The sequence below is a fragment of the Myodes glareolus genome, chromosome 6 (genome assembly GCF_982192425.1).
Source record: "Myodes glareolus chromosome 6, mMyoGla1.1, whole genome shotgun sequence".
In the NCBI taxonomy this organism is placed as follows: Eukaryota; Metazoa; Chordata; class Mammalia; order Rodentia; family Cricetidae; genus Myodes; species Myodes glareolus.
This window is the reverse complement of record NC_142031.1, coordinates 106,222,038-106,294,126: the sequence shown is the minus strand read 5'-3', so window position 1 is coordinate 106,294,126 and position 72,089 is coordinate 106,222,038. Positions and strand designations below refer to the sequence as shown.

General features: G+C 46.0%; 1 long non-coding RNA gene across 1 annotated transcript; it reads left to right on the top strand.

Annotated features, from left to right (window-relative positions):
* The first annotated feature begins 36,449 nt into the window (after positions 1 to 36,449).
* Positions 36,450 to 69,994, top strand: LOC148121939 (uncharacterized). Its single transcript, XR_007233286.3, has 2 exons — positions 36,450 to 37,397; positions 68,108 to 69,994. It is a non-coding gene; the product is annotated as an uncharacterized LOC148121939 (long non-coding RNA).
* The last annotated feature ends 2,095 nt before the right edge of the window (positions 69,995 to 72,089 follow it).

Here is a 72,089-nt window from a genome sequence, read left to right as displayed (position 1 = left end):
CCCCTGTACCCTGCCATGGAAATGTGTAAGAAGGAAAGAATGAAGTCATGTATCAATTACACTGTGTCTCTGTTGTCGGGTGGAGTTTTAGCGCCAGAGTGGGGGGGGGCAAACAATCTAGTGTGGGGAGGGGACGTGGAGCCCCTGGCTGGGACCAGGTGTTCTGGGTGGGGGCAGAGGAAGGCTCTAGATGTCCTTTGCAGCTCTCACTTCCAGGAAGTTGTAAGCAGAGCTCACCATAGCTCCCCACACCACAGCTGTGAAGTTTTGCTTTCTTTCTCCTACACTGCAGCCTCCTCTGCTCACCCCCATCCCTCGCCACTTCCTGCTGTCCTTCACCCCCAGTTTAAACCTGTTCTGTGTGGAGGGGTGGGTCACTTGATGGCAGAGCTAAACCTGTTATCTTAATTCTCCCTTCTTCAACGACACCATTGCTGCCCTCTCAAATGGCTCCTGCAATTGATTATAAGCCAGGCCAAAGTGGGGAAATGAGAGATTCAGTTCTGGAAACCAAGCTGGTGACCTTTTCTCGGTGAGCAGGGCAGCCTATCTGCATGTGCCCATAGACTCGCGGTTTTTAAAATCTGTTATCTAGAAGCAAACCAAAACACCTCCTAGCTAGCTGCCGATGAACATATCTAAGCCATTTGCAAAAGTGGGCCCCTCAGAACTCTAGGCAACCCTTTGTTTAGAGCAGCAAAGAATATTTCTTAAGGTATATTTGAAAACTTGCCCTAGCCTTATGCTCTGAGACTCTGGAAGAGAAAAAAAAAATTAAAAAAAAAAATGGTCACATGCTCTTGAAAACCTTGATTTTGAAGCTGATGTGGGCAAAAGCAGACTGGAGAGTTGCTCAGAGGATAAAAGTCTTAGATGCCAAGCCTGAGGAACTGAGTTTGATCACTGGGACCCACACTTCCACACGCAGGCCATCACAATACACACAAAGACACAGAGAGACACACATGTACACTCACACACACACACACCTAACATAACAAAAGAATTTAATTTAAAAAGGAGGAGAATTTGAGACATCCTGGAGATGTCTCACTGGTTTAGATCACTTATTGCTCCTGCAGAGAACCTAGGTTCAGTTCCCAGCACCCACTTGGTGGCTCACAACCATCCAGAACTCTAGTTCCAGGGGAGTAAACACCCTCTCCTGGCCTCTGCAGGCACCATGCAGGCATAAACACACAAGTGGGCGAAACACCCAGACATATAGAGTGAAATAAAGAAATAGTGAAAGAAAGAATTTTGACAAAAGCTGCTGGATGCTCAGTCAGGAACACAGCGGCTTCCTGGAGGGTGGTTCCCTGTCACTGCTGGGGAAGACTGGCTAGCGTGGGGTGGACAGAGTGGCTCCTAGGACATACTGTGTCCCTGACCTAGGGTCCGCTGTCACCGCTGTCCACTCCTGTGAATCTTCTGTAATAGAGCTTCTTCCTGGGCAGCTCACTTGGCCATAATTTAGAGCAGTGACATCAGAAGGAGGAAGGGACTAGGGAATCGTTCTCTGGGGCCAGTGCCTCATTGGGTCTTCCAGTATCTGCAGACTGACTGATGCCACCCCTTTCCCCACCCTGGGAGGGAGAGGAGCAAGAGCCAGGCACAGAATCCTATCTCTCTGATTCTTGGCTTGGAGAGTCCTGGTTCAAATACTTCCAGAATATTCTGGGGGTGGTCCTCAGGTGACAATCCATACATGTTTCCCAGGCTCTTATTCTGAAGCCCCTGGTCCCCTCCATCTCTACTAGCGCTGCAGGACCCCTGATGGTATCTGGGTCACCAGTGTCCACAGAAGGGCACAGGTGTTGACAGTGTTGCTCGAGGCAGTCACTGTGAAGGAGTGAACCTTGATGTGTGGTCCAGGCTGCTGTTGGCAGTGACCAGAGGATCAGTATCAGAGAAAGTTACATCACATCCTAGGGACAGTTCTTTCTGCTGATCTTTCTTCCAGCCTCTCACAAACAGGCATGAGCTAGCTAGACATTGCTATGGGATATGCAGAATCACCTTCAACAGCTGTGCCACTGGGACCGTGAGCCCAGTATGGAAGCCTAGTACACCTGCCCAGCCCCTTCTGTAAACAGGCTCCTGGCCAGTCTGCCTCCTGACCTATCAATATGGTTGGGGAAATAGTTTGGTGGAAGAGCACCTTCCTGGAAAGCACAAAGGCCATGGGTTTTATCTAAAGCACCACAAAAGTAAAAATAAAACCTATCATGTTCTATGCACAAAAACAGGATAGATGGAAGCTTCTGTCTTTCTGAGATAGCGTTAACTCTGCCTTTGGACCCTGACTTAGTTAGCTTCTCTATTGATGTGATGATACACCACGGCCAAAAGCAGCTCAGTGAGGAAAGGATTCATTTTATCTTGTCTATCATCCAAATAAGTGAAGGCAGGAACTTAAGGCTGGATCCTGGAGGCAGGAGATGATGCAGAGGTCAAGGGAGGAGTGCCGCTTACTGGATTGCTCAGTCTGCTTCTTTCCTTCCTTCCTTCCTTCCTTCCTTCCTTCCTTCCTATCTCTTTCTTTCTCTCTCTCTCTGTAAGATTTGTTTTTTTATTATGTATACAGTGTTCTGCCTACATGTATGCCTGCAGGCCTAAAGAGGGCACCAGATCTCATTATAGATGCTGTGAGCCACCATGTGGTTGCTGGGAATTGAACACAGAACCTTTGGAACAGCAGCCAATGCTCTTACCTCTGAGCCATCTCTCCCACCCTCAGCCTGCTTTCTTTTACCATCCAGGACCACCTGCCCAGGGATGGCACCATCCACCGTGAGCCAGAGCCAGGCCCTATCATTAATCAAAGCAGTACTCCTCAGATTTGCCCACAGGTCAGTCCTACAGAGGCCTTTTCTCAATTAAGAGTCCCTCTTCCCAGATATGTCTAGATTTGTGTCAAGTTGACAAAAAAGCACAAACCTCAAGATGCTGAATGGAAGCCTTAGCCAGAGCAGAGGCAGGCTAGGGTCCCAACTGATGCCCTGTACCTCTCCATACAGGGAAATTTTCAGGCAAATGCTGAGGGTCAGGTGATTCTTCCAACACAGCGGGACATTACATGATTTAACTCCAGGTAACAAAAGCTTGGGTCGCTAATCAACACTATGGACCACAGGCAAGTCACAAGCATTGAGGTTCTTTAGATCCACTGGAAAAACCGTTTAGGTTTTGGGAAATCACTCATGGTCCTGCACATTTCCACATAAGTGCCCACCATGCCTGTGGTGCAAAGACCAGACTTTGAGAAACCAGGCCAGTCTCCGGGTTCACCATGCCATTCATTACATCAGCAAGAAGCCAAGATTCACCAAAGAGGCCACTGGGTGCAGGTGTGGGCAAGATGCCCTTCCAACTCCAGCATCCCTTTCCCAAAGAGAAACTCCTGTTAAGGGTACCACAGCTGTTTTCACTGACACCTCCAGCCCCGAGGTAAAAGAGCCACCCCTCTAAGCTTACACAGTGCTAGAACTGAGGAGAGCCAGGTTTGCCTGACCCCAAAGCCTGGCCTCTGGTGACAGGATGCTGTTTTTGTGGCATAAGGGGAACAGTGAGACCAGGTTCTTTGGCAGCAGGAGACAAAAGTTTCACAAAGGACTGAGAGCCTATGATTAGGTCAGAGGACGCCCTGAGCTTCATCCCACTGGAAGATGATTTCACAACCAACTTGAGCAGCATCTGGAAGCAGACTGCATCATCCAGAGACATCCAGGTTTTCATCAGTGTTGGGTATCCGTCCCATTGGAGCATGAGCTTCATGAAGCTTGTATTATATTCTTTTCTGTTATCCCCGGTGCTTAGCACAGTACTGGCTTTTAAGAAACCTTTGTGGGGCTGGAGAGATGGCTCAGTGGTTAAGAGCACTGACTCCTCTTCCAGAGGACCAGGGTTCAATTCCCAGCACCCACATGGCAGCTCACAACTGTCTGAAGATCCAGTTCCAGGGGATCTGACACCTTCATACCAATGCACATAAAATAAAAAAAAAAGTTAAATAAACTATAAGAAATGTTAAAAAAAAAAGAAACCTTTGTGAAATAAAGGAAAGAAAGAGAGAGGGAGGGAGGGAGGGAGGGAGAGAGGGAGGGAGAAGGAAGGAAGGAATAAAGAAGGAAGGAAGAAAGGAAGGAAGGAAGGAAGGAAGGAAGGAAGGAAGGAAGGAAGGAAGGAAGGAAAGATATGTTTCGATGCTTTCTCTCTCTCCCTGGGGAGTGTGTGGAACCTGTCTTGCTCATATTCACCCACAAATGACAAGCCCTGGAAGTCTGAACACCCCAGCCTCCAGCTGCTCTGCCTTTCAATCAGTGTCTCCAGGAGCTGTCCGTGCTCCACCCCACGACTCCATCAGGGACCAGCATCATCAGGACAGGTCAACAGCAGACAGGAGCATTCGGAAGCTGAGTAGCCTCCCACATGTCCTGGCTGGCAGGCAAGAGCACCTGCTGTGGGCTTCCTCCTGCTTCCCCCTCAGAGAAACCGAGGTGGCACAAGAACACCTGCTGGCTTGAGCGGCTTGTCACAGCTGCCAACTCACCCACACTCAGAGAAGCCTCAGAAAGTCCCAGTGTGGCTGGGGGACCAGAAAATGCTCCTTGTACCTTCCAGGCAGTAGTAAGGGGGCAGGGAGATGACATCATTTAAATGACACAGCCTATAATTTTATGACCATATCCAGCCTTCTGGTCACCTGTCCCCAGATTCACAGGAACCACAAGACCCCAGCCCTCCTTCCAAACACGCTTTCTTCCCCAGTGTCCTTGAGGGAGTCTCATCATCTGCCATCAGGCCCCACAACATACGATTGTCAAGGGGTGTTTTGGATTCCTCAAGAGCTCACAGGGTCGCCACACAGTGCTGTTGGCACCGCTGGCCTTGGAGGCCCCTCTGCAGGGCCACGTATGGCTCAATGCTGTTACCTGCTCTTTATGCTTTATTCTAATAGGTACGCCTTTCCAACATCTCGGTTCCTGCCTCCCTTCCCAGCACTGCTCAGACACCTTCCCCTTGCTACCTAACAGGCCTGCTCCTTCCCAGTGACTGGCTGTCAGCAGGCCTAGCCTCCCAGGCACGGTCACCTCCAACCATGCATTTGATCACTCAGACACGACGGAGGATTGAACGGCCTTCCCAAGCTATTCCCAAGATGGGAATGGGAATTTGGATTTGAGAAAACTGCCACAGAACGTTGCTCACCTTCCCCACTGGATGCAGAAATAGGTCCTGATCAGGACCTAGTTCTGTTTCTAGACATCATCATAGTTGACTTCAGGGAGCTTTGATTCGATGCAGTCCACTGCAAAGACACCCCTGAAATCAGTATCAGAGTGATAAAGAGAATCGAATTCATTTTCTTGTCCGTCCACAAAATCTTTGCCCTGCCTGTGAGTGCAGCTGTGGGTCCTGGCCTGGGATGGCTACAAACCCCTGGACTTGTACAGCTGCCACGCGCCAGTTCCAGCTCCCTCCCAGGACTGTCTTGGAGCATCCCCTCAAAGCCGGTCTTGCGCAGAATGTGTAGTCAGGTGGTGGGGCTATTCAGAGGGTGAACCTGCCGGCATCCTCAGGCACATGCAGCTCTCTGTAGAGGAGAGCTCGCTTGGTTGAGCTCCTAGCAGATGCCATAGGGGAAGGCTGCAGTCTCTGGCAGAGGAGGGCACTGTCTGTCACAAACAATGGAGGTAGCCTTGGCATAGTGTAAAACGAGTTGACAGCAGCAGATGCCTGCATGTCCCGTCTCGATTTGTGCGCTGCCAAATCAAGGGAGCAGTCTGGAGTTTTGTGTTTGAATGAGGGAAAATGAACAGCAAAGGGCTGTGGTTGTCTCTTTGGGAAACGGTCACAAACTGGGGCATACTTAGCTCTGGCTGGCATTAGCTTTAGGACCAATGAAATTACTAAAGGCAATAGAACAGGGACTAGGGCTCAGCACTTGGCTGCAGTCATGGCCAGATCAGTCATGTGACCTGACGGGCCGGCCCTTCTATCCCTGCGTGTCTAACCAACCCTAGAGTGCTAGGCGCTGGCCTGCAGCACCTGAATTGCTTCATGAAGCTGCATCATACAGTTGGCTAGTTCAGGAAAGTCAATGTGGAGGCATAGGTTCCTGTCCTTTAGTTAACCCTAACCATACCCAAGAAGGCAGAACAGCCCACTTAGGTGGGTGTGCCCTCTGAAGATGCACAGAGCCAAGCGTTGTAGATGTAGGTGTCAAGCCAGTCAGTATCCCAGGGCCTCCGATTGTTCACTAGTAAATTGCACTAACTGCTGTGTGACAGAACTTTTCCTGGAGTGGCTCTGAAGGGACATTAGCCCACTCGAGCTTGTGGCTCTGGCAGGCCTTGACCTCCTCGCCATTCCCTCTGCCTTGCTAAAAACCATTAGATTACATTCCTAAAGCTAGCCACCAAGGTCTATTTCCTTATTTGGCCACTTCCTGAGGCTGACTACCAAAAGTCCAGCAATCAAAAGTCCCATCTGTCACACCTAATTAACATACCCAGTTACAATGAAACACCTCATCCTAACACTGGGTTTCCTATCTTACTTTATAAACTGCCATTTACCAGTGGGCCGCATCTGTCTCCTCTTTACCCAGAGGCAATCCTTTGTCCTCCAGGACAAATTTTCCTGTCCCTTTCCTTTGCTTCTTCCCCTTCTCCCTCATCCCCTATCTCCTTTACTACTACATCCTTGCCCGTTCTAGCACAGACCTCCCCTTTTCTCTTCTTAAGAATGCCACCTGAAGATCATTTGCTGCTATTTTCTGCCTGAGTCAGAAAGCAGCGACTTTAACTTTTCTCCCTTGCTTAGTGACGGATCTCTCTGGGAAAATAGGTGTTTGGGTGTGGTTGGTGCCTAATCTGGGATCTGAAAAGGAACTCCCCCTCCCCCTGCCCCGTTGTCCAATGCAGGAGTCCCCTTCAGACACAACAACCACATCTACTCACTCCAGATAGGGAACCCACAACCGACCAAAATATAGATACCACCAAAGTCCAACTTGGTGAACCAATAAGTTTTATTGGGGTTAATTTCAGGAATGTTCATTTCAGATGAGGGGTTAGTTACAGGAGCAGAAATGACTCAGAGACAGCTGGCTCACCGAGGCTCACCTGACGTGGGTAACATCACACAAAGCTGGGAACCTGGAGCACACGGCATAGCCTACAGGGAGCTCGACAGGTTGGAGAGTGATCAGGTGCCTCTATTGTTCTAAACCTCTTCAGGTAGCTCAGCTTCTTCCAGGCAGCTGATCTGGTCCCAGAGTCTTCTTTGCAGCTCAGTTTCCTTCCATCTGAGGTGGACTCTAAGCTTTTATTGCTTACTCTAGCAGGGAGAGACTGGGTGAATCTGGTCGGCTTCAGGGACTTCCTGAAGTTATTCTGAATTGTTTACCTTCTTGCTCAAGAGTCTTCCCTGAAGAATGGAATGTTTCAATCTGTGAGAAAACTGTTAAAAAAAAATACTAACCCAACAGAAAAGTAGGGTAAAAGGATCCAGAGAGGCAACCATTGAATAGAAAACACAAATGTCCAATAAATACGTGGATTTCAGGTTTTGAAACACATAAATACATGTGTTCAGGTTCTCTGGCCACTTGGAAACAGTGAGACCTAATCCTTGCAAAAGCGATTGAGGCTGTCAAGTGGAAGTACAAAGGGGCTGCAACATATAACTGGTAGGAATGGCCCAACGACTCTGGAAGGCTGTCTGTGAGTCTCTGTCAGATCCTAGGGGCAAGCCCTTTGACCTTACCATCCCTTTTCTCAGAAGCCATACTAATGAAATAGCTGCAAATTATAGATATGAATGGTTATTGCTGTCTTGCTTATGGGGCTTTAAAAAAGATTTAGTATGTATACAGTGTTTTGCCTGCATTTATGCCTACATAGTAAAAGAGAGCACTATTATAATATATAATATTATATATAATATATAATAATATAATGAGAGAGATCTCATTACAGATGGTTGTGAGCCACCAAGTGGTTGCTGAGCATTGAACTCAGGACCTTTGGAGGAGCAGCCAGTGCTCTTAATTACTGAGCCATCTTTTCTGCCCTAGTTGTAATGCTTTAAAAGAAAGTAAGGGGGGTATTTAGTGTCAGGTGGAAGCCTAGTGCAGGGGAATCTCTTAGGAGTCTATGGGGAGAACCCCAGCTTAGACTCCTACCAATAGTGGGTAAGTAGCATGAACTGCCCATCTCCTGTGACCAGATTGGTACCTGGCCCAGTTTTCATCAGAGAGGCATCATCCAGCAACTGATGGAGGCAGATGCTGAGATCCACGGCCAAATGTTAGGAGTTTGGGAATCCTGTAGAGGAGGAGGAGAAAGGAGTATAGAAGCCACAGGAGTCAAGGACAATGTAGGAAGAAAAAAGCTCACACAATTAATTAACCTGGGTTCCTAGGGGCCAACAAAGTCTGAACCAACAACCAGGGAGCCTGCATGAGACTAACCTAGGCAGTTTGTATATATATTACAGTTACGTAACTTAGTCCTCCTATGGGACTCCTAATAGCAGAAAAAGGGGCTATCTCCAACTCTTTTACTGGCTTTTGGGACCCTACTTCTCAGACTGGGTCACCTTAATATATGGGGAGGTGCTTAGTCTTACTGCAACTTGATATGCCATGTTTTATTGATACTCATTTGAGACCTGCCCTTTCCTGGGTGGAGATGGAAGAGAGAGCAATTGAGGGATGGGAAAAGGAAGTTGGGGAGAGAGACTGAGAGGGAAGGGTTGGGGGAGGTTGCATCTGGGATGTAAAATAAACATATTAATTTTTTTATTAAAAAAAGAAGAAAAGAAAGGGGGAAAAGGAATGTAAATGCAAAGGGAAAGTGAGGGAGAAAAAAAGCAGAGGGGCAAAAAAACGGGAAGGAGGAAGGGTGTGAGGAGGAATATGGCCAACATGACATGCATGCATGTAAAAAAGCTTCACTAGACAAAACAACAAAGGATGTAAAAGGGATGGACAGGTTAAGAGGAGAAGCTGTCTGCTTATGAATAGTAAGATGGCTAGCAAGTAGTAGACCTGTGGGTGCAGGGAGAACTCCAGGCTCTAATGCAGCCACAATGCAGCTATCCAGGGCCAGCTGGCAGGAATAAGCAGGGCACAATCCTTGCAGAGTGGTATTAGAACAACATCTATTTTCATCTTTCGAAGACAGGGTAGGCTAGAAATCCAGGAGGCTGCATATTCAGCTACGCCCAGCAGTTACATCTAAAGAGCAGAGCAGTAAGAGTCGGGGCATCCGTGCTTCTCTCTCTGCTCCATGTACGTGAGTCTGTGGGTTTGTGTTTCTTTATTGTCATCTGTCTTCCCGGTTTCTAAGATGCTGTCATCATGAGGCTGACCTAGGGGAGGCTGCAGCTGAAGGAGAGTCTGGAGGAAGACCAGAGGTGGCATGTGACATTTCCAGTGCCCATCCAATATCTCACATAAAGATAGAGCCTACAGATGCTGAGCAGAGTCTGAGGCCTGAGCACAAGGACTGGATTGGAGATTCCCAGTAGAGGACAAGTCCCTTAGCACTTTGGGACAGTGAGGTACAGAGGCGTCCCGTAAGATAGGATGAGACTCAGAGCCAAGTGTAGTGCACACCCAAGACCTGGGTTCCAGTGTCCTTCCTATGGCTGAGTGTCTGTATGAATCCAAACAAGTTCAGGGTTCAGGTGGATTTCCCTATCCTAACATCTTGTTAAAATTCCTTATCTTACTCTTAGTCTTACTCTCTGCTTTTTCTTCAAATCTGCCACTGTCTGGGGCTAAACTTTTTTATTGTTAACTTTTAAAAAGACTTTCTGTGTTTTGCCTGCATATACGTGCACCCACTGTGTGCAGTGCCCACAGAGGTCACACCAGGGAGCTAGAATCCTTATTCTATACTCTTAGTCTCTGTTTTACTCATTTGCACCCTGATCTTGATCATGCAGTCTAGGGCTTGGAGACTGACTTATTCTTGTTTCCCTGAGAGCTTAGTGGGAATCACTGACGTCTATCTGGAGCGCTCTGGTTTTTAAAGCAGCAGCAGAATCAAACTTCCTCTTTCCCAAAGGTTCTGATAACCAGTGCTGGCAGGCTAGAGAATATTACTTTAAGGTGTGTTACTTTTGTTTTTGCTCTGAAACATTTGTTTAATGATGCAAAGATGTGTTTGATTAAATAATATTTACCTGAGTCAGGAGGGTAAGTCAGCACTAGTTGACAGGAAGTGGCGGGGTGGAGCCAGGTGGAGAATGGTTTTTAAGTGGGGGTGGCAAAAGCTCGAAGGCTTCTGGAGAGATGCCAGAGGAGAGGAGGGAGCTACTTGCTGTTCAGCCTCCCTGAGGAGCAGAATTCTATCTCAACCTTTGATATTTGAGCTCTGTAGAGGGACAGAGATTTAGATAAGTTCCCTTTGTAGCTTCGAAGAAGTTGGTGCCTGAGGAAACAGAATTCTTGGGCTGCGGCTCTTGTGTTATAACCGCTGCTGGTAGAAGCAGTCTCAGTGACTGATAAGACAACCATGGCTTCAAAGGCAGCAATAATTTCAAGAAAAGGACAATAATTGGTGCCCCATATTGGGCGTCAAAATGTTGTTGCTTGCTTTTATTCTTTTAGCGGGCCCACCACCTACCTCCTGAATGAATCACACATGGAGGTTTATTCTTAATTACAAATACCTGGTCTTAGCTTTCCTGGTCTTGCCAGCTTTTTAAAAAATTATTCTGACTACCATTTGCCTCTGGCTTCTTCCTTTTCTTCTGAACATCTTACTTTCACTCTTCTTCCATGGACGGCTGGGTGACTGGACGGCTGGGTGACTGGACGGCTGCCCCTAATGTTCTTACTGCTCTTTCTCGTCCTCATTTCTCCTTCTATTTATATGCTTCCAGCCCCACCTATGCCTCTCTCCTGCCTCACTATTGGCCATTCAGCTCCTTATTAGACTATCATTTGTTTTAGACAGACAAAGAATCACAGCTTCACGGAGTTAAATGAATGCACCATAAACAAAATAATATACCTTAAAATAATATTCCCCAACACTAACATTTTCATTGATTCCAAGGATTTTAAAATTTCCTTCTTAGTTTATTCAAAGATACAGTGACCACTCAAAAATGCATTTGGGGGTGGGGGCAACATGCCTCAGAGGATAAAGGTGCTTGCTCTGCAAGCCAGATAACCTGAGTTCAATCCTAGGAATCTGTGTAAAGGTGAAAGGAAAAGAATCAACTCCACAAAGTTGTTCTTTGACATCTGCATGGCATGTATGCCTGCAAACACACACATACACACAATAACAATAAATAAAATAATATTAAAAGAAATTTTTAATTTCTGTATATTTATACTGTTTCACTGGGTACTGCTATTCAGTTCTAGCTTGATTCCACTATGATCTGGTAAAACAAAATGTACATCAGTCTCTTGTAATTTTTAAGATTTGTGGAATACTCTAATCTGGTTCCTCTTAGAAGAGGTTCCACAGGCATCTGAGAAGAGTGAGCAGTGTGCATTGTTTAGATGAATGCCTTTTCTGATTTTATTTGGAAGTCTTAGTGAGTAGCTCTCAATTGAGGGCTCGATCCTCACTCCACTTGGAAAGGAGGAGAGAAACTGATGTAACAACAACAAACCAAACCAGATATAGAAATAGATTTTAAATAAATTAAAGAAAATTAGTATACCATGAATAACAATAGAAAAGAACGTGATAAAATATGTAAAGTAAGTTAGAAGGTTGAAAAATTATTAATGGAGCTGGGAAGATGGCTCAGAGATTAAAAGCATCTGCTGCTCTAGCAAAGGACCCAAGTTCACTTCCCATCACCCACATAGTGGTTCATAACCATGTGTAACTCCAGTTCCGGGGGATCTGATATCCTCTTCTGACCTCCGCAGGCATCAAACATGGATGGAGTGCACATATATTTATGAAGAAAAAACACACAAAATAAAATGAATAAATCTAATTAAAATGTATTAGTATAAAAGTATAAATTATTGTTGAATAAATTAAAGACAGAATAGAAATGGGAAGAAGAAAGAAGAATCTGAGTTGAAAAAAAATGAACAAAAGAATTTAGGAAGAGAAAAGGTCAAAAAGTTTGTTGTTGTTATTTAATACTGCATGATAAAGATAAATACAAAATCAGGGGCTGAGGAGCTAGCTCAGGTGGTAGGTGCTTGCTAGGATGTAGAGCTGAGTCTGATCCCCAGAATCCACGTACAAAACAGTCAGGCACTTGTAATTCCAGTTCCAGGGAGCTGGAACAGGCATATTCCTAATACTAACTGGCCAGCCAGCCCAGTCTAGGTGGTGAGGACCAAGACAATGAGAGACTGTCTCAAATAAAAAGGTAGATGGCACCTGAGGAAGGATACCCAGGGTTGTCCTTTGTTCTCTATGTGCATATGTACTCTTGTATCCGCACATTCATGTGTGTATGGTATATACATACATACAGACAGACAGATACACACACAACACATAAGAAATATTATATAAACATAAGAAAAGGGATTAAAAACCTATTAAGGTGTTGTTGAAAATAAGAATAGTAAGAAGGGCCAGAGAGATGGCTCAAGCAGTCAGGAATAAGTATTGTTCTTGCAGGGGACCTGAGATCAATTTCCAACACTCAGGCCAGGCAGCTCATACTGCCTGTGATATCAGCTCCAGGGGAGCCAACTCTCTCTTCTGATCTCAGAGGGCAGCACAGTCATGCACACACCCCACACTTAGACATGTTCTTATAGACGTAGCTAAAAATAAAATCTAAAAATCAGAAATAGGAAGAGTCTAATAAATGAGGAAAGAAGAAAACCACAATGGCAACCGAAAACGAAATGGCAACAAAGGCAGTGTACTGGAGCAGCAGTTCCAAATGCTGCCTCCCAAATTCTGTCGTCTTGGAGTCTGCCAGGTAGAAGGTGTGCTCAGTTAAAGCTGGGTTGAAGTTGAACTTCTGTTCTGTTATATTTAAACTAGTGCTGAGCTCAGAGTGGCCAAGGGTTGGTTGCCCAACAGTGGCACAATCACTTTGGAGACTTCTCTTCTTTATGTACCAGAAGCTACTCTGACTGATCTTTTCAGTCTGAGGACAAGGCAGGTTCTCTCTCCCTTTCTCCCAAGTTTGTACACCTTAGGTAGGCTAATGTCCTGTTTAGAGTGTGTCCCCCCAACTGTGTTGGGTGTCAATGAGGTAGGTGGAGCACTGTGAGGTGTCACCGGAGATTCTGTCTCAGTGTTTTCTGATCCTGCTGGGCCATAGATGCCGTATGGAAGGGGAGAGGGCACAGTGAGTGCCCTCTGCTCTCACTTTAGAGTTCTCTTTTCTTCCAGTGGAAAAGTGCTGGGCAGAGGTAGTTCCAGCTGCCTGCTGACCCCCAGGTTAGGGTTTTCAGACTCCACCCTTACCCCACTTCTTGCTGAAGTGTGCAGGGGACCAGTGGCCATGCGTGGCACAGCTGAAATCTTCTACTACTTGAACTTCATGATGTGTCCCTGCCAAGGCCATCCCCGCTCCAGGACCGCCACCTTCCGCTCAAAGACTGTGGAAGGCAGGTAATCTGGGATTGATTGCTAACAGGTCCCAGAGTGGCGCAGTCTTGAAGAACAGCCAGACTAAGACAGGGTGGTTCTCTTTTCCAGGAATAACCCATACAGGATGAGTCACTGTCTGACCACACCAATGCAAAAGCTCGGGGCTTGTCCAGTGATAGCACTATTGATCTGTTCTCACCAATACCACCAATACCAGAATTACCTTTAGGACGTAATTTCCGTGTCTGCCGGCTGATGAGTCACGCAGAGGGAGCCTTGGCTCCTTGCTTATTTCTGCTGAGTCATTAACCCGTTTCCCCACACTATTCAGCTGTCCTGTCACCCTCTCTGTGACTTCCAATGTCTTCTACTCTTTCTGTCACATGGAGACGGCTTCTATTCACCATCAGACCCCAGAAGTCTGCACTCTTTGTCTTTGGAGCTCCCAACTTCCCTTCCTTTAGGGTCCTGATTCCAGATCCCCAGCAGTTCAAGTCTCTGCAGAGAAGCCCTGCTGTCCTGAGTAACCCCCAATCCTCTCCTCTGCTCTTTACAGTCCTGCACAGGTAGAGCCCAGACCTCTTACTCTGTAAAGAGATTTCAACGTCTATTGCATTGTATTCATGTCTTCTCATTTAACTGCCAAAAGGCAGCTGTGTTGTTGTGGGTGTTATTGCTCTTATTATTGTCCCTGCTTTGCCGAGAGATAATAAAGGGCTCCTTGTATTCCATGTAGTGTGACAAATCACCATCAATTCAACAACCTACAGCACACACTCAACAACCCTGGGAGTTCTTATCTAGATCCTCAGCATCGGGTCTTTCCAAAGCCTCGGTCAGGGCATCAGCCAGGCCAGGGTTTCATGCGAGGTTCAACTGGCCAAGGACCAGGTTCCAAATTATTCAGTGGCTGTTGGTGGATCTTCGCCTCTGAGGACCTTTGGGTTGGACTTCCATTATATTCTGAGTTATGTGTTTCCTTCTAGCTTCACCGGTACCTGTGCACAGAGCCGGAAGCTGAGAACCCAGGAGAGGAAGAGAGACTGCAAACTTCTATACCAAATCCAAGAGTGACTCCATCACCTTTACTGCATTGGTGGGATGGAAGCAAGATGCCACACAGACTGCATTCGAGCAAAAGCTCTGCACAGGGCTTGAACAGCAGGAAGAGTGGCCTCAGGCTATTGAAGTTAGCAGGTCACAGGAAGCCACACTTAGTGCCTGGACCCTTACTAGTTGTGTTCTGCTCTGGCCTACCCTAAATGATAGCAATGATATTGTTTACCTCATATAACTCCATTTAGTAAAAATGTTTTTATTCAGGGGTGCTAGAAAAAAAAATCAGCATGCTTTCCAAAACAGAGCTATCTAAGACCCAGTAGCAGACGTGATGACAGAAGATCCTGGGATGCTCGGCGTATGAAGGCAACCAGTGGTAGCTTTCAACCCAGCCCTCTCACTCAGACACAAACTGCCACTCTGGGGACGGATGTGGATCTGAGAAGCAGGAGACAACCAGCATACGCCACATCAACACTCTCTGTGTATCACACCTTCCAAGCCCCTTGGAAGGACACAAGCAAGCCAAGACTAAAGGTTTCCCGTCAGTGACAACTAGGAAAATGATCTTCTGTCAGTCTTGGTCACTAGTCCTCTACTCTCTCTACTCTTGACTGCTTCTGACAGGGATGGTTACTGCCCAGGGGGCTTCCAACCAGCTCACAGGGAGTCTCCCCGGCTCTAAAGCCTGAGTCCCAGCTTGTCCACCGCCTCAGTCCTCAGAAGGTCACTCCTCTTTCTCCAAACCTAGCCATCTCTTGATCTAGTACATTCTGTACTTAGCTTGCCTAAAGAGTTAATAAGTTATTCATGGAGCACTCATTAGTGAGCAGATACCCCTCCAAGCACTGACAGGAATCCACGGAGATAGACATTCACATAGACGCCAAGACTATAAGGGCTGAGAGCACAGGCCTGAAGTCAGAGAGATCCATTTTGGCAGTGACCTGTACTTTGGCACAATGCTTCAACTTTCTGAACCCTTTGCTCTTCTATAACATGGAAATGATTTCTCTACTTTGCAAGTCAGTTGCAAGGGTTAAGTGATTTAATTCCAGGTGAGCACTTAGCCCCATGCCCATAGTAAATATCTAACACTTCACCATCCCCAGTGTATGGAAAGAGCTCTGTGAAGGTTGGCTATGTCTGTCCTGTTCACCTCCACATCCTCAATACCCCAGGCAAAGTCTGGCAGGTGGTAAATACTTAACAAACATTTGTCAAATGGGTTACTTAATGAATAGGTAATCCTATGGTTAATGACTAAAATGGTTATCAACTCTCCCAGGAGCTCAAAGCTCTCTCAGTGCTGCCTGATTCAGTTTCAAAGTCCACCTTGTCTGAAAAGTAACAAGTCTGGCCTTTTATCTGGACATTAGGCTGCATTATGAAGGGTTAACTTTGGTTTGCCTGAAACCACAGAATAAACCTGGTTGCAGGGTTGGCATGGTTACAGAAGTGATGCCGAAATTCTTGGATTCTCAGCTCTATCCTCCTACACATTCAGCATATTCAGACCACCTCATCTTGATCAACCTAGCAAGCAAGAAAAAATCCCCATGAACTCCAGATTTGGGGCAGATTCATGACCATGAATCATTTTGGTGCTAGCGGTGGAAAACAAGATTATGATCAGATATCCTCGCAGAGTTTGTCAAGCATTCCAGGGGTGACCTCCTCTGTGTATTGGCCACTTAGCATGACTAGCAGCCATTCCTACGGCTTGAGAACAAATCTCAACCCCACAGCTCTGTGACCTTGAACAAGACATTCGACTTGTTTCCATTTTCATCAAAAGGAAGAAAACCAATACCTTGTGAGAACTTAATGGTCACACATGTATGACATAAGGCACCCTGCCCAGCACAGTTTCCAAAGAATGTGGAGGGCTTCAAAGTCTCTCAATCTCTGCACAGTATCCAGTTGTGGAGTTCTATGTTAATCACTATCTCCTGCAAGAAGAAGCTTCTCCACTGAGGGCTGAGTGATGCACTAATCTGTGGGCACATCACTATGTCATTAGACGTCATTGTATTCCTATGTTCCTTTAGCAGAATAATAGTAGTAGGTCTTAGGGCCTATGACCTATCTAGTCTCAGGGCCTCATTAACAGTGGTGGGTATGGGCTCCATTTCATGGAGTAGGCCTTAACTCCAGCTGAAAAATGGTTGGTTACTCTCGTAACATCTGTGCCATTATTACACCAGTGGGCATATCTTGCAGACAGGTCACTATTGTAGCTTGCCGGGTAATTGGGTAAATTGGTGATTACTTTTGTCCTCTGGCAGCATGTATAGCCCTTTTCAGCACAATGAATGCTAATCAGTAGGGAAAAGCTTCCAGTTGAGCACATCTTGATTTCTCCATGTTCTGTAGCATAAGTATATAGTGTCTTCAGGAACAGGGTCTTGCCATCAGATTACAAAGGGTGACCAATAGCATCACAAATAATTTGTAATGTTTTGAAGAAGCTGTGGTACCTCTTTGGACAGTAACTCAAAAAGATGTAACCCATTTCTGGTACTGGAGACTTTACTGGGTAGCATATGATGTCTAGTAAGGACATTGTGCTCCCCATTATACGGTAACTCCATTTAAGTTCCTTTGATAGATGTACATATTTCAATGTTCTCCTTCTTAATCATGCTGTTAAAAAGGATGAGACAAAAGCATATGAGACAGATACTTTTTTTTCATCCATTGAGGCTATACAAGTAGGTTTATGGAATGAACCAATTCTAAGTGTAAATGTTCTGAGATCGCTGAAGACTGATGAAGAGCAGGAAATCAGTGCGGGGATGACAAAACAGCACAGTCTACATGGTGGCTCAGTCAAGTTGAGAATCCATCGCGAGAACCACTCCTGGGACAAAGGGCAGAAACGTTCAAGAGGACAAGTCTCACTTCATCCATTTATTTATTACTTTGTTGATTAACACAATAGTTACTGAATGCTGACTCTAAGTTGGGTGCTGTTTGGTGTTCAGGATGTAACTGGATGTGCCTATGTCCCCCAAACTTCGCTGTATGCTCAACACCATTACATCAAGTAATAATTTGCCAAAGTCACAAGCTCTTGAGCTTCAGCTCCAACTATGGTTATTTTCTGTGCCAACCCTTTTGGCTCAAGTCTGACTCTTGTTATCTTGTGTTATTCACTCTGTCTATTGACCTGATGAATTTCTATTCTGACTCATCCAGTACAACCAGATTTTGACGTCGTGATATCAAAAGCCTGTTAGTAGGTGTTTGGTTTGGGGTTTTATTTATTTTTTTTTTGGTTTTGTTTTGTTTTGTGGTTTTGGTGGGGTTGCTGTTTGGTTTGTGGGGATACTTGTTTCTTGTCTTTGGACAGAATCTTAGCTGGATTTGATCATTGGTAACTTGAACATGTGATTAGTCGATGGAGGCTTTTTTAATTGGTCTATTTCAATATTCTTATTCATTACTGTTAATTACCCAATGTATCTGATAGGCCAGAAGAATGCCTAATGGATGATCTAATGCCTAGCGGAAACACATTCAGGTTCCTGGGAGGCAGGCAGGTCTTGCGTTCTCTATTCTGTATTGCAGTACTTCTGTTTTCAGAGGTTTGGGGAAACAGAATCAGGTCCTGATGACCATGGAGTTGTTTCTACGTCTAAGAAACTTTTCATCTTGAGCTTACCATGCTTATTGTGAAAGCTCATTTGGGGGAAAACTCTCAATCTCTCTTTGTGTTTTTATTTGGTTTGGTTTCTGTAGTGCTGGGAACTTGAACATTCTGGGCAAGAACTCTGCTGCTGAGCTACACCAAGCCCGAGGCTCTCGTTCATGCTTCATGTTAGATGTACTTATCTTGGCAAGCTATTTCTGTTTTAAAATGTAGCGCTCCGTTGGATGAGTCTTGACAGCTAAAAAGCCACTTTTCAAGGAGCGATGGCTCATGTGAAAGAAAGGAGCAAGGAAAGGGGAAGAAAAAAAGACCCTCGCAACAGACCCGTGACTGCTGGGAAACACACAGTTTGCAGCATGCTTGAAGGAGAAGCTGGATGCTTCTCCACTCCCACTCCCCCGCCCCATGTTCAATCCGTCTACGCTTCTGCAGGTCCCTTTACAATGAAGGCCAAGCTAATGCCAATCTTCAAAGACTCAACATTTGGGTGGACACATGGACTGTTTGCTTTGAGCGAATGGCAACAGCTACTCTTCCCCCAGAGTTGGCTGACAGAACATTTTTGAAACACAGACTGTCAAGATTGCTGGCACATAGGGTATGTGGAATGAAAGAGGGCTTTCAAGAAAGAAAGTGTAGATTACAACAATAGGCCTACACATTCAGTTCTTTTGGTAAATGTCAAATTTTACTCACTAGCCTCACACAGCCAGCAGCGATTACTCTTCCTCGGGTATTCCCCTTGAAAAACCATGCTGTTTGTGTAGTCTGGGCAGTTTGTTAAGCAAGATACAAATTAGACCGAGCTGAATTACTCCACCAATACAGCTCATGCTGCCTCCTCATGCCCAGCTCTGCCCTTCCTCTTGGCAGGGATCCTCCTACACCATGGCATTCGGCTTTGGCCTCGTCCCCAGCTTTCCTGGTCTGGCCCACATTAGAACGGGAGGTGGCAGAGGAGAGGGAGCTGGAGAAGCTGAATGTTTGAGGACTTTAGATCTGGGCACAGAAAGGCTTGATTTTTTCCATTTCAAATTTATTTTGTACTAGGTGGATCTTGGCCCCCAGCTCTACATAAATCTTGATAGTAATAAGAACTTACTGCTACTGTTACTTTTGTTTTGTGCTAGGGATTGAACTCAGTACCTTAGACATGATTGCCAAGCACTCTGTCACCGAGAGCTACACCCCAGTCCCACATGATCTTATTAAAAATCATAATGAGGGATAAAGGTCTTGGAGAGAGCAGGGATACAAGGAACATACCTAAACATAAGGCAATACACAGCAAGCCAACATCCAACATCAAATTAAATGGAGAAAAACTCACAATGATCACACTGAAATCAGGAACAAGGCAAGGTTGTCCACTCTCTCCATATCTATTCAATATTGTTCTTGAAGTCCTAGCTAGAGCAATAAGACAACAAAAGGAGATCAAGGGGACACAAATCAGAAAAGAAAAAAATCAAACTCTCACTATTTGCTGATGATATGATAGTTTACATAAGCGACCCCAAAAATTCTACCAAGGAACTTCATAAACACTTTCAGTAATGAAGCAGGATACAAGATTAACTCGAAAAAAATCAGTAGCCCTCCTGTACACAGATAATAAATGGGCTGAGAAAGAAATCAAAGAAACATCACCCTTCACAATAGCCACAGATAGCATAAAATATCTTGGAACAACTCTAACCAAACAAACGGAAGACTTTACAACAAGAACTTTAAATTTTTGAAGACAGAAATTGAAGAAGACACCAGAAAGTGGGAAGATCTCCCATGCTCTTGGGTAGATAGAATTAACATAGAAAAAATGACAATCTTACCAAAAGCAATCTACAGATTCAATGCAATGCCCATCAAAATCCCAACAAAATTCTTCACAGACCTCAAAAGAACAGTCTCAATTTCATGCGGAAAAGCAAAAAACCCAGAATAGTCAAAACAATCCTGTACAATAAAAGAACTTCTGGAGGCATCACAATCCCTGACTTCAAACTCTACCACAGAGCTACAGTACTGAAAACAGCCTGGTTTTGGCATAAAAACAGACAGGAGGACCAATGGAATCGAATTGAAGACCCAGATATCAATCTACACATCTTCGAACACCTGATTTTTGACAAAGAAGCAAAAAATATAAAATGGAAAAAGAAACATATTTAACAAATTGTGCTGGCATAACTGGATATCAACATGTAGAACAATGAAAATAGACCCATATCTACCACAAAGCACAAAACTCAAGTCCAAATGGATCAAATATCTTAACATAAAACCAGTCACACTGAACCTCATAGAAGAGAAAGTGGGAAGTACAATTGAATGCATTGGCACAGGAGACCACTTCCTAAATATAACCCCAGTAGCACAGACACTGAGAGAAACAATTAATAAATGGGACCTCCTGAAACTGAAAAGCTTCTGTAAAGCAAAGGACACGGACAACAAGACAAAACAACAGCCTACAGAATGGGAAAAGATCTTCACTAACCCCACATCAGACAGAGGTCTGATCTCCAAAATATACAAAGAACTCAAGAAATTGGTCATCAAAAGAACACATAATCCAATAAAAAAAAATGGAGTACAGACCTAAACAGAGAACTCTCAACAGAGGAATCTAAAATGGCTGAAAGACACTTAAGGAAATGTTCAACATCCTTAGTCATCAGAGAAATGCAGATCAAAACAATTCTGAGATTCCATTTTACACTTGTAAGAACGGCCAAGATCAAAAACACTGATGACAACTTATGCTGGAGAGGTTGTGGGGTAAAGGGAATATGCCTGCATTGCTTGTGGGAGTGCAAACTGGTACAACCCCTTTGGATGTCAGTGTGGCGATTTCTCAGAAAATTAGGAAACAACCTTCCTCAAGACCCAGTAATACCACTTTTATTACCAAAAGTAATACCCAAAGGATGCTCAACTGTGCCACAAGGATATTGCTCAACTATGTTCATAGCAGCTTTGTTTGTCATAGCCAGAACCTGGAAACAACCTAAATGCCTCTCTACTGAAAAATGGATAAGAAATATGTGGTACATTTACACAATAGAGTATTACACAGAAAAAATAAATGACATCGTGAAATTTGTAGGAAAATGGATGAATCTAAAAAAAAAATCATATTGAGTGAGGTAATCCAGACTCAAAAAGACAATTATCACATATACTTACTCATAAGTGGTTTTTAAACATAAAGCAAAGAAAACCAGCCTACCAATCACAATCCCAGACAACCTAGACAATAATGCGGACCCTAAGAGAGACATAAAAGGATCTAATCTACATGGGAAGTAGTAAAAGACAAGATCTCCTAAGTAAATTGGGAGCATGGGGACCATGAAAAAGAGTTGAAGGGGAGGGAAGGGGTATGGAGGGGAGCAGAAAAAAAAATGTATAGCTCAATAAAATCAATTTTAAAAAGTTTCATAACAGGTTTTATGTATTAAAATGTCACTGGAACCAAAAATAGACTTGCAGTTAAATTAGTTTTATTGATAAAATTTAAGGTATTTTAATAAAAACATTTCCTGATTAAACCAAAATCATGATGAGGAGTTGGAAAGATGGCTCAGTGGTTAAGAGAACTGGCTGCTCTTCCAGAGAACCTGGGTTCAACTCTCAGCTCCCGCGGGACAACTCCCAGCCATCTGTAACTTTAGTCCCTGGGATCCGACATCTTCTAGCTTCTCCAGGAACTGCATACACACACACAAAATTTAAAAAGTTTTGAAAAAGTTGTGAAGCTGTGTGGTGACGCTTTAATCCCAGCACTTGGAAGGCAGAGGCCAGCAGAGCTCTGTGAGTTCAAGGCCAGACTAGTTGGCAGAGTGAGTTCCAGGACAGAGAAACCCTGTCAAGTTGGGACAGAGAACATACACTACACATAACCTGTAGCCAGAAATGCTCTTGGTTTTTATTAGCTACCCTGGTCATAGGCTTCTTACTAATAAGAGTGATTTAAGAGGGCAGTGCTTCTGTGGATTTGTAATGGTGTTTATCAGAATCAGCTTCCTTATGCATTAGTTAGTGCTATCCAATGCAATATTGAGCATTAGTAGAAATTTCTATATCCGTGCTGCCTGCCCTGGTACATCCAGCTACTGTATGTAATTGAGCACTACTGGTTTGCCTATATTAAGTGACATTCAAATTTCATTAATTTAAATTTAAATAGCCACTCTTGTATGGTCTATAGCTACCATGTTAGACTGCACAGATTGATGAGATTGCAAATGCTAAACTTGCCTGAAGGGGGCCAACATTGTGATAGACTCATTAACAGAAATAGAGGGGTGCCTAGGGCTGGGAGGATTGAGAAAGCCTGAAAGAGTCAAATTTTTAATGCATTTTGGATGCAGTTCTTCTTGCACCTGTCAGCATTTCAATAAGCAAAATATGAAGTAACTCCTTTTAGAAGTCTGGTTTCAAGGACTGTTTGGTTAACTATAAGTTCTCTTAAAATGAAAAAGATTGGAAATTTTCAAAATTTGTGCCAGTTGGTGGTAAACAGGCATAGCAAACAATGACCCAGCACCAGACATGTTCAATGAATCTCAGCATGTATGGAGGAGTTTCGGGAATGTTCTCCTCAGAGGACACTGAACTTGTGCTGCTGAGAGTCCTTTAGGGGATGCTGGCCGGGGGAGCAATGTCAGTGCAATGAGCTCCCCGGCTGACAGACCAATGAGAAAGCTCATGTGAGGAGAAACTGATAAAGGTGCCATGTGTTTTGTTCCTGTTGGTGCAACCCAAGACATTGGTGTAAGGGGTGTCTGTTCGGTAATGACTTCAATGTGCCATACGTGTTATGTCTACTACCTATGATCTATTTCAGTGATGTAAAATGGTGATACAGATGGGCAAGAGTCCACGATGAAAAACACTGACTTTACATTACTTTACTGTTGAACTCAGAACTGAACATGGTTGACCTTAAAGCCATCTTCCATTGGGATCTAAAAATCTGGTTTTGAGCCTTGGATCTGCCAGTTAACAATTAGGATGCCTTCAGCAAGCTACTTAGACCCTCCGTCCTCCCATTCCTGCACGCATAAATGGGGCAATAATGCACGCCTCACAGATTCTTCTCGGGGTTGAATGGAAAATTATGAAGCAATCTGCAAAGAAATGGTTGCCCTATTATCAGCATCAGGTATTGTACGTTTCTCAGCTATAATCTATAGGATGTGGCAGAGCCAGCTGGCCAGACTGCAGATGAGGAGACAAAGGCTGTAAGGGTTAAATGTCTGGACCATGGTTCTACAGCCGTGAAGACCAGTGGGCTCCTCACAACCACAGAACACCGAATGAAGCTGCCCCAGCGAATTCAATAGTTTTAGACGTTTTTCAGATACCTGACTCTAGAAAGGTCTAAAATGACAAGGAGGAGAAACCCCAGCTGCTGTCTCCATGGGGAAGGAGAGGCTCTTTCTCAAGGCCCTTGTGAGTTACAACAATCGACAGCCAACTGCACTGGTAAATGCCGCTTTCCCGCGCCACAGCACCCTCGCTTCCTTGGGAAGTGCTTGGGTTGCTTTGCACTGCAGCAGCAGAGTTGAGCAATTGCGATAGAGACCATGTGATGCGCAAAGTCGAAAGTCTGCACTATCTGCCACTTACCAAATACATTAAAGAACATGGTCCTTCCGTCCTCACGATCTGGCTGTTAGCAGGATGTGGCTCACGATATCAGACAGCTGCTAGCTAGTATTACGGGCTGCACCGTTATGTAGCATGAATAAGAAAAGCCCAGAGACAGATATTGGGGTTCAACCTGAAGATCAGAAAAGCAAAGCAGCCAGCCACTGGCTCTTACCTCTACCTCAGAGCGAAATGGTGATCCTGCCTCCAGGAATCCTCAGAGTGAGACTGAGCTGAGACTTGTCTCCTCCCATCTTATATTCCTCTATTTAGTGCTGGGATTAAAGGCGTGCACCTCTACCACCAGGTTTCTATGGCGAACTAGTGTGACTACCGGGCTTAAAGGTGTGTCCTCCCACTGCCTGGTCTGTTTGGCTGACTACTGTGGCTGTGGCTGTTTGACTCTCTGATCTTCAGGCAAGCTTTAGTTAGGAAAATAAAAAATGAAATATCACCACACCACTAGGCCTCTGGGCCCTAGATTTCTACATCGCCATATGTGTGAACGCGAAAGAACTCTGTCCTCTGGGCTTGCTTAGCTGCTGTGGTTATCACACAAAACCCTTACAAGATCAGCTCTAATAACACCCACTCAGAGGAGGCGGCACCATCAGATCTGCACCTGAGACTGTAGCCCCCTCTGCTTTCCAGCCTCCAGCTGGTCATAATCCTGCCCCTGGACGTGACATAAAGCTGCTCTTGGTGGGTGGAGTTTTTGTCAAATTGTGCAGGAAATAAAAGGTTAACTGTGGGTGGGTTAACTGTGACCTAGCGCCGCTGAACTGGCTCCTGGGCTCAGGTGGGGCTTTTGGCTCGGTTGCCGAGCTAGCCAAGTTCAACACGATCTCAGTGAACTCACTGATTCATCTAGCTGGACCTAGGTAGACTTGGTTTTTGGTTTGTTGGTGTTGTATCTGCAGAAAACAGGGGTTTCTGTGGCTCTCCCCCTGGAAAGTGGTGTAACACCCAGAGACAAAGATTTGTGCCCACCAGGAGGGCTTGGGACTGCTCACTTGGGCAAGCACGGTTTTAAAGGTAGAAGGAGGATGTGAACAGGAAAAGTGCTCAGAAAACAGAAGTGGCAAACAGATTCGTCAATCGTGCCTAAACAGATGCGCTCCTCCAACAACAGTGGCCCTCAGTCCTCAGTGGAAGAGGCGTCCTTGCTTCTCCCTCGGGTTTCAGTTCCCGGTGCTGGGTCTGGGGTGGTCATGGACTGACACGGTATTTACATAGACACCAGTGACAACCGGGAAACTCCCGCGCTGTTAACCCGTATCAGCGAACACTGTTTTCTGAAACTCAACATACTGATGGCACATTTCTTGGACTGGCAGCTTGATCGGTGCTGAGCCTTGGAATCGTTCTTTCTTCCTTTCTAAAATAACTTCATTCAGATAATTTTGACTTGAACATTCCACAAGTATGGATTACAATTTGTAATTTGCTTTTTTTATTTTAAAGGTAAACTTTGAATTCTTAGAAGAAAAGTGTACATGGGAAGATAGGAAAGATTTTTAATTTTGGGGTTTTTGAACATTTATTTTAATTTTCCTAGCTGGATAAAAATATATTCAAAATATTTATACACTGGATAATGCTCTATCAGTTTTCATAACTCTTTGAGCATTACTGTCCATATAAACAAATCCTATTGGCATATTTGTGAGGATAAGGGTTTTTTTGTGTGTGTGGGAGGAATATTCAATAACAGAAATATCTTTTTTTTTTAAAAAAAAATGTAGGCAACAGATGGGAAAGCGGTTGAATAGAATCATTAGAATGGCCACAGTTCATTCCCTAACTACTGGTAAGGACTCCTTCGTGGGAATTCTATTATTCCACTCTTAAGAATTGGTTCCTTTCAGGACGGCCCAGCCCTACTTAGTGCTAATTTCCAGGTAAGGCCTGCTCTCTTCCAAGAGCTCAATTACTAAGGAGGCCGCCTTTCCCAAGGAGCCCCTCCGGCTGCCAGCACCGTTTCATGAAGCTCCATCGTTGGCTCTTCTCCCAGGAGGAGGAAGAAGAGCTGTTAGCTGGCCTGGAAACAAGGCCGCCTTTGTCACCTTTGTCCCAGAGACAACTGCTTCTCCTGGGTTCCGTTAGCATCGCTGTCAGGGGACTAAAGGAATGGCACTCACGAACCCATCCAAGACACTGATGGAGGCGGGCACGAAGCCTTTGCAGTTACCCGTGTGGATGCCACAGCTCGGCAGGAAGGGAGCACCTCGCATCCGGAAGGAAGTAATGAGTTCATTTGGTAGTGCATTCATTCGTGTGTTGAAGAACATAGACTGCATAACTATGTGCCAGGCGATGTGCTAGTTATGGGGCCACAGCTGTGACAGGGACCAACGTGACCCGCTTGGTGGTTGTTCTGAGCTCCTCACGACCTCCTTGGGACTTCATGACAGGAATTTTCATTATTCGTAATGAGCTCCATTGCATCTCACTCAGGTTTGTGTTAATGAAGTGGCTTGGGGAGAGATCCCCAGATGGACACAGGATGGGTCTGGTGTCTGAAAAGACCTTGGAACTCTCAGTGCCGCCCACCAACCCCTCCACCAGCACCCATCAAGAGGGTCAGAGCTGACGACTGATTACTATAGAAACTTCCACGAGGATGGGGGTCGAGCTTACAGACTGTTGAAGGCTCCCTGACTCCAGGGAGATAAAGGTGCTTGAGTCTGAGACCTCCTAGAGTGTGCTTATGTAATTTTTCACCCAGTCGTTTCTTAGTGTCTCTTATAATAAGTTACTTGATGGAAGTTATGTGTCTCTGAGCCCTGTGAAATTTTCCAGGAGGGGGACTGATGGGACCCCCTGATTTATACCCTGTCAGGCAGACTGTGGGTGCTTTGGGCTTGCGATTGGCATCTCAGGAGAAGATGAACTGGTGGGGCTTCAACCTATGGGACCCACCCCCTCTCGGTATTTAGTGTGAGAATCCAAGTGAGTTGTATGAGACTTTGGATGTCAGAGAACTGGTTGGTGTCACAAAACCTGAATTTCTCACCACTGCAATAAGGGTACCATGGGGAGGGAGTGCGACTGTGTGTCATATGCTGTATGTATTATAATCTGAACGGTTAACTGTGTATCAGTCAACCACTTCCCTTGCCTTAGCAATTATTCTTGATTTTTTTTATGGTGGGCTGAGCTTATCATATCTTTCCAAGTAAAGAAGGTCACCTTGGGTTTTACAGAACCATTCCAGGACTTACCAGGATTTTCTTAAAACCTACCAATTTGTGTGTGTGTCTGTGTAGTCTTAAATCTGGGGTATGGAAAAGTAGACATGTCTTCTGCCTCCTCCCCATTAGTCACCTCCCTTGATGGCCTTAGGGGAAGTTAGCTTGGCCTCTCAGATAGGCAGTGGACTAAAGAGAGAGCAACAGAGAAGCAGAAGGGTAAGGTGATCTGACTCCACCCTTGGGTGAGGAGCGCCGTGTATAGTAGGATGTTTAGAACGGCTGTCTGTTTTAATGGAGGGGTTTGACGGCAGGTGGAGGCTACGCAGATTCTACAGGAGTCGCTAGGCTTCTAACAAAGACTCATAAAAGCCTACCCATAAGGAACTTCTTGCCATCTTCCCATGCCTGCTGCAGAAATGATTTAGCTGTAGGCATTGAAATTAATAGAGCTATGGATAGGCTTTCGAGAGCATATTGGGGCCAAGCGATGCTTCTGGCTGTTTGAATTTACTCCAATTAGAAGATACCCTGAGAGGAACTATTTTGGAATGCTGACAGTGTTTCCTATATCGAAGGTCTTGATAAATGTGACATCCTACAATAAGTGGTCCTCTGCAGGAGTAGAAGGATCCAGAATGAGCAGATGAGCAGTTGTCTGGTTAGGTGCTTTTGTTTTTGGTTTTCAATTATAGTCATCCTGAAAGAAGGAACCACAACTAAAAAAAAAAACAAACAAACAAACAAAAAAAAACCTCTATCAGATTGGCCTCCAGGCAAGACAAGTCTATAGGTACATTTTCTTGATTAATGATTGCTATTCTAGGGGCCCAGCTTCCTAGTGGGTGGTGCCCGTTGCAAGTTGGGCTCTATAAGAAAGTAATCCTGAGCCAGCTAGCCAGCTACAGGGAGCAAGCTAGTAACACTTCCTCCACGGTCTCTTCTTCAGCCTGACTCAAGGTCCTGCCCCAACGTCCCTCAGTGACTGAGTGTGACAAGGACAGACAGCATATATCAGATAAACACTTTCCGCCCCAAGTTGATTTTAGTCAATGTTTTATCACACTCTTCTGATAGACATCCAAGATCAGAAGCATTCTCCCAATAGGTTATCTTGTCTCCAAAGAGGGCATCTGTAGATTCTTTGGAAAGGATCTTCTCTTCTGTAATTATTAGTTCCAGAGGAGAAGGGACTTGTTTCCAAGTGGAGTCTCTCCCTCAGTTACATGTGGCCCTCTCTTCTTTGCCTCTTCCCTAGCACAAGACAGTTAGGGTTCATCACCAGAAGACCCAAGACAAGCCTCGGGTCCTTAGCACAGTGCGCTTAAAAACCTGGAGTGTGTTTTCTTCTGCCCCATCCTTGAGCTCTGCTCGGCAGCAGCTGGGGCACCTGAAGTCCTCCAGGCAAGGAGGTGACTGCCAGCTCGCCCTTTGCCAGGACTGTGTGGGAAGAACAGTGTTCCAATCAATTCATTCATGTGCTGTTCTAGTTTGCCTTCTGTCTTCTGTGATAAAACAGTGACTAAAATCAACTTGGGGCAGAAAGTGTTTATCTGATATATGCTGTCTGTGCCCCTTTACGATGCTGAATAAAGAGAGGATAACGGATGCTGGAAGAGTTAAACTGTTCAAATGTGGGGTGTGTGTGTGTGTGTGAGTGTGTGTCTCTCTGTGTGTGTCTGTGAGTGTGTGTACGTCTGTGTGTGTGTAAGTGTGTGAGTGTGTGTCTCTCTAAGTGTATGAGCATCTGTGTGTGTGTAAGTGTGTGTGTGAGTGTGTGTCTCTGTGTGTGTGTCTATGAGTGTGTGTACATCTGTGTGTGTAAGTGTGTGAGTGTGTGTCTCTCTGTGTGTGTCTATGAGTGTGTGTACGTCTGTGTGTATAAGTGTGTGAGTGTGTGTCTCTCTGTGTGTGTCTATGAGTGTGTGTACGTCTGTGTATGTGTAAGTGTGTGTGTCTCTCTGTGTGTGTCTGTGAGTGTGGACACGTCTGTGTGTCTGTGTGTCTGTGTGTCTGTGTGTGTGTGTGTGTGTGAGAGAGAGAGAGAGAGAGAGAGAGAGAGAGAGAGAGAGAGTGTGTTTCTTCAGACATAGGAAAGAGGCCTGAATCCTGTGGTGCCAAGAGAGATGTGCCGTGTGGCATTGAGTGTCTGGACTTCACTGGAAGACTTCAGGGAGACATGTATGAGCTGCCCAGGAGCTGGAGCCCAGACACCCTCACTGCCTGGAGTGGCATGGCAGTCTTCTTGGGCTTGGGTAAAGAACATAACCCCAAGACGAGCAGAACCTGATGCCAGCCCTTCCCTGATCATTTCTCTCCGTTTGTTCAGGGTGGATTGCTTCCCTGTAGGCATCCTGACCTCACCACAGTTGGTCCTGGTGTGTGCTGTGCGGGTGACAGACGCGTCCTGCCAGGGTAGTCCTGTCTCTGATTCTCCCTGCTGTCTCAGGGGTATCACAGGCCTATGTCAGCTTTTGCCTTTTCTCTTCCCACACTGCCCAAGCAGCAGGAGCTTAAAGCAGCCTGTGGTTAGAGACAGTCAGGGAACAGATGAACGGCTGTTATCATGCACACAGATGTAGACACGCAAGCCTATAGTTTAATAAGGGGTTTTGGTTTGAACTATTCTAGATGTAACCCATTCACAAAAGACACCAAAACTGATATCCCTTGAGTACTGTGTTAAACGGGACAAATTTTTAGTAGGTCTTTGTTTCCTTTTTGTTTTATTTTTAATTTTGTGTGTATGGCTATTTGCCTGCATGCGTGTCTATGCACCATGTACATGCCTGGTTCCCATGGAAGCCAGAAGAGAGCACTGGATCCCTTGGAACTGGAGTGACAGACAGGTGTGTAAGGCCATGTGGGTGCTGGGAATCTAATCCAGAACAACGGAAAGAACAGTCACTGCTCTTAACTATTGAGACGTCTCTCCAACATCTCATTAGCGGTTTTAACAAACTGTCAGTAGCAGGGATTTAACGAAAGGGTTTCGTCTCCTTTCTCACTTGAGAGTCTATGCTGGTGCAGCTTAGCCTTGTGAAGTCAGCAGCTGCTCAGGGGCCTTTCTCAGCATGCCTGGGGTACTGGCAAGACCTCGGAGAGGTCTCAGCTACACCTCTGTCATGTGTCAACTCAGTCTCTGCTGCTGCAGTGGAGACCACAAGGCCGCCAGCCCCGAGCATGTGAATCTTACTGGTGGTGTGGAATTCCCCTCTGTATGCTGTGAATACCATTGGTTAATAAAGAAACTGGCTTGGGCTTGTGCAGGGAATAGAGGTAGGCGGGGAAAACTAAACTGAATGTGGGAAGAAAGAAGGCAGAGTCAAGGAGAAACCATGTCACCCCGCTGGAGACAGATGCTGGAACTTTACTCCGTAAGCCACAGCCATGTGGCGATACACAGATTAATGGAGATGGGCTAGTTTAGGATATAAGCGTTAGCCAGAAATTCGTTTAAGCTATTGGTCAAACAGCATTGCAAATAATATGATTTCTGTGTGGTTATTTCTGGGTTGAGCAGTCGGGAACTAACTAGCGGCCTCCCACAACATGCTGGGATGTTCAGGAAACATGACAAAGTTTCAGCCCTTGTAGTAAATACTAAATAATACTTCTAATCATGAGAAAATCATCAGACTGTAGGTAGTGTAGACAAGCCAAGTGCATGTAAAGGAGAAAGCCTGTGTGTGAGAGTGTGGGTGTGGGGCCCATGTATGGCATGTGTGTCATGTGTTTGTGTTCGTGCATGGTATGTAACTGTATAGGTATAGCTAAGTGTGAGGTGCTGGACCAGTCTCCCAGCCTTGGTCTGCACATGTTTGTATAGACATGTAGGGAACATAGGCATATCTGGGTCTGCCCATTGTGTGCTGTGTGTACATTCATATGTGTGTCTACCTTTGAACCTTGTCCTATACTCCTCAGGACAAAGAGTAATTGCAGGATTAAGTCACACTCTGCCTGTTCCAGTACACTAAGTCTAAATCTAGTCACAAGGATGCATGAAATAAAACTTGGTTTTCAAGGACTGTTTCTACGACAAGCCTCCATGTCTGGGGAGTGTGAGGTAGCGGGGAGCTCATTGAACCCAGGGTCCCTTGCTCTTCTGCTGGCCCCTTCCCTGCCTGGTGTGCTGAGTTCCGGATGGCCTGCACAGTGCTACCAGGGGAGAGTCACATCTGGTGTTCAGGGTCATCTCTCTGTGTTGGGGCCAAGGTTGAAAACAGTAAGGGACAAGGAAACCGGCAAGTACCAACTTCTAAAGCCAGAGGTCAGCAAGGGGCTTTGGTCCACCGGGCTGTGTATTGTGTAGAGAGGCTGATAGACTACTGGGGGTCCCCTGGGTACCTCTGCTGTCCCTTTTATGGCTGTACTGTGGTAGATGGTTATTGTGGTTGATTCATTGCTTACAGACCCTTGTTGCCCTGTCCCCCGCTCTCTTTGTTCTGTCTAGTTTAGTGCCGCCCCTGGGGCACAGCTGTTCCCAGGGAGAAGACAGTAAGTCTGGCGGACACCTCTGCCACCCTGTCACTTCCGCAAGCTTCCGCCATACTCTGATGCCCCGGCCTTCTAGGTTCTGTCACTTGTCCTCACTTTAGCTCTCTCTGAATCCTGGAGTCACTAGCAGAGCATCTATCCCTGCCTGTGACCTCCGAGTATGTCCACCCCCCCCCCAGCCCCGCTCTTGCTCCGATCTAAGCTCCCCATCAGTGAAAAACGTCAGTTTGGGGGAGGAGCTGTTCGAGGTAAAGGCTGTCCCTTTAGGTGTGCCTATCATCTATTGTCCCTCTGCTGGACCTTTCTTTTGGTCTGAGGCTTGGGCTTTTGAGAATTAAAACACACATTTTTTTTTTCTTTCTCAACTCTCTGAAGTAGTTTCTCGTCCCCGAGGTAAGGATACACTGTCAGCCTGACTGATAGAAAAAGACGGTGTGGAAGCCCAGAGTGGGAGAGAAAACATGTCCCCAGATAAGCCATCAATCAGCACCTGGCCACACACTGCTGTCACAGCTTGGGAACCTGGCCAAGCCAGAGTAGCCACACATTGGCTGCCATCAGGGCTTGGGAGCCTGTTTAATACACCTGTGCCTGGTGCAAAGTTTTTGTCCTGGGTATCTTTATAACCTCCAAAAGTATTGGGTTTTGTAAAAACTATGTTCTGGTTGTGACACCTTTAAAAGTACCAAGGGTTAGAGAGATGACTCTGGGTAAAGCTCCTGCTGTCCAAACTCCAGGGCCTCACCCTGAAGCCCTAGAATCAAGTCAGGCACAGAGGTGTTTGTCTGGAATCCCGGTGTTCTGAGGGTGAGAGGGGAGCTGCAGACAGGAGACGCCCTGGAGACTGTGGGCCAGCTAGCCTGGCGTATTCCGTAAAGAAATCCCATCTGAAAACAAGATGGAAGGTAAGGAGGACACCCAAAGTTCCTCGGACTCCACCCATGCACGGCGGCAAGAGCACTCACACACAGTAACACCCATATACACATATCGAACACACGCATGCTTCCCATACTCCGTAAGCACTCAAAAAATATTGAAAATAAGTTGAAAAGTAATAAGGAATGCCATAAATAGCCCTCAAATCCAGCGTTTGCAAGAAAGAGGCCAGTCTCTGAGTGGCCACTGAAGTATCGGTTGGCCTTCCAGGGCTCTCATCCTCCTGTGGGTGTCCTGGCCTATGCCACATCCCTGTAGTTCTAGGAACGGGTCCACAGTTATCCCACATCAGTCATGGTGACTCTGTTCCAGGGCTGCCAACCTATGTAAGACTCTGGACCAAGACGCCCGTGTGTGTGTTTCTGATTTGTTCCTGCCAAACCTCACTTGCACAGGACATGATTATTGACTCTTAGGGAAGATGATCAAGAACATCTTTTAGGAGCAGGAAAGATGTATTGGTGACAAGAAGGGTACGTGACGATTCTGGTAGCTCTGTGGCTTGCCCACACATCCGTTTCACAAGCCCGAAAGTGTCCACATGTACACATCCATATGGAGGTCAGAGGTAAACACAGAGTGTCATCCAGCAGGTGCTATCTGTCTTCTCATTGGTCATTTACTTATTTATTTTTGCCATAATTCCTCACTGGCCTGAAGCTTGCCAGTTAGGTGAGGCTAGCTGGCAAGTGACCCCAGGATCTGCCCATCTCTGTCTCTCCAGTGCCTAGATTTTTATTTTATTTAGTTTTTACATGGGTTCTAGGATTCAAACCCTATTCTTTGTGCTTGTAAGTTAGGCATTTTAACAACTGAGTCATCCCGGTACCCAGTGTCTCCGAGTCTTTTTACTTGCCTTTCCTATTTATTTTTTTATTGTGACAGGACCTCGCCACGTAGCCTTGACTAGTCTGGATCTTGTTATGCAAACTCATAGAGACCTACCTGCCTTTGCCTGGGATCAAAAGTGTGCGCCACCGTGCCCAGCTGTCTCAGAATCTTCAATGTACAATTACCCATCATAAACACTCAAGACTGTAGTGTGTACAATACTATGTGCTGTAAGCAAATTCTCGTGGCCTCCTGAAGCTTCAACACTATATATTGGGCTTGTTTCCAGGCAGAACACGTTTTGAGAAACGCTGTGGCGGCACACCCCTCTCCTGTTACAGTATAATGTCTTGTGGTTCTAACCACTATGATTTGGGGTTAGAGAAGAACTGAGCTTGGCAAAGCTAAATGACTGAGAGGCAGCAATTTAGAATCACCACTGAGACAGCAACTCATCATTGCTGTGAATTTCCTGATACTAGGAAATCAATTGTTGGGTTATTGCCACGACTCATTTCAGAGCGGGGCTTTCCTGCTTGTGTTACTGTTGGTCTGAGGCCCAAGATGTTTCTTTCACTTTTGCTTTTCTTTCTGGAATATAAAAGACTTCGATATTGTAGAAGATATGAATCACCTCGTCGTCTTTTCCCATGAGACACTCAATTCTTTATTAAGTCAGTTTATCCACATCCTGCTTGATATGGTTCCAACAAGACACGCAAGCTTGAAAGATCCTTTCATATCTTCTGTGCCAATCTGATTTGATTCTGTCAACCATTTGTGCTCCAGAAAATGTCGCGTCTACATGGTTATGGGTAAAGAGGCTGGTGTAGGAGTCCCCTCTGTGTGTGGCTTTTCTTGGTTGATGAATAAAGAAACTGCCTTGGCCTGTTGATAGGGCAGAACTTAGGTAGGTGGGGAAGACAGAACTGAATGCTGGGAGAAAAAAAAGCAGAGTCAGAGAGACGCCATGGATCCTCCTCCTGAAACAGATGCCACTGCCATGTGGCGATATGCAAATTAATAAAAAGGGCTTAAACTAATATAAGAGTGAGCCAATAAGAAGCTAAAGCTAATGAGCCAAGCAGTGATTTAATCAATACAGTTTCTGTGTGGTTATTTCGGGGCTAAGCTAGGCGGGCGGCCGGGACCAACAAGTGGGTGCTCCTCCGACAGAGGCCAAGTGGAAATGGATGAAGTCTGTCTAACTCTTGTAGTTTCGGAGCTATAAGGTGTGGAAAAGTCCCCAAGTAATGGAGCAGGGGAAGACAATTATTGTGTTGCTGGTGCTTAATTTTTCTGAGTTTCTTAGAATGGGCAGCATTTTGAAATGTCTGAAATGAGAACTTCGCACTGATCTCGAGATGACCTGCCTGAGTTGGGGAGATGGCTACCAGTAAAGAACTCAGCTCATAAACATAAGGACCCGGGTTTGGGGTCCCAGAATTCATGGACAGAGAGCTAGATGTGGTGACCCATGCTCATAGAGCCAGCATGATGGGAAGTGGAGGCAGGTGGGTCCCTGAAGGCTTACTGGCAGCCAGCCTAGCCTAGAGGTCAATGTTCCCAGGCAATGAGAGACCCTGTCACCAGTAGGGTCAATTTGAAAGGTGCCTGTAATGCTACATCTCTTTTGTCAACTTGGTTGGACACAGAATCACCCAGGAGACAGATTTCTGGCCGTGCCTAAGAAGATCTTGCTAGAGCAGTGGTTCTCACCCTCCTAACACTGCGACCCTTTAGCCCAGTTCCTCATGTTGTGGTGACCCCCACTCAGAGCATGTTTTTCATGGCTACTTTATAACTGTAATTTTGCTACTGTTATAAATCATAATGTAAGTCCTTTTGGAGATAGAGGTTTGTCAGTGGGATCGGGACCCTCAGGTTGAGAACCGCTGAATCTAGTTTGAGCTAATTAAGGTAGGAAGAACCATCCTTACTGTGAGGGGTTCCACTCAGTAGGCTGGGGTTCGAAGCTGAATAGGAAGGAGACAGCTGGTTGAGCACAAGCGTTCATCACGTTGTTGTCTGAAGAATAAATGTGGTCAGATGCTTCATGCTCCTGCCGCGTGCCTTCCCCACCGTGGTGACTGTACCCCCCTGGACTGTGAGCCAAAGCAAACCCTTCCATCCTTGAGTTTCCTCTTGTCAGGTTTGTGGTCACAGCGAAGAGAAAATTAACTAATACAACACGCAAGGACAACATCCAAGGTGATCCTCTTACTTCAGCCGGCATCGCACACCCTCACATGTAACTGTGCCCCTGTACAGATGAATAAGCACATGCAAGAAGAGGGGCATAAAATGGAGGAAGGAAGGAAAAACACAAGCCGCTTAATAAATGTGCACAGACCCAGGCACAAAAGCATTAGGACGGTGGATGAAGGGAGGTAATACTCTTGGGGACAATAAAGCTGAAGGCATTGAACCTCCTTGCTCCCCACTGCGGATGCCATGGCCCGTCCTTGTCAGTCCTCACTGCTGGGAGCTGCCAGGCCAGGGTTTTATTATAATATTGGCCCTTCAACAGTATGTTTCCTCATTCAACGATGACAGGATTTCATGACTAGAAATTGGGCCTTGGACCAAGTTTATAATAATCCGCAAGCCTCATTACACAGGTGAGGAAAAGGGACCAGCTGCTGAGTGATATATTTGCCATGTAGCAAGAAGGCAGCGCTGAGAAGTTGTTTAGGAAAGGTGCCACCGGGATGTCTGACAGGCTCTGGGCATCTTCCTCTTGGGAGTGGATGTGTGGGAGGACAGCGAGAGATCAAGGATAAAAACATAGACAGCTGGGGAGACATTCTTCCCACTCCTGTTGCGCCAAGTCATCTGGGCCCCTAGAGAAACGGCACCATCGTATGATGTTTGTGAAACGGGAAAGGAACGCATAAAAATGATTTTCCTATGCAAGCCTAATTAAGATCTATGGGGAAAACTGGGGGTGGGGGGGGTGGGTTCCTTCTGCTCCAAAATGAACAAAGGAACTATTAATGTCAGGAAGCGACCTCACTGTGGTTAAAATATTTGCCTTGCTTCTGTGTAGAATGGTAGGCAAACGGGCCCTCCCCAACCTGTGTGGGCAGCAAGCCGCAAACAGAAGAGAGAAGAGGAAGTGAGGACCAGCAGGGATGACAGTTTTGGCTCAACACCCATGCTTTCAAGGCAGCCAGCTCAGGGAACTTCGGGATCAATAGCTGCGCCTCTGCCAAGGGCTCCGCCCAGCCCGTCCATCAGCAGCAAGCTCTGTGCAGCATAAGGAGTGTTTCTGAGCTTTCTTTCCCTTGGCTCTTCGTGTCAGAGCCTGTCTCGTGCTCGGCTTCAAACACGGTGTCCTTCGTGGGACAAGTCACAACCCTCTGCCGGGCTGCTTCGTGTGCTAGGCTGTGTTAGGACCCACAGATTTTGAATTTGCCATGTTCATGCACCCGTTTGTGTCTTTCTCCATCTGTATCGGTCATTGAAAGACCTTCCAAGGAATTAACAAGACGACTCTTGCTGAACCTTGAACAGGGGATTTCAGACTTGCCCTGGTGGATTTCAGATCTGCCGCGGCAGGCAGAACCAGCGGTATCTATTTGGTTTCTCTGATGGGCCTGTAACCTTTTCCTCGATCTAAGAAGGGGGGAAAGCAAGCGCCCAGATTGGGGTGAAGGATTGGACTGTGAGTGGGGTGTGGGGTGCCTTTCTCTGGCTCCACGCATAGTGTTGGAGCCATTTGAAGAGAGCAGAGCTGGTCATGTTTCTGTGAAGTCAGCTGCGAGTCTCTGGTATGACTGTAGAATGGTGGTTGGACAAGAGACACCCAAACACGCGGGGCTGTCCCTCGGGTGCCCCGTAGTTGTATAACGCGGAACTGAAGAGATGGCTTTTCCTATGGCCGAGGAAAGCAGTCCCGGGGAACCTGGCAGCTTTGAGAATAGCAGCCTGAGATGCAGCAGCCTTCATCTGGCCAGGGACCTGGTGGAGCGTCACAGCCGACCATAACACTAACCGCTTAAGGTCAGTGTGCATTGAAAAGATCAAGTGAGCAAGAGCTTGTGGCTTCCGACAGGCTCCCTGCTCCCCGCCCCCACACCCTAGCGCTCGGTTCCCTCGGCTAGCTTCCTCGTCCTACCGCCTAGGAAGCAGGAAAGACTCTCTGACTGGTTTTAGCCAGATAAAGGTGTTGCCTGGCTCTTCCAAGCCTAACCAGCTCCTAAAATCCGGAGGCTGGAGGTCAACCTAAAGTGTCACTCCTCAAAAGCAGCAAACTCTCTCTCTCTCTCTCTCTCTCTCTCTCTCTCTCTCTCTCTCTCTCTCTCTCTCTCTCTCCCTCCCAGCTGTGGCCCCCCAGTGCTGGGATTATAAGCATTTGCCATCACTACTCGGTTTTGTTGTTGTTGTTGTTGGTTTGTTAGTTTGTTGGTTTTTAATTTTAAATGTGGCTACTGGAGCGTGAGCTCAGGCCTCAGGCCTGGGAAGCAAGGGAGCCACCTCCCAACCCCACGTTATCTCCTTTATTCATTAGCTAGAGGAAGAAGTCTCAGAAGCCTTAGGGGATACCAGAGCCACCACACTGGAACAGCCTAGGTCACCAGACACTGCCTGGAGCAACTTCGCAAAGCAGACCAGACGCTTTCTGGGCTGAGGTGGTAGGGTGGGGTGGGGGAGAATAAAACCTTTGCTGTGTTGTTAGGCCTTGTTGGCTACAGCGGTGGTGTTCACCAAGGCAGACTTGAAGCTGAAGAGTCATTGTGAAGAGAGTAAAGTCAAGGGTGCCTAGGGCTGTCTCAAAAGTTTTCCTTTGGACTTTTAGAAGTGAAAATTAGACTACATTCACGTGCGTGCGCTCTCTCTCTCTCTCTCTCTCTCTCTCTCTCTCTCTCTCTCTCACACACACACACACACACACACACACACACGTACACTCACGCACGCACATGAGCACACCATATACTGAACTATGACTCGGTTTCCTTTCCATCTAAATTTCCTTAGTCATCACAATGGAGTCTGTCTTCCTCATCATAAAAGAGTACTGTTTGCTTTAATAAAAGGTCGCAACCTTCAAGTAAAACTGACTTTAAATCTAAGCCTCGGTATCGCCAAGTGAAATCTGGCTCTAAACCAGGTGTGGTGGTTCACATTGTAAACCCAGCACCCCAGAGCCTGATGAAGGATTATCAGAAATTTGAAGCCAACTTGGTCTACTAGTGAGAATCAAGCCCTGGGCACCTTTAATAAATATTTGGGACACCTGCCAGCTCTCGGGTTTCTACAGATTTTACTTTACATCCAATCTGTGACTTCTACTGTCTTCTCTCACTGTGAGCCACGTAAGAGGAGGTGACAGGTGGCATCCATGCCCTCTCCTCACTGGCAGGCTAAGACAAATGTTCCTTTTTCTTTCAGCTCAAACAGATGTGTATATCAAACACAGCATATGGCTTTTCTATCATAGCAAAGCATAAGAAAATTGAAATCTCTGGCTACGGCACAACTCCCTGATCACAGTGAACATGTGACTATATTTCCTTCTGGTGTGGCCTGGACAGCAGCACTCTGTCTTTGCTCAAGGTTTCAGGACTCAAGCCCCAGTCCTCTGGGGAACCTGGATGAACCGTTCCCGTCCCCAGACACCATCTTTACAGTAGCAGGATGAATTAGAACAGTGTGTCTGTCGTTAGTAGTAACACATGCCCACAGCCTATTTAACAAGATTCTAACCAGTCACCCGAACACCCACACAGGCAGTCAGATGGCATCAAACTGGTTCCAGAAGCTCTTTGGCACTTGCATGATATTTATCTGTAGAGCAAATCACAAAATCCACAGATTGCTCCTAAGCCCTCTGATCCAGTTATCTTTGGGATACAGCCCTTTGTTTGGGTACCTGAAATTACCTGGTGCGAGTGGGAAGGAAACACGGAACATGCATTAGGAGTTTATTGGGGGGGGGGCAGGTGTACAGGCCTGGTGAAGGGGTGGGGGAGAGGGAGAGAGAGAGAGAACTGAAGATGGCCCCTCCAGCTTTTAAGGGCTGCCTAGTGCATGTGCACAGGGGGATGGCATGGTTATGTCATGTGCAGAAGACAGAGCTCACACATGCACACAAAGGCTCACGCAGCTGCATCGTACATAGATAATGCAACCATGCTGCATGTGGGTCATGTGGGATCCTTTAAGATTCCCGGGGCCATTAGGTACTTCTGCCTGAGGGCTTGTCCACACACGCGTGGCCCTGGAACCGGGAAGGGTCAGCCATGTTGTGTGGCTGAATCATTACAGAACCCTTCCCTTTTCTTGAATCCCTCTAAATTTTAACAATTTGGAAAGTCAAATGCAAGGAAGAACTCAGGCAGGAAAAGCTGAGCATTCCCGAGTGCTGGCTATGGAGTCAGCTAAGACCATGGGCTGGGAGCTGGTCTTAGCCCGAGTTCAAATCCCAGGTCCGAGTTTTGTTAGCTGTGTGTGTGTGAGTGGGCTACTCTCTGCCTTTGAGCCTCGATTTTCTTATTTATAAATGGAAACAGAAATGAAATTCCTAAGGATTTATGAAGAATAGAAGAGATGAGCTGTCATTTCTTAGACGCAAGACTGCCTGCATCTTACAGATGCCACTGTCAACTCAAAATTGTATTACTAGACCACAGATAACTGGTAAATGTGTAAGGTAAGGCATGTGAATTAGCACAGTGTACAAATATTCCAAAGCATCATTTTGCCTTCCCATAGATATGTACACGTTTTCCCATTGAAAGAGACTAGAGGACGGGGGAACGTAGCTCAGTGGTTAAGGACACTCTCGCCACTCTTGCCGATGACCTGGGCTCTATTCCCAGCCCCCACATGGCATCTCCCGTTCCAGGGGATCTGACACCCTCTTCTGACCTCCGTGAATACTTGATTCACATGTGGTACACAAGCATACAGGCAGGCAAAACACCCATACACACAAAATAAAATTAAATTAAATAGAATATATCCTAAATAGTGACAAACTTACTTTGGAGACGAACAGTATCAGCGATTAAGCCCAGGGCTCCATGCATGCTAAGCAAGCGCTCAGCCACGGAGCCACACCCCAGCCTCTCCTGGCTTTTTCAGGGAGCAGGGAAGTAGAGACAGGGCACAACCTCTCCTCCCTCAGAAAACATGTCACAGTTTCATTCGTTCAGTCCTTCTGTTCAGCTTAAGTCCTTCTGTTCAGCTTAATCTCCATCACCATAGACAGACACATGACAAGCACACGACAAACGCCTGACAAATGTACAATACATGCGGCACACACATGACACACACGGCACACACAGCACACATGGTGTGCACATGACGGACACATGACACACATGATAAACACAGGACACGCGCATGATACGCGTGACAAACACATGGCATGCATGACACACATGGCGCATGCATGATGAACACATGCCATACATGACAAACACATGGCACGTGTGTGACATGCATGACAAATGCGCAGCACATGGCACGCACATGACAAACACATGGCACACGTATGCCGCACATGACAAATATGTGACACGTGTATGGCAGACACATGGTGCCCGTATGACACACATTGCAAACACCTGACATGCATGACACACACATGACACACATGACAAGCACACGGCACACACATGACACAAGCATGGCACACACATGACAAGCACATGACAAACACATGGCATATGATGCGCGTGACGCTCATGGCAAATACATGGCACACACATGGTATGCACCTAACAAGCACGTGACAAGACATGACACACAGAGCACGGACACGTGACACACATGACACGCGTAGCACACACATGACAAACACATGGCGCACACATGACACAAAAATACACGCCAAACAGGCTCTGAGAACCAACTGGGCAAGGCATTGCTGACTCGTTCATAGAGTTTACAAAAGATGATGTAAGAAAGCATGACTGGAGGTTTTACTTACTTCATCTGAACAGTCTAGGGAGAAGTCAGCAATGCCAGAGAAAGACAGGAGTGCAGGCCTGAAAGTTATCCACCAAAATGGAAGGACCGTGATCACTGCATGAAGCTAGGGAAGTGCTCACTTCTGCACAACACTGTCCATAAACAGTCAGACTGACCATATCAAAGGATGAGCCTGTAGCTGGCCATGCTGTGAATCGAATAGATAAAAACAAAGCTTCCTGAGAAGCTCCGTTGGGTAGGCATGACAGAGACTGTCCTAGGGCAGGACAATAGACAGGGCTCCTCGAGGTCAAAACCAGCAGCCTTTCCTCAGTGACCATGGGCATGCCAGTCCTTGTCCACCATATGGTCCACATAGGCTGGGACTTCCGGGCTAGGACCACCTAGAATCAAGTCGGTAGTTTCCGTGCATTATCATTATCATCATTTGATAATTATCATCATCATTATTATATCCAAGCATAACTTACTTCCCATGAGGGTTAGCTTTACTTGTCAATTTGACTCATGTAGAATCACCTGGAAAGAGAATCCCTTTGAGGGACTGTCCAATGAGTTGGTCCGTGGGCGTGTCTATGGGGGATTGTCCTAGTTATATTAACTGATGTGGGGGACCCAGCCCACTGTAGGCAGCACCATTCCTAGGCAATGAGTACTGAGCTATGTATGAGTGGATAAACTGAGCTGAGCCCAAACACATAAGCAGTGGGGCATGCATGCATTCGTTTCTCTCTGCTCTTGGTGGTGGATATCGTGTGCCAGCTGTCTGAAGCTCCTGCCACTGCAGCTTCCCCTCAGTGATGCACTGGAACTGTGAGCTAAAGTAATCTTTCTCTCCCTTAAGTTGCTTTTGGTCAGGATGTTTTATCACAGTGACAGAAATGGAACCAGAACACTTTCCTATCGTGTGTCCAGAAACTGTATTGCCACCGCATCAGAGGAACCGTATTTACCCTCTGTGAAACAATAAAGGTCTGAGAGAATTAGGATCTTGTCCTGAAATGTTATGTGGAGACAGGTTCCCAGCCACCCTCTGAGCTGCCCCTCTGGGCTACTTTCTTATATTCACTAAGGAGAGCTAACACCGAGTGCAGACACAAGAAGGATGAGGTTGAGTGGAGGAGGGAAGGAGCTAAGACCCATCTCAGCACAGGGTGAGCTTGGGAAGGAGCAGAGGGTGAGGCAGTGGTCCCAGGGCATCACCTGCCAGTTCATGGACACCCCACACACCGACCCAGAACAGGTTGGTGGGGGTCAGGGGAGTGGAAAAAAAGCTTTATTTTCTTATTTTGCAAATGAATAAAATGAAGTAAGGGAAAATCAATTCTAGATGGCTAAGGGTTTTATGATTTAAAAAATGCTGCCATGCCCCAGATGGCAGCTGAAGGCAGGCAGCGGACTCTAGTCCCAAGGCAGAGACAACTGTGGGGGCCATGTGAGCAGAAGATGAGCTCACAGAGCAGCAGGAGCCCAGTGGGTCCCCAGTTGCTCGCTCCAAGGTCCCCAACAGGGTGGGCTACTTGCCATGCGGTGAGCCAAGCTGGCAGAGACAGCTTGCAGTGGGTCCGGGAGACAGGAGACATAGACAGACTCAACATGTTAAATATTTATTCGGGGGTTATGGAGGGAAAAGGGAGGGGGAAGCGAGAGAAAGAGAGAGGGAGAGAAAGAGAAAGAGAGTGGGGGAGAGAAAGAGAGAGAGAGAAAGGGAGAGACGCGTGTGCATGCCAAGAGGGGACAGTAAGAGTAAATCCAAGATAGCGGGGCAGGGGTCGGGGGTCGCCGGGAGTGAGTGTGGCTTGCCCCTTAAAGGGCCAAAAGAATAACATTCCTGGATCCTTTTTATAATAAAAAGCAGGAGATTAGACACCACAGTTTGACGGAATTGGGGCGGCAAATTCTCAAGACTGCTTCCGGCTGACTTGTGGGTGTCGTCTTTGGGGGGAACCTGAGAAGGCTGTGTGCTTGAAACCTTCTGGCATAGCTCCCAACAGGTGTCTGTGGCATGGAAATGTCTGGTGTCCCTTGTACCTGTTTAAGGTGGGTTCTTTCATTCGGCTCCCTGGATCTCACAAGAACTTCCTGGGTTGTAAAAACAGAAGTTTTAGACATATACATTGTATAATGACTGTGACATATTTTTGTATAATGAAAAGTATTTTTTATTTGGTGAGGTAACCTGGCAAAACCTCTCAGCTATCAAACTGTCAGAGATCGTTGAGAAGGATAAGATTTTACTTAAGTTACTGATTAAAAAATGACAGAGAACTTACTTGATTGGCACCCAGAGCTACTCTTTTGGGTCCTCCATGGTTGCTGAAGGTTGTACTTGACCTTTGCTGTTTAGCACAAGGCCTGTCAGGCTCCAGAAGACCCTGTGAGCTTAGAAATCTGTAGGAAGACAGGCCTACCTTGATCTGAGCAGCTAGGCTGTTGATTCCAGTAATTCTGTGCACGTCTGGAGGTCTTCAGTTTAGGTGAAAGGCAGTTTTGCCCAAAGGTCAGTGCTCGGCAGTTGAAGCGAACTGCAGATGGACGTTTCTCTGAAACTGCAGATGGATGTTGTTCTGTGTCCATTTGTCTTCTGTCTTCTCGGAGGAAACAGAGTGTTGCTGCTAGCAGCCAACCTGTCTCTTTTTGTTATGAAAAGTTTTTAAGTAATTATATATTTAAATATCACGTTCCCCAGATCTCTGAGCAGTTGAGGGCTGTTTATATTAGGTATACAGTATAGAATCTGTCTGGAAGGTTGTGTCTGAGCTTGACCGTACTGGCTCTTAACAGATAAGATTTACATTCGTAAAAAGGCAGAGAGAAGAAACTGCTTGTAATATAAAGTTAATGACAGAACTGACAATGGTGGAGAACAGCTTAATATTAAATATAAGGCATTTTTGTAAGAGACTTAAAAGTACATACCAGTTTAAAATATGAAACTTATGATTTTTGTAGTCTGAAATGAGATGTAATGAACAATTATTATACATAGAAACAGTGAACAGGAATTGGGTAATGTGGATGCTTTTGATGGGCCCCATCAAAGGCATGCCACTATGTAAAACACATGTAACAGAGTTAACAAGAGGATTTTGGTGAAAATCGGGGGGAAAGGCAGGGTATACATAAGTAAAACTGGCAGAGCTTGGTCACGTGACCTGACTCTCAGCCAAGATGGCGAAAAAGTCACCTGACCCCAGTGAACATGGCGGTGACCATGTGTTGTGGGGAAAAAGTTACAATTTTTGAGCTGTAAGAATTTTAAGCTTAATGAGAGCGACCTAAAGGCGTGATCTGCCCCGTTGCCGAGCCGCCTTGCCATAACACCAGCTGCAGAGGGGTGGGAGGGCAAAAGGCTGGAACCGAAAAACTGTACCATGCCACGGCTGGAATGGAAAGGCCGGATGGAATTTTAAAAGCTGGGGAGCTGATTGCTATCCAGAGCCAAAATTGTGAAAACCCGCAAAAACGACGTGAACACCCAGGACTTGTGGGCAGGCGTCCCCAATCCACGAGTGGGGTGATATGGGCCTAGCTGGATCTGGGCAGGTTACTCAGAAACCAGAGGCCGGGCTGCTCCGAAGCATCTGTTACGATGGAGAGATGAGAAAAGGGAAAGAGAAGAAGTGAAAAAAATGAGAAAAAAATAAAGAAACTGAGGACCGAGTCCCCAGTCAAATGCACTGCACAGGAAGTATACAGTGCTAATGCGGGCAGACTAACCTCCAGGGTCCGTCCAAACATGATTCCGGTAAAGGAAAGCAGCTGTAGCAGAACGAGGAGTGCCTCACCCATCGAAGCCATCTGGGAAGCCGGTGATGGGAGTGGAAAAAGAACCCAGTTCAGGATATCCGAGTCACGGCACCAATTTTATGATTTAAAAAATGCTGGCGTGCCCCAGGCAGCAGCTGTAGGCAGGCAGCAGACTCTAGTCCCAAGGCAGAGACAACTGTGGGGGCCATGTGAGCAGGCGGCGAGCTCACAGAGCAACTGGAGCCCAGTGGGTCCCCAGCTGCTCGCTCCAAGGTCCTCGACAGGGCGGGCTGCTTGCCATGCAGTGAGCCGGCAGAGACAGCTTGCGGTGGGTCCGGGAGACAGGAGACATAGACAGACTCAACATGTTAAATATTTATTCAGGGGTTATGGAGGGAAAAGGGAGGGGGAAGAGAGCGAAAGGGAGAGGGAGAGAAAGAGAAAGAGAGAGAGAAAAAAAAGAGAGAGAAAGAGAGAGAGAGACATGCGCACGCCCGCCAAGAGGGGACAGTAAGAGTGAATCCAAGATGGCGGGGCAGGGACTGGGGGGGGTTCCAGGAGTGGGTGTGGCTTGCCCCTTAAAGGGCCAAAAGAATAACAAAGGGTGTCATTGTTTCTGAGGTGGTTGTTATAGTTGCTTTTATAACAGAGCTCCACAAAGCTGAGTGGATTTCTAGAAAAGATAAATTTATTTCTCACAATTTTGGAAGCTGGAAATCCAAGTTGAAGTGTTGGAAGTTTCAGTGTCTGGCGAGGCTAGAGCTTTGCTTCCAAACTGGCTCCTTGAATGTTGTTTCACACAGGGCAGAAGGGCCAAGAGGGGTTGGTGAGTGGACCCCTAGTCACTTGAACTTGCAGAGAAATTCCCTATTTACCATCTCAGGCCTGTGCATGGTTGGGTGTGCATATGTTTAAATCAGATGCATCATGGGAAAGGACATGTACGGTGAATAAAATAACCCAACCTGGTCAATCAAAACAGAAAACCACCCACATCCCACTCCCAGAAACCACCTCCTCTTCCTCCTAACCCCTTGCAAAAGGAGGCCCCACACAGTACCCGGATACTGGATACTGCAAACCCTGCCTCTCAGTAGCTGCTGCTCCCTGCAGGGCACCTGCTCTGTACATGTGGTTTATCTTTGAATAAAGCTTCTTGCTACTTTGTCACTTATGTGTACCTCTTCAATTTTTTAAACAAGGCGTTTCTATCCCAGAAATACCCAGTCCAGACAGTGACCGCAGCAACAGAGCTCTACCGTCTCCAATCAATCGCAAGAGCTCCATCCTCAGGACTTAGGGCCATCACTTCTCTGAGTTTCCAACCAAAGACTTTCGGGGAAGTATGTGCATTCGAACCACAGAGCTATGAGCTTAAACTCTGCACCAGGGCTGTCTGAGTTTATAACAATCCTGGTTTCTTCAGCGCTTGTTAAGGACTGAGAACCGTACTGGGATTCTCTGCGGTACGCTTCTGTCAAGGTGCCCATGGAAACAGGAATCAAAAGGATCTCCAAGTTGTGCGAGGCAGAATCCCAGAGTCCGGGAGTCTGGAGAAGATGCTGTCCTCCATTCTCATAACCCAGAGCACAGCTCCTCAGAGGAACCCAGCATTTCCCCACCCTCCTGATTTCCTCAAAGAACCGAACAAGCAGATTCCAACGCAGTTCTCTTCCTGCTCCATAGTGGCTCTATCCTCACCAAAAATTCAGCCTGAGTCCCTTCTGTGGGTTGAGTTGTGTCCTTTACAGGGACATGCGGAAGTCTTAACCTCACTAGTGACCTCACTTGCAAGCAACCATTGCAGATAGAATTGGCGAAGATGAAGTCATCTGAGAATAGGGTGAGCCTCTAACTCAAGACAACTAGTATTCTAATAATATTAGTAATAATAATGATAAAAATCATGAAGGGAAGACAAACGAGGTGGTGATTACAAGCCCAGACACACTTGGGCCAACTGCGCACATCAGAAGCAATGGGGCACAGTGCAAAATGGCCCTGAGATTTCTCATCAAGTGCTAGACTCTCTCCCTCCACCTTCCAGCCTCTGGAACCTTGAGGGAATAGGTGTTTGCTGCTGTGAGCCAGTCTGCTTATGTCAGCTTCTTAGGACAAACTTCGGAAACAACACTCACTTTGGATGAAGCTGGACCCTAGACAAGAATGAATTGTCTGTGACTATGGCTGGAAGGTAAGAAATAGTGACAAGTCTGACCAAGAAGTGGTTCTGGGACTGCCTGGCTTCCACAAACATGACTAATAGACTCTGGTTCTCTTTCCCACAAGGCCAGGCTTCGGGAATTTCACAACACTGTGTTTCAGGCTGTTCCGGATGCCCGAGACTCCCGCCTCCTTCTGTTAGCTTCTTCAAAGCATGCTTCCACTCCCCGAACCTCCTCAGTCTCTCCGCGGGGTTATACTTTCTCTAAGAGTTCAGTAGGTGCGAGGAAGAGTGGACCATTAGAAAAATTACATAGCATGAGAAATAAACAGTATCCACTAGGCATGGGAGACGGTTGCTAGGCCAGTGCAGGTCAGAATGACCAGGGAGAGCATGGTGAGCGCTCATTCTGTCCAGGAGGCTGGGGTCAGCACAGGGGAAGACAGCAGCATGAGCAACTAACAGAAATCTTTGTTCCTGTTTGCCCAGTTGAAAAGAAAACTGGTTTCTTTAAGGGTGATTTAAAAAAAGAGAGAGAGAGACTGACACAGCATTCTAATCTTCAAAGTGTCTGCAGAAACAAAGCCTGATACATCGCCCCTGTTTAAGGTTGTGTTTTAATTTGCAGCAAGACCCTGGGGATGTGTGAAGCCTGTGTTTACTGTCAGGCGCCTCACCTCCTGGGGTGACTGAGTCAGCGGTTCTCCTGGGTCTGCCGCTACTGCTCTACTGACACCAATCTCAAACGAACTTTAACTTTAAATGACGCGACTCCATGCTACGCCCACTTAGCCTGCTGGCGTGCGGCGCGTCTGGTGTCAGATTGCTGCCTGTTCAGGGGTTCACTCTTTGGAGTGAACTGACTGACTTTTATCGGTCCTTCTGTCTCCCTGTCTGTCATCTTTGTGCCCTTCGCACTGACTTCTTGAGGTGGCTGATTTGCCAACGGTGGCATTTCCACCCCCGCCCCCCACCCCCACTTCCTAGCCCTCCGTTATTTGTGTTGCGTTAAGTATGCTAATTAAACAGATGAAACACTTCCCTCTGCAGCTTTGACTTCGCAGTTCTGAGAAGTGGCTTTGTTTTCAGTGGGTTCCTGTAACATCCAGTTTTGCTGCTGTAGCAGAAGGAGCACCCCACATGGATGCCTGTCTCTTTTCACTTCCCTCCCTCCTCTTACTCTCCCTTGACCTGTCTCCTTTCTTTCCCCTTTTCTGATTTATTTGTATGTTGAATACAGAACTACTGACATTTACCGTTTCAAATCATTTTAAAAGTATCATTCAGCATATTTACATTGTGTGTGACTGACTGTCACCGTTATTTACTTCCAAAGATCTTTATCGCTCCAAATAGAAACTCTACCCATTAAATAGCAACTCTTGGTGACCTCCAGCCCCAGTCTCTGCCACCACATTCTGTAGTGTGTTGTTATTCGAAGAGACTTGGATTCATTGAAAATGCACGGTGCAGGTGGGCTTGGTCATGCCCTCCTTTGATTCCAGCACTTTTGGAGACAGAGGCAGGTGTGTCTCTGAGAGTTCAAGGCCAGCCTGGTTCTGAATTTCAGACCAGTCAGAGGCTATGTAGTGAGACCCTGTCTCAAATAAATAAACACACACATAAATAAGTAGAAAATAAAGAAAATGCATTGCAAGCTCCAGAACCACCACCAATGATTTTTAAAATTATATTTGATATGCTAAGAAAAGAGAATGGAGTCACCACATATAATGTTCAATTAAAAAGTCACAACAAGGCTGGAGAGATGGCTCAGAGGCTAGGAGTTTGTACTGCTCTTCCAGAGGACCTGACAGCTGTTCCCAGCACCCACATCTGGTGCCTCACAACTTCCGGTAATTCCAGTTCCAGGGGTCTCTTCAGGCCTCTTCTGGCCTCCTGGGTACCCAGGCACCTCTGGCACACAATCACAGAGATACGCACATAAGTAAAAAAATAAGTCTAAAAAACATCCACAATGGGGACTGGTGAGATGGGTCAGTGGGTAAAGGTGCTTTCTTCTGCACCCAACAACCAGAGTTCAATCTCTAGAACTGCATGGTATAAGGAGAGAAAGAAGTCCTGTGTGCATGTGTGTGTGTGAATACACACACAGACAAACAGACAAAGAAAGTAAGAGAGACTGACAAAGACAGAGACACAGAAAGATGCTTTCTCTAAATAAATATTCAATATAATAAAAAAATTAAACTGCAAAGGCAGAAAGAGAACAGAAGACAAAAACAGAAGCAAAGAACAGGGCAATTGCCAGGGAACAGGAAATATCAGCCCAGCTGTGTCAATAATACTGTTTTTATAAGTTATCATACAAAGTAATGTCCTTCACTGTGGCATTTCCACACATCTATATCATTACACTTTGTTCTTGCTCCTCCCCATCCTCCCTGCCCTAACTTACCGGTCCCCTTCCTTCCTCCAAAGAAGCCTCCCTAATCTCCCATCACAGAAAATGGTCATTTAAAATGGCAATGCACTAAACAAACAAATTAAATAGAGTTGTCAGGGTGGGTTACACAGCAAGCTCCAACAATGGGCTGTCCATAAGAAACTTGGCTTAAATATAAAGACGCATGTAGGTTAAAAGAAAAAGAATGGAGGAAGATAAATCATGTCAATGATAACCAAAGTTAGAGCAGTTGTTAGTTTCTAACAAGCTGGCCACGGTGGCAGTACATGTCTAGACTCAGAAGGTCCAGGGAGGACGATTACAAATTGATAGCTAGCCTGGGCTATATAGTAAGTTCCAGGAGAGCCTGGGCTATAGAGCAAGGCCCTGCCTCAAAACGATCTCCTTCCAGCTGAGATGACGGCAGATTAGAGGCTGCATCTGAGCAAGCAGATTATAAAACTAAATAAAAGGATTTACTCAAAAACACAATGTGAATCTACTTCCTCCAAAACAAAGACAGAAATGAACAGAGGTGGGAATTCCTCTGCAGAAGAAGGGAGCTGCTGCTCCAGGTGACCAACATCAACGGTAGGGGCCAGCACAACGTTCCCATGGGCAGTGCTGTGAAGAGAAGTCTGGGCTATGGAAAAGCAACCGGAGACTGGATTAGCAATGCCAGAGAGCAGACCAGAGCAGGAGAAATGCCAGAGTAGGTAGAAGTGTGGCCGGAAAACCTGAAGCTAAGACCAGGGGATATTAGCCAGATAAAAACATTCCCCACTTAACACCATTGCCCAAAACGGTGCCAGAAGGATGCTGTGGAACCCAGTGCAGTGTCCCGAGGGCCACAAAGGTGCTCCAGTGGGCTAGCCTTCCAGGTCACCCCAGAGTCTCTGTCCCAGAGAGCCTTGCGTGTAGAAAGACAAACAGCAGCTTGGCGAGATTGAGATTACAATTTGCTGGCAACTGGCCACACACCAGGAAGTTTAGGCAGAACTGGATATCAGACCAGGGAATCCTCGTCTGGAAGGACAGACTGGCCTAACTTGTAGGAGGTACTAAGACTAGCAGTGCATCCAGCCCACATACACCCCGGGGAGACTAGTGAAAAGGACAGTTCAAGGGCGTGAGAAACATTCTGAAGAGGAAAAAAACGCTAAGATTCAAGACCTAAAGATGCTGCTTTTTGTTTTTTGTTTACTTACTTGCAGTATCCCAAATTCTAACTGGTCTTAATAATAAAAACCTGGAGTCAGATATTGGGGTGAAAACTGAAAGATCAGAGAAGCAAAGCAGCCAACCACTAGAGAGTTCTTATCTCTACACAACACGCAGACTGGAGGAGTATCTTTCTCTAAAATCCTCAGACTGAATGTGCACTGAGCTCCTGTCTCCTTCCGCCTGATATTCCTCTCTCTGCCCAGTCATATTTCTTCCTGTCTCCACCTCCCTAGTCCTGGGATTAAAGGCGTGTAACTCCCAAATCCTGGGATTAAAGGCGTGAGCCACCACTGCCTGTCTCTGTTTCTCTTTTAGACTGGATCAAGTCCAGGATGGCTGTTGTAAGAGGCCACTTGTTTGTTTCTGCCGCCCAGCCCCGAAATAACCACACAGAAACTATATTAATTAAATCACCGGGCCCATTAGCTCTAGCTTCTTATTGGCTAACTCTTATATCTTAATTTAACCCATTTCTAGTAATCTGTGTATTGCCACATGACTGTGGTTTACTGGCAAGATTCTGACCGGCATCTATCTCTGGCAGGGGCTACATGGCTTCTCTCTATTCCACCCTCCTTCTCCCAGCATTCAATTTAGTTTTCTCTGCCTAGCTCTGCTCTACCCTATCACAGGTCCAAAAGAGCTTCTTTATTAACCAATGATATTCATAGCATACTGAGGGGAATACCACATCAGGTGGCCTTGAACTCACAGAGATCCTTCTGCCTCTTCTTCCCAAGTGCTGGCATTAAAAGGTGTGTATCACTACTGCCTGGCCTCTATAGCTAACTACTGACTAGCTCTGCACTCTGATCTTCAGGCAAGCCTGATTTGTTAGATCACAAACAAAATATCACCACAACTTGCAACTTTGCAGTTTAATTTGTTAGATTAGTGAATTTTCACTTACGCCTCACAGGAAAAGACTTTCCTGGCTGCCTCCTCCGACTCTTGGCTACAGTTTGGTTTCTCCACCGTTCACACCACTGATCTTTCCTTCTCACACCTACCTTACCCCTCTTACCCATTCTGTCCTCACTTCACTCCGCACGTCCTCATACTTTCATCTCTAAAGAGATGCTTTCCTCATCACATATCTGGGTCCCGATGTCTCTGAACCTTAAGGGGACACAAGTGAAGTACACAAGTGTCTCCCACTGCCTGGCGACACTGAGGACACTGGGAAATCATTGTGTTACTGTTGTTCCTCCCCACAAATAGTGTCATAGCCCCAAGTGAAGGCAACTCACCCGCAGGACTCATAAGATGAAATGAATAGAAAGAGTAAGAAAGGGGAAAGATAAAACCAAAGCAGCGTACAACTATCCCAATAGATGCACAAACCACAACAAAGACACACCCAAGTCATATGGAGCGACCCACTGTGACACCCGCACAGGCTCACAGCTCAACAGTGGAAACCAAAGAGGTCGAGAACCTGAAATGCCAGGAAGGTCAGAATCCTACCATGCAAAGGAACTACTGGGCACATAAGTGATTTGGCTAAGACTAGCGGAGTAAAGGAACCAATTCAAGACCTAGCAAAGAATGTTGCTAGTGTGGATGAGATCTCCAGACACGGAGGATAAATTTAAAAATGGAAAGGGAAAATTGATCAAGGAAATTGAGATGCTGAGAAAGAACTGAACAGAAACTCTGGGAATGAAACAATCAGTCAGCCAAACAAGAAATACAGCAGAGCCAAGATCAGCAGACAAGACTAAAGAGAAGAGTGACTGCCAGGAGGTGGGCCAAGGAGGAGACAGTGTCAGGCTCAGACGCACACAAAGAAAAGAATGCAGTGACCAACACTTCAGGAACTCTGAGATACACTTAACAGACTGGCTCCAAGAACCTATAGGGTCAGATGAAAGAAATGAGATAAAATTAAAAGAGTAGAGACTCTATTCAGTGAAATTATAGCAGGAAATGTCTGTTTATAATAGGAAATGTCTCCTACCTACACACACACACACACACACACATACACACATGGACACAAATGGGGATACACAGACACGGACACATACATGCACACACACACGCCAAACACATAATTTAAAGTATGTGGTTACAGGGATCCCTGCAAACATCATGACAGAAAAACAAACTGCAAAGGGGTTAGAATGAAAACTCAGTTCAGCCTGATTTAGCCAGACTGGATCAAACGTCTAGAGAGTTTGATGCCAGGCAGTTAATTGCTATAATATTTAAACAGTATAATTTGCAAAAGAGTTTCGTGGTGTCATACAATCCCTGGTGCAGAAGCAGGCATAATTATGTCAAAACTCAACTCAGTGTATGTCATTTCTTCCAAGAAGATGAGTTCTAGAGTTAGGCTACATGTACTAGTTTAAGGGCCTAGGGAAGGCTCGGGCTGGTCTTGGTCATATAGTTAGTGTAGAGGTCACTTGGACTATTAGCTACCTCAGGTTCTGGTTATGGAAGCTTGGGGGGGGGTCCCTGGCTATGCAAATAATGCAAGGGTCATTTAGACTACTAGCCACTTCCAGTTTTGGTTGTGGGAACTTGAAATGCCCTGGCCCTAAAGAAAATACAGATCACCAGGCTGCTTAGCACCTGCAATTCCCAGCCTTCTGGATGGACAAAGAGGTTCTATGTCCTCTCCTTAGAAAGGACAGTTGGGCATCCTTAACATTCCTGGTGTCTCGAGTAATCTGTGGACAGAAGAACCTTTGTGCACCCAATATATGGTGAAACTGGGCTGTAACTCAGCGGTAAAATACTTGCCTGAAATACACAAGCCCCTTAGCTTAAGCCCTAGTACCCAAACAGGTGTTTTTAAAAATTGATTTCAGCCAGGTGGTGATGGCGCACGCCTTTAATCCCAGCACTTGGGGAGGCAGAGGCAGGTGGATCTCTGTGAGTTTGAGGCCAGTCTGGTTTACAAAATGAGTTCCAGGACATCCAGAGTTGTTATATAGAGAAACCCTATCTAGAAACACAAACTAAACCAAACCAAAGCAAAACAAAAAGTCATCAGTGATTTTAAAAAAGAAAGGGCATTAGAAACCCAGTGTGGTGAAAAATATATTTGATTCCAGCATCAGAAGACAAAGACAGGAAAATAAGAATTTGAGATCAACTTGGGCAGTTCAAGGATAGCCTGCGCTACATAGCAAGGCCTAGTCTCAAAAACCCAAAGGATGAGAGACTTGCTTAGCATGCACAAGGCTCTGAGTTAGCTTCCCAGCACCATATAAACAGCAAAAAGAAGCATTGTTTAATCTCTACTTAGATTCTCCACACACAGATTAGCAGATGAACTTGTCACCTGTTCTATCATGTCCTTCTGGGGTGACCAGAGCTCTTCCATGACATGTCTAACCAGGTGCTCCTAGAGGAAGCACTGCCAACCACAACTGAAGGGATGTGGGTAGAAATACAGGGCTGACCCAAGCAACAGGCACACTCAGGTTCAGACATTACCTCTGCGAGCCGCTTGAGTTGGGCAAGAGCTCCCACTACACTGAGTCCAACCTTCCCCGGCACTAAATCACAGCAGATCTTCCTTACAGATTTGCTTCTGTGAGACAGAGGAACCTATTTAAGAAGTCCTGTGGTAGTGGGTTTCTGTTATTAACCATGCCTGTGGAATTCACTGCCGTGGCCGTCTTCTTATTCTCTGCTAAAGTCCGATCTTTGATCCATAACCTAAAGCAAAAAAGAAACATCTTTAGCTGGTTTCTATCAAGTCTGGACTCCTCTCTTTCCACATATACACTTTACATCTATAGATGAAGAATGGCTAATGCTGACAAAAACCTGGCTTTCCTTAGAAACATGACAGAGAGTCTGGGAAGTGGGTAAAGAAGGGGGATGCTTGGCAGGTTGGCCACTGAGGTGTACATGTAGAAGGGATAGGCGCTGAGATTTCAGAATTGGAATACTAGAAAGATCAAAAACTACTTATGAAGGAGAATGAGATGTCTTTACATGGCTCAGTCAGTCCAGCAGAGCGACTAGTTGCTCCAAACCCGTTCCTCCACTCTTTTCTGGTCTCATTTTTAGTTGGATGTATGGCCATCCCGGCTAAAGATTCCACTTCCCAACTCTGTTGTTGCTAGTGTGACTGTGAGACTATGTTCTGGCTAAAGAGTGTAGATGCAGTGGATGTAACTACTGGTTATTGTCTGACTAAGAGGAATGCCTGCCATATGTATTTCCCCTTTTCTAGTAATGAAATGGGGCGATAGGAAGAGCTATCTGGAGCTACACAGACAAATGGAACACATAGGGATGTTGGAGCAACAAGATAGAAAGGACCTGGGTCACTGACAGTGTCACAACACTGAGCCAGCATTCCAACTGTGCTGCCTGGGTGACAGGAGGATGTGTTTATGCTGCTGTTCCTTTTAGTTTCTAAAATATGGCTACTGTGATGCCATCCCTCCTCAGCTCATGTGGGAAAAAGACAATTGAGAAGGAAACATTTCATAGAAGGAAATGCAGATATCGCCATAAGATGGGGATTTAAAACATTCTTGGTTGAGCAACAAACAATTCCCTTGTGACCCTTGTGCTAGTGTGTCCAAAGGAAAATTAGACAAGGCACTCAGTTCTAAGAGTGGATCCTAGATGGAAGAGGAGGGACAGCCAATGTAAGCAGCTTATCAAGAGGTTCCACTGTAGTCTGGGTCACAGTTTGGAGGTCGACTGCTCACCATGCATGAGGCCCCAGGTGTGAGTGCTAGCAGTATGTAAGGAAGAAAGAAGAAGGAACAGAGGGAGGGAGAGAGGGAGGAAGGGAGGAAGGGAGGAAGGGAGGAAGGGAGGGAGGGAGGAAGGGAGGAAGGGAAGAAGGAAGGAAGGAAGGAAGAAAGGAAGGAAGGAAGGAAGGAAGGAAGGAAGGAAGGAAGGAAGGAAGGGAAAGACCCTTAGTGTGGGGAGCCTCTCACTCAAGTCTCGGGATTGTAAAGGAAAAAAATTATATATACCACCCTTTATGCTGAAATGCAGGGCCTTAGAAATAGACAATTCAGGCCCCTTGCTGTAAGGGAGGGGAAGGGAGCCTTTTGTCCTGTGACAGAATGTGAGTCAGGATCAGCTAGGAAGGCAGGAAGAGATAAGAAAAACAGGTAGCACAACCCCCTCCTTGGTATCCAGGTGGGTCTGGACAACCCCCTCCTTGGTATTTAGGTAAAAGGTCAAGAATGTGCCACTCAGCTTAGCCTTATTTGAACTGACCAATGAAATGAATCCCCGTAACCACGCTTTTTTGCTTCTGTACCCGCGCTTCTGCTCTCCTATAAAAACCTCTCACCCCCAACGGGGGGGGGGGGGGGCACGCAAGTCCTCCGGGAGACTTGGTCGCCCCGGGTACCCGTGTATTCCCAATAAACCTCTTGCTGCTTGCATCAGGCTGCGTGTTTTCGACTGATCTTTGGGCATGGGGGTCTCTCCCGAGGGAAGACGCCCATCGGGAGCCTTTCAGGGATAACACGACCCCCCCAGTAACTCACCAGAGACTGTCCTTGCTGCAATCACACGAGGTTTAATCGACAAGATGGAAACCAGTGCACTGGGGCTGAGACTCATAACCCACGCAGGGGAAGAGTTCAACCCTGAGTAGCTGGGAGAAGGGGTTTTTAAGGGAAGAAACCACAGCCCAGTAATCCAAAAGGGGTAGGGAGGGTGTCATAAAAAATTTCGAAAATCCAGTGATGATCACAAGGGGGCAATTTTGTGTTTCTCAAGATTATTCTTAAGATTATAATCTGCTAGTTCCTGAAACAGAGTATTCCAAAAATACCAATGATAATTACAAGGGGGAAACTCCCTGTTTCTCAGGATTATTCTCAAGATTACAATCTAACTTTATCTTCAGCTAGTTCCTGAAACAGAATCACTGAACAGGCTAATCCTAGATTTCTGGTTCTTCTCTCCCTGCTTAGATTTTTGGCTCTATTTTTTCCTGCTTGGCGAGGGGGTGGTGGTGTCTGGATTTATCCAGGTCTTTCAGAAGGAAGGAAGGAAGGGAAGAAGGAAGAGGGAAAAGTTTAGATATAATGTAAGCAGTATAATGATTCAGCCACAATACAGCTGACACTTCTGGGTTCCAGGGCCAGCCAAGCCCTCAGGCAGAAGTGCCTAATGACCCCTTGGGGATCTTAAAGGACCCTGCATAACCCGTGTGTGCGTGGTTACAGCACCTACATCTGCTACAATTGCAACTGAATGAGCCCTTACACACATGCGTGATCTCCGCCATCTGTGTATGACGTAACAACGCCATCCCCCTGTGCACTTGCTCTCTGCAGCCGTCAAAAGCTGGAGGCGCTAACTTCAGTTCTCTTTCTCTCTCCACGCTCCCCCCTTCACCCGCCCCTCTGCACAATGACCTTCACCAGGCCTGTACCTGCCCTGATAAACTCCTTCTCACTCACCTTAGGTAATTTCAAGCAGCACAGAGTTAAGAATCCATTCTAACAATGATTGTTTCTCTTCACAGTCTGTTTCACTTACTGGTGATCACACAATAAATCACACTAACACTTGATGACATAAACCATAGTAGCTGACTCCTGAGGATCTGTGGGCTGCCAGTCAGTCCAAAGAGCTAGCTGTGGGTGTCACCGCTGCCTGGAAACTCATCTCGGGCTATTAGTTAGGGGTTTGATTCTCACCCAGTCTTCTCCATGTGGCTGCTTGAGTCTCCTCATGGTATGGCAGCAAGGTTCTGAGAAGAGACCATCTAACACACAAGTATATGCTACTAATATGGGCTGGTTTGTGGCTCCATGGTAGAGTTCTGAGTTCCAACCCTGGGGAAAGACACTGGGAACTTGGTAATGTCTGCCAAACAAACATGATCACAAGAGGCAGGTGAGATCTGAAGAAGGAAGAGGTATGTGTGGAGGGCAGAAGGTAGGGTATGGGGAGCTTTATTTAGTGATGATATCCCAGGTCTGCACATGCTCACTCTTGCCAAATTGTGTGCTTTGAAATTTGCACAAATTATTATGTACCAATTACACTTCAGTACAGCTACTTGAAAAGTGAAAGTGTTCTATTTACAGAATAAAATATTTCAATAAGTTACCATCTGGGTGGGAGGTGGGGTGGCGGAATAAGCAGTGGCAATTACAAAGGATACTTAAAGTGGGTATGGAATAGTATCAAGAAACTTGCCGGCTGTCTGAGCAGAGGAAAACAGTAGATATGTAATTCTGGGTAGGCTGAAATATTTGTTCAAATATGAGAGTTAGACAAGATTAGGAAAAAAATATCCCAAATGGAACACACTCACAAGGAAAGTCGAATATTGTATATTATTATTGTCTTCCTTTGCCTGTGTTTTGTGTTATGGCTACAGTTTCTTCAGTGCAACCATTGCTCTCTCAAGCCGTCTGTGTTTTCCTTCCATCCTTTCAGTGCTCAGTCTTCTGTAAAATCCATGTCTGTCAAAAGCACTCTGTTTCTAAACGGTCCACTTCCAGTGCAAGGCTCTGGAGCCAGGCTGCAGTGCCCAGGAGATTATATAGGCGGATCTATGGGAGTTCCAGACCAGGTTGTTCTACGTAATGAGTTCTAGGCAAGTCAGAGATGATAATAGTGATAAAAATAATTCAGTACAAGATATGGTTGGGGACAAGACAAGAGGGGAGCAGCACTGTAGGATGGCAATGGGACTCCTGCCCCAGCCTCCTCTAAGGACAGAGACCAACACAGCACTTGAACCTGATGCCAACGCTGTTATGCCAAGGACTGGCAGAGATGAAGGTGGCTCCGTCTTGAGACTTTGCAGGCCACATTGAGCTTGGAGACCTACACTCAACTACAAGAAAATTGCCTTACTGCTGCAATAACAGGATCCGTGATTTTGGGTTCTACTGAAAACAATAGCTTTGCTGTGGTTGTAAGCAACACAGACAGTAAGGGGCATCATTCCCCCTCTTGCCTTCCAATTAACCACTCATCAAAACGTCCTGCTTTAGAGGAAGGATTAGAAGGCAACAACAACAACAAAAAGTGGTCCTTCTGGAGAGCTGACTGGGTTTTATTGAAATGCTTTCGCACCGCCAAGAAAGCCTGGTTTTAGTTAAGAATTGCCAAAAGACAAGATCACAGCATTTCAGTGTTTGGATATTTTTTGGCTTTACTTTCAATCCTGCAGTTGGGCAACACCCCATTCTACAAGAGATTGATTGGCACAGTGGTAAGAACAAAGGTGTCAAAGGTAGAGGAGGGACTCCAGATGGCACCTACAAAACCCAGACTGATGACTTTGGAGTTTGTTTCTGTGACATTGGAGATTTTTTTTTGGGGGGGGGGGGCTTACCCAGGCTGGATAGTGCTCTCCCACAGAGTCACGTCCTCAGCCCCTGGAGTGTCTTTCTTGTTATCAGGGACAAGTAAAGCCAGTAGGGAACAACTCAACAATGGAGTCCTGCAAACTGCTTCTTTTGTTTAAGGATTAAGAGACTGAGTTTCCCTATCAAGCCAGTTGAAACTGGCTATTCTCTTGCTAATCTTCATCTGTCTCAAGGTCAGATAAACAGGTGAGCTTCACTAGGTGAAACTTCAGCAAATGAGGCACTCCATTTTGACACTTCCCCTGGTGCATTAGGACTGAATGTGGAAGCTTAGTCCGGATCAACAGCTTCCCACATTGCTGAAGATGGTAAGAGGGCAGGAAGCTGGGTTTAATATAGTCCCTCGTATGTGGGCAGGAAGCTGCAGAAAGGAAGAACAAACTAACTTTATTCCTCTCTGTAAGATTTGGAAGGTGGTAGCAGATTCCCCTGACCCCTATGCTTCGGCCGTCAGAGTACTGGAAGTCTTAGGAGAAAACAGAACATTGCTGGACCCTCTTGCCTTGTTGGGCCAGGAACTGGAATCCTATGACTGTAACTGACTTGAATTCCCTATTCATGGTTCTTGTCCCCAGCAGTAGGTGGAACGGCTTGGCCAAGCTGTTGGAGGCACCAGTGTTGCCAGCAGCATGTGATTTCTTTCCTAGAAGTCTCCTTCACCTCATCCTGAGTCTTAGGTTTTTTGCCTCATTATCTTTAGAATTGCTTGCAAAATAAATTTTTGACATTCTTTCCAACTAAGCATGAAATAAACTCTCTCTTTTCTCTCTCCTTCTCTAGGAGGGAAAGAAGAAAACGTAGTAGAGAAAGCCTAAAGAGCCTGGAGGGCAGGGCAGGGGAGGGCAGGGGAGGGCAAGAGCGGGGTGGGGCAGAGCAGGGCAGGGCTCAGATAATTCCCGTCTCCAAGGAGATCTCTCTCAACCTGAGGCATTTGGTTCACTTAAACTCTGTGCTGATTGCTTGGGTAGGTCCAATCTTGTCTTCACCTCTTCAGAGACCAGAGCTAGATCCTCTGGGGTTAAAGTGCAGGTGAGTGGCTGGGAGAGACAGGTACTGTTGTGCTTTGCTGAGCAGAATGAGTCCTTTCCTCTTCTCCTTCATTACCTCTAGCAGCCCAGTAAGCCACTGTAGCCACAGCAGCAGAAATGACGACCTAGCACTGTGAGTTTCCAAAACTCTTACATGTTACTTTCATCGACTGTGACAGTCACTGGTCCAGGTGATATCATCCCCAGCCATTGGTGGCCATTGCCACTAGGAGACAAGCCTCACATGCTGGAGTTGGGATTCCACAGGTTTTCTAACCAACTGATGCGCAAGGCTCCAAGTCTGGTGGAATCTTAAAGACTGAAAGGGACTCCGCTGCAGCTGAATTGCATTTCTGTGAGTTTTCTATCTGTTTAAAATAAGAGCCTGCATACGCATCTCCTGGAGGCAGAGGAACTTGACTTCCAACTGGCCTTGTTAGAGTTGTTATTGATGGCAGCAGCAACGGATGGAGGATGGGGACTCTCTTTCATCTAACTGCACGATCTATGATTCACTGTCCCAGATGCTGGACTCCAAGTCAGAAAATGCAGGGACTTATTTTTGGGAAGGACTCAGCCTCAGCCTTGCTGGAGGCAAATAGGTCAGATGACGTGATTACAGCTTTATCATCCCAAGCCCTGCTTGGCTCCTCACCTCGGGATATGTAGCGTGACACTAGAAAACACTGCAACTGCTTTATGTCTGGCCTATGGATGTCCATCAAAGGATGGGAGAGCCAAGTCTCTGCATTCAGAGGGTCAGGAAGATGTTAGGATGTAGATAGAACTTGGAATTGGGCAGCCAGAATTCATCTCCCGATGAGTTATAAGATGCCCGATGAATGGGGGAAGAGAAGAAATGAAAAGAAAGGGCACGGCCCTCTGTAAGGGGGAGAAGAGGTAGATAAAAGGGAGAGCATAATAGAGGCAGGGACTTCTGAGAGAGTTCAGAGTGAACCTGACCCTGAGCTGGGGCGAGTGAGAGTGGGGAGGGTGAAATTACCTGGCGCGACTGAGAAAGAAACACGAACATGCAACAAATCCACTTAGGAGTTTATTAGAGGGGTTGTATACAGGCCTGGGAAGTCAGTGTGCAGAGAGAGAGAGAGAGAGAGAGAGAGAGAGGGCGCCTCTAGCTTTTAAAAGCTGTATAGCGGATGCACACAGGGGATTGACATGACTATGTCATACACAGATGATGGGGCTCACGCATGTGCATGTGCGCAAGAATTTAGCTGAGTCATACGTGAATGATGCAACCACGCATACGCACAAGTGCTTAACTGAGTCATACGTGGATGATGCAACCATGTATGCATGTGGGTCAGGCAGGGCCCCGGGGCCTTTAAGCACTTCTGCCTGAGGGCCTGTTGCACATGCATGGCCCTAGAACCCAAAGTATCAACCTTGTTGTGGCTGAAATCATTACATTCCACCCTCTTGTTTATTATAAAAATTTGAGGAGTTTGGGATCTTTAATGGCTGGGAATGAGGCGTCATAAGGTCTCTAGTGACTGCTTCCTGCTGATTCTGTGGGCATCGGAGAGTTGAGATGCTTGACCATGTCCTGGGATGGCTGATTACTTTTGTGTTTTTTCCGGGCTCTGTGGAACTGGCTGGCTGGCAGCTTGGACCTTGCAAGATGCTGGAAAGGTAGAAAATTATATCTGGAAAAAATTTTAGATACCAGTGATTAAGGGAGAAGAGTCCCTAGATGGAAGATAGAGGAATTTTTATCGGTGGGGTGGAGGAGGGACTTTCCCAGGGGTTCCTGAGACCAGGAATGATAAGGGAAGAATTAAATGATACTTATTCTGGGCAAGTCTGGTCCATTTCAACAGATCCAACTGAGTCCCTGGAGCTTATAAAAAATGTTTGAAAAGAAATAAATTTTAGATATATTTGTTATTCATTTGGGTCACTTTAAGAACTAACCACGCCCACCCCAGCCACTTCGGACCTCCCTCGCCGCCATCTTTTCTCTCTCTCTTCTCTCTCGTGTGTGTGCATGTGTGTGTGTGTGTTTGTTTCGTGTCGTGTGTAAGTGTGTCTTTGTTTTCTCTATGTTTGTCCATGTCTCCCTTTCTTTAAGTAATAAATGTCTAGCTTTATGTAAAGCCTTATGTCCATTTATTCTGCTGTCCACCGCATCCAGCCGCCTGACTCTGCCGCTCGCCCGGGGACCCTGACTCCTCCGGCTGCATGGCGCTGCCACCCTGGAGATCTTGCAGGGACCCACAGCCACTAGCAGCTGCTCCGCGAGCTGCCCGGGACATCCCATCATCTTATTATTTTTAAAAAGAACAAAAATATTACAAGCTTATGATTACGATGATATAGTGTTGGAATGGAAGACAGTGGGGAGAAGGGAGGAAAAGAAGGGGGGATTATTAGAAAGGGGAATTATTAGACCCCTTAATGTTTTATCTGAAGGAAATCTTAAGGCACTTGTTCTCCTTAGCATCATGGTATTACCTCAATATCCAGGAGACTGCTGCAGTCAGTGATAAACGTGCTGTGTTAAAGTCTGTTTTGTGAATTTTTGGAGTCTGGGGCTGTGAATGTCCCCAAACTCGTTATTGTTCCTTACCACCTGGGTATTTGGCAATCCTTGTACCTCTGGCTCTATGTTTAATGATGGTCCCTGTAATAATAGCTGAGTGGTTAACTGGAAATTTAAGTATGACATTGGATTTATAGAGAAGTTGGTAAAGCAGACAGGAGAAAGAGGAAGAGGGAGAGGATATGAGTTTTGGGCACAGGAGAGTTGAGTATGGTGATGAGACTTTTATTTTCAGGAACTGGAGAAAAAGTGGCTGATCTTGGTGTCCTCTAGAACTTAAGGAAGCAGGGCCCTGTTTGAGTTACTATATAGGAGGGGGTATCTTGAGCAGGAGAATAAAATGTTTAAGATGAGACGGGTAAATCCAATGAGAGAGTCCCTCAAGCTTGGTAGCTGTGGGATTTACAAGTTACTCTAAAGAGGCCCTGCCATTTAGGGGAAAGGAGTGAGGGGCATTGGTCTGGGGGAGAGAATAGTACCCCATCTCCTATTTTAATCGGTGGTGGGCATGAATTGGCACATGGTTGAGGAAATGAGTAGTCAATAAAATCCCATAATAGGGAGCGAAGATGGGATCACAGCGGAGTAAACAGGTGATGAAGAAGGGGAGCGGTTTTGGGTGAGAGGCCGGCGGTTAAAACCGGCTGCCCATACATGAGTTCAAAGAGCGAGATGAAAAGAGGGCTTTTGGGGAAAGCCCTAAGCCTAAGAAGGGCCAGAGGCAAAAGGTTTACCCAGTCTAGGGGACGCTCCTCTGACATCTTAACAAGAACATTTTCTGAGGAATGGTTAGTTTGTTCTACCTTCCCTGAAAACTGAGGATAGTATGGGATATGAAAATGCCAGGGAATGTTAAGAGCCTTACATAAAGTTTGAGAGATCTGGGAGGTAAACTCTGGGCCATTACCTGACTGAAGAGAGATTGGGATTCCAAACTGGGGGATGATTTCTTGGAGAAGAATACCGGAAACTGTCTGGGCCCTCTTGTTAGTGGTGGGAAATGCTTCAGTCTACCCCGACATGGTGTCCACAAAAACCAGGAGATATTTAACTCATCTATCTGACTGTGGGCATATGAATATAATCAAGCTGCCAGTCAGTTCCTGGAGGGAGCCCCTGGCCTGGTGGGTAGGAAAAGGGAAGCTACGATATTTGGCCTTGGAATCTGACAGATTTTACAAGCGGCCTTGATAGTTTTTAAGAACTCTAAGTCCAAAGAGCTGATGTAGGTAGGACAGAATTTTCCAGGTGTCAGGGGGTGTCTGTGAGAATGTGGGCTGGACTGTATGAACCCCCTGAGGTGATTGAGGTAGGTTTGGGCTCTGGAATGCTACTGTTCTAGTTGCTTGGTCAGCCTGGTGAAGGCAAAGATATTTTGAGATTGAGAGCTGAGTAGAATAGAGGGGGAAAAAAAAGCATCCTTAAGATCTAGAACTGAGAAGTGGGAGGTTCCTGGGGGGGATAGTGGAAAGAAGTGTGTAAGGGTTAGGCACTACAGGATGAAGAGGAACCAATGCGGAGTTAATGAGCTGGAGGTCTCGAACCAGGTGATAGGTTCCATTAGGTTTTTTAACAGGGGTGTTAAAGGGAGAAGAGGTGGGGCAAAATAGCTTTTTTCTTAGAAGGTCAGAGATGATAGGCTTAAGTCCCCTAAGGCTCTGGAGAGAGAGGGGGTACTGAGCTTGGGTAATGTACTTGTTAGGATCTTGTAATTGGATAAGGATGAGGGAATGGCGTTTAGCAACAGAGTGGTTTTGGGTGTCCCAGAGTTGGGGGTTCACCTGAGAAGCTGGAAGAGGAAAAGACACATTGGAGCTGGGAGGTTGGGGGGCTAGAAGAAGGAGGTGGGGAGCTAATGGAGAGTCTGGGGTAAGTTGAATGGAAGGAGCAAACAAAATGGAAGCTCCTACTTCCCATAAGAGGTACTGGCAGGTTAGCATAACTAAAAATGAAAGAGTGAGATAAATACCCCTAAAAACACAGTTAAGTGGCAGGGTCTGCTGAAGGAGATAAGGCTGTCCCCCTATCCCAACAATAGGGAAACTAGAAGGAAACGTAGGTCCCCAGAATTCCCTTAGTACAGAGCATTTGGCTCTGGTGTCCAAGAGAAAGGAGATGGGCAGTCCTGATACTGTGATGTTTATCCATGGCTTCCTATTACAGATGAAGGTTGTGGTTGGGTCAAAGGAGCCCAGGTAGCCTTACTTATCCAGAGCCAGATCTAGAAGGTTAACTAGGGAATTTTCTGGGTTTGATGTCTCCATGCCACGATGTGCATGAGGACAATCGACTGCCCACTGTCCTTCCCTATGGCATCTCAGACAAGGTTTCGTGGGACCAAGATGAGGATTAGCGCATGCTCGGGCCCAGTGACCAGCTCTACCACATTTGAAACATGGGCCTGGTGGTTCTCAAGCCCCTGGGGGGTGAGGCAAGGAAGCAGCGTGGACAGCACGGGTTGGGCAGTCTGTCGCCTCGTGGCTAGCATGTGATAGTGATGATTGAGGGCTTTGTCATTCTTCACATGGTACACCTTAGAAGGCAACTCTAAGACTTCCGCTTATGGGGTCAAGGGGCCTTTCTCCAAATGTCTAAGTTTAGCCTTATGTCAGGGTAGTACTGAGAAAAAAAAATGAGTCATGAGTAACCATGTCTTCTGTGGTTTCTGGATCTAAGTTAGTATATTGTAACAGGGCTTTAGTGAGGCATTCCAAAAAATGTAGAAGGATTTTCCTTTGTATCTTGAATGACCTCTGAGAACTTATTATATTATTATATACGGAGACCTGCCAGAAGGCAAGTCAAAAACCGATCCCTAGCTAAAATTCCACCTGGGGTGTTATAATCCCACTCAGGGACTGCCTCTGCTCCTGGAGGGTGTGTGGCATGTGTTTGGTGAACCTAGTCTGCACGTAGTCTGGCCTGCTCCCAAACTTGCCTGCGCTGTTCCGGAAGTAGGTTATTAGGTAGGATCATATAGATATCACAAAAGGTGAGATTATAAAACTGGGACTTAGAGCTTAGATAGTAAAAGGCTTGGATGTAAGGAAACTCCTTCCATTTGTTATGGCAGCAATGAAATTACCTGGCGCGAGTGAGACGGAAACATGGAACACGCAACAATCCTGCTTAGGAGTTTATATTAGAGATGGGTGTGTACAGGCCTGGGGAAGTCAGTGTGCAGAGAGAGAGAGAAAGAGAGCTGAAGATGGCGCCTCCAGGGCTGTCTACCGCGTGTGCACAGGGGGATGGCATGGTTACGTCATACTCAGATGACAGAGCTCACGCATTTGTGCAAGGGCTCACGCAGCTGCATCGTACGTAGATAATGCAACCATGCTGCACGTGGAGCACGCGGGGCCCTTTAAGATTCCCGGGGCCATTAGGCACTTCTGCCTGAGGGCTTGTCTGCACATGCGTGGCCCTGGAACCCGGACGTATCAGCCATGTTGTGTGGCTGAATCATTACAGAAAGGTCCTCTCTTAATGAAGTGACAAGAAACTCAGAGTGGGGTGTTCTGTCAACAGCTTTCACTTGGTGCGAGCCATCCCGTGACTCCCAGCAACCAAGCCAGCTGACAATGAACCTGAATCCCTGGCTTTTCCCCCAGTGTGCTCTTCCCTGCTGGGTTGTATCAGTGCTGATCTGTTGACAGCGGAACATGGTGAACACAGGTGCTGTGTTTATCATGAAAAGCACCGCGACTTCTGCCTAGGTCTCTCAGAGTAATCACATGCTCTGGGACTACCGCACCAATCCTTTTCAGGGGCCTGTGTGGGGAAAAACTTAGGCCTTCGGTAGAAAACCAGCACCAAGGTCAGAGACAGATACCACAGCCCAGGCTAGCCTTCTGAGGATCCTATATATCCCTGGCTGACATCTGTGAGCTTGGCAGGAGCCTGATCTAGACCCAGCTAAGTCACCTCTAAGTTCCTGATTTCCTAAACCTGTGAGGTAATTTATGTCCATTGTTCTTTGACCACTTTATTTCGGGGTAATCAACAGTGCTAACAGATAACTAATCTTACCTCTTCATCTAACTTACTTATCACAACACAACCCTGGACTAAGCACCATTATCCTATTTTATTGACAAGAAGACTGAGTCTTAGAAAAATTAGTTAATTTTTTAAGTATCAGAGTATCTGGAAGAAGCCAAGCTAGGATGCTCTTAGTTAGGGCCTCTATTGCTGTGACAAAACACCATGACCAGAAAGCAAGTTGTGGAGAAAAGGGTTTATTTGGCTTATACTTTTGTATCGCTGTTTATCACTGAAGGAAGTCAGGACAGGTACTCAAACAGGGCAGAAACCTGGAGGCAGGAGCTGATGCAGAGGTCATGGAGGAGTGCTGCTTACTGATGTGCTTACATGGTTTGCTCAACCTGCTTTCCTATCGAACCCAGGACAACCATCCAGGGATGGTACCACTCACAACGGGCAGGGCCCTCCCCCATCAACTACTAGGAAAATGTTCTACGGGCTGTCCCTCAGTCTGATTTTTGGAGACATTTTCTCAATTGAGGTCCCTTCCTCTCAGATGACAGCAGTTTGTGTCAAGTTGACATAGATCTGGCCAGCACAGATTCCAGTGTATCTCTAATCACAGAAAGTGCTGGCACTGAACAGCTGTTCATCGATGTCACATACTATGCAGACTGACTTAAGGTCTCTAGAATACCTGGGTGCAGAAAAAAATGCAGATATTCATAGGCCATGCGATTCTAGAAAGGATTATAGTTTCAGTTACATGATAGTATTCAAAATTATTCCTAAAGCTGGGTATGGTAATACATGCCTGGAATCTGAGCACTTGATAGTGGAGGCAGAAACATGGTGAATTCAAGCCCTGTGTGGTGGTTTGAGTAAGAATGGCCCCATATGCTCATAGGGATACATAGCAAGACCCTGTCACAGTAGGAAACAAATTGAACAGAACCTATAGAAAGTTGTTGATCTATGCTCTAAATTCCACAATTAACCTGAAACTTAAGTACGTGGTTGTATTATGAGAATCTAAGTTGTATCAGTGCAGAGATTGACTTCCAGGACTATGTGACTCCAAAACTCCCTACAGAGTGTGAACAGCCTTAGAACATTTGCTTCTACTGAAGTGTTGCTACTTGGTGCCATTTGTGGACGCTGTATCTAAAGCTTGCCTAGAAAAATGAATCAATAAATAAAGCCATCTGAATGACAGAGGACAGGGGGTGGTCCCTGGGTACTCAGAGGCTGAAAGCAGCTCTATAGCAGGAATCGGCAGTGGTTAATGTCTTCTCGTTTTCTCTTTTGATAGATCACTTCTATTTGGAAGAATGCATTGGGTCCAGTGTGCTGACAGCATCGAATAGGATTGGATTTATTTGTCAGCAAAATAATGTGACCATTGCTCATGTCACACCACCAAGTGATGATCCCCGAGTTCCTTTTGAGAAACCTAGCACAAGCTTCTTGTCCTTTTGGCTAAGAAACCCAGGAATGTGGACAAGAGAGGAGACACTGGTCCTGCTTCCCAGGTTTCCCTGATGAACTCCACATGCTAATCTGCCCTGGGCCTCACACAGGGAGCAACTTATAGCCGGCTAAATCGATAAGCAGGAGAGGTCTTCCTCCGAAGAAGGAAATCACACTTTGGCTTTTACTCCCTCAAGGTACCATGCTGTGACTGATACCACTGGGCTTCTGCACTTGAAGACATTGACATCAGTTGAGACTGTTCATGTTTTCAACACTTCAAATAGATCCAATTATCCAGGCTTGTGAGTTATGTTTTATGTCTCTATTACAACATGCCAGGATGGATTCCTTTCCTTTTTCTTCTTTGCTTCTCTCCTTCCTTCCCTCCTTTGTTCATTTCTTCCTTCTTGCCTTTATTTTGTGGAGTACAAGGGAGTATACACTGGACACGTGTTCCATAGCCTGGCTATTGTTCATCCTCTCTGTCTTAGGTCACCACCTGAAAGGGGGTATCTATGCCCAAAGTTATTCCTCCTTTAGATCTAAACAACCTATTGCAGTGATTCCAAATTTATTCTGCCTTCCCTTCAACATCGCCACAAAATTTGTTCTTGCTTAATTTCCCACAAGTCCCTAGTGCCGATTCATCCACATGTAGATAAGTGAGTGTGCATATACTTCTGCAATCACACACCACGCCTTGCACTTCGACCCACCCTTGGCTGGGACTGCCTCCTCCAGGCCAGGCTTGTCTCTGTGATCCTTCTCTGGCTTGTTTCAACACATTGTTATGGTTTGACTTAAGTGTCTCCCACAGACCATGTTTTAGGGCTTATTCTTCAGTTAGTTATGCTATTTAGGAACACTTTGGATCCTTTAGTAGTAGGGAGGTCTCTAGGGGCAGGCCTAGAAAGGTTATTCCTGACCCATAATTTGGACCTCGCTTTCTCTTCTTGGTCTGTCATGATGTGAGGAGTCTCTGGAACACAGCCCCACGGCCACTCCCCAAGGGGCCACTCTACTGTGACTGCTCTCCCTCTCTGTGCAGCTTGAAATTCACTGGGAACCTGTAAATGAAATAAACCCCTCCTCTTTGTATTGTGTGTACGTGTGCGTGTGCTCCTCTCCATGTTTAATGAGTTTAATGTAGGTGTAGTCTTCAGGAACAGGACCTTGCTGTGCATCTGTGGAGAGCTACCTATAGCCTTTGCCCGGGTCGTAACCCAATCTCAGTACTGAAAGCTTCATGAGAGATGGCTAGTCGGGGCTCTGACTCCCCTGTTATTTGGTGATTTCATTTAGGTCTCTCTCTCTCACACACACATACACATATACATATACATATGTATATATGTACATATTTTATAAAGCTTCCAGTGTATTAGGTAGTGAGTTCTGTCTCCTGGGTAGGCCAACTATGGGGTATTTTGAATAAAATTGGCCCTCATAAGTTCATAGGAAGTGACACTATTAGGAAGCGTGGCTTCACTGGAGTAGGTATGGATTTGTTGGGAAGTGTAGAGGTGGGTTTTGTGGTCTCCTATGCTCAAGCTTTGCCCAGTGTCTCAATTCACTTCCTGTTGCCTGTGGATCAAAATGTACAATTCTAAGCTCCTTCTCCAGCACCATGTCTGCCTGTATGCCACCATGTTTCTCGCCATGAGGATAATGGACTAAATGTCTAAAACCTTAAGCCACCCCAAATAAATGATTTCCTTTGTAAGTATTGCTGTGGTCATGGGTATTTCTTCAAAGCAATTGAAAATATAACTAAGGCACCAGTCAATAACTGTCTACCTAGCGTCCTTGCTTGACACAGCTTTCATGGCTGCTAGATGGCCTGGGAGTAGGGTCAAGTGCTGAGTGTCTTAGTAAACTTGACTTTCGCCAGACTCTGTTATCTGGTACAAAACATGGGAACCAATTAATAAAGAATGACTCATGTTTATTCTGATGATCAGCTTCTCAGAGTGTCATGTCTTATGACATTAGGATACCTTAAACATTAAGGTATTCAGGGCACTGTCTTTGGGAAAACAGAAAAGGAACAATTAAAATAGAAACAGTAAATAAGTGTTTAACATTTAAACATATGGAAAGTGGAGTTACTAGAAATGTGTTTTAATCGTCTATAAATGAGGGCTAATTGGGGAAGCAAGTAACAGAATACTAATTCGGAAAAGCTTAAATCAAATGGACTTTTCATAAGAACAGAGGAAGCCAGACATGGTGGCTTATGTCTGTAATTACCAACACTCAGGAAGCTGAAGCAGGAGGGAGGAGCATGACACATGAGGCTAGCCTGGACTATGTATAGCAAGACTTTGTCTCAACAAAATAAAACAAATGCAGAGAGATAGGTAATTTTCATCATTGGTTCTATAACTTTGTGATGTTAGGACATTGGTGTCTTAGATTCCTTTGACTTGTAGTCTCATGGTTATAAGATTACCACTACAGATCTACCATTGACAACCACGTTCAAGGAAGGAAGATTTGGGTAAGACTAGAAGAGTGGAAGTTTTCCAAGAACCCACTCACTTCTACCAACAAATTTCCTATGAATATCTCATTAGCCTAGGCAGTGCCATCTTAGCTGCCAGGCAGGCTTGGCTTGGAGATTGAATATCTAATTTCCCAAGTGAATCAACAGCATTTTTATTCTGCATAGGGATGTTTTCATATTCTATGGGGCTTGATGTACTCTGTAGACAAGAAATGAAAGGTAACAGAACTAGCAAAGGAAAAAGCTGACATTTGAATGTAGGTTCTAACACTGACTCTAAATCCAACTCAAGCACTGTCATGTGAGGGGAAAATAGGGTACTCAGTGCCTGACTTTGGATGTCTATTGTGAGGACTAAATACAATGGTATATGTTTAAGCTTTGGAGATATATCGCCCAAAGAGTCCCTATTCGATGTGATGTGCTGGGTTCTGCATGATGGGTTAGTGGTAGATATGCACAGAGTAGAAGATAGTAGAGCTTGAAGGTCAAGAGCACTGGCTCTAGTCAGACCAGTGGGTTCAGAGGCCTTCTGTACTACTTAGGAGCTATGGGATCAGCTCTCTTATCTGTTACCTGGAAATAATAACAGAGAATACCTCAGGGGGACCATTATGGAGAAGAGATGATACCCACAAGCCAAGAGCTCTCCTTTTGGCACAGAGCACACCCATAGTCGGTACCAGCTATTATTACTATTGATTGCACTTTTTTTGTCCATTAGCCAGAACTAAAAGAGCAAGTGCATTGCTGCTGAAACTCTTGGAAAACAAAGTCATTTTCAATCCTGTTAGATACACAAACCACACACACACACACACACACACACACACACACACACACACACACACCGGATGCAGCAGCACCTGCTGAGTGGGGTTGGGCTATGCCTGCCCTGGATTCAGATGGGTGTGCTCACCATCTGCAGAGAATTCTTACTTAAAACATTTCTTTGTTTTAAGACAGGGAGTTGATTGGCTTTCTAAACTATGTCTGTGACAAAATAGTCCCTCTCCAAAAATGATTTGCTTTCAACAATTTTCACTGATGGCTGTGGGGAGTTAACAATAGTCCCGGAAGCTTCCAGGTGGCACGCTGTGTTAGCTGCTTTCCTCACTGCTGCAACAATATGTGGCTAAAGGGTTAGTGCCCAGGTGAGAAAGTTACAGGCTGAAATACATACAAAGCCAAATTAGATGGAAAAACTCTCCACCATTTTTGGAAAACAGCAGTCCTACTTTGCTTTTTGTTGATGTGATAAGGACCATGACCAAAAACAACTTGAGAAAGACAAGGTTTAAACTGTCACACCAGA